At 47.3% G+C, this 68,884-nt stretch overlaps 25 non-coding genes and 5 pseudogenes across 25 annotated transcripts; 29 read left to right on the top strand and 1 right to left on the bottom strand.

Moving 5' to 3' along the window:
- Positions 1-39,781: 39,781 nt before the first annotated feature.
- On the bottom strand, positions 39,782-39,945 carry LOC135052799 (U1 spliceosomal RNA). The gene has a single exon (XR_010242271.1). It is a non-coding gene; the product is annotated as a U1 spliceosomal RNA (small nuclear RNA).
- A 2,888-nt stretch (positions 39,946-42,833) lies between these two features.
- On the top strand, positions 42,834-42,997 carry LOC135052812 (U1 spliceosomal RNA). Its single transcript, XR_010242282.1, has one exon. It is a non-coding gene; the product is annotated as a U1 spliceosomal RNA (small nuclear RNA).
- A 152-nt stretch (positions 42,998-43,149) lies between these two features.
- LOC135052831 (U1 spliceosomal RNA) lies at positions 43,150-43,291 on the top strand (annotated as a pseudogene).
- A 695-nt stretch (positions 43,292-43,986) lies between these two features.
- Positions 43,987-44,150, top strand: LOC135052815 (U1 spliceosomal RNA). The gene has a single exon (XR_010242284.1). It is a non-coding gene; the product is annotated as a U1 spliceosomal RNA (small nuclear RNA).
- A 152-nt stretch (positions 44,151-44,302) lies between these two features.
- On the top strand, positions 44,303-44,465 carry LOC135052830 (U1 spliceosomal RNA). Its single transcript, XR_010242295.1, has one exon. It is a non-coding gene; the product is annotated as a U1 spliceosomal RNA (small nuclear RNA).
- A 671-nt stretch (positions 44,466-45,136) lies between these two features.
- Positions 45,137-45,300, top strand: LOC135052806 (U1 spliceosomal RNA). Its single transcript, XR_010242277.1, has one exon. It is a non-coding gene; the product is annotated as a U1 spliceosomal RNA (small nuclear RNA).
- Positions 45,301-45,452: 152 nt separating this feature from the next.
- Positions 45,453-45,594, top strand: LOC135052833 (U1 spliceosomal RNA; annotated as a pseudogene).
- Positions 45,595-46,289: 695 nt separating this feature from the next.
- On the top strand, positions 46,290-46,453 carry LOC135052810 (U1 spliceosomal RNA). Its single transcript, XR_010242281.1, has one exon. It is a non-coding gene; the product is annotated as a U1 spliceosomal RNA (small nuclear RNA).
- Positions 46,454-46,605: 152 nt separating this feature from the next.
- Positions 46,606-46,768, top strand: LOC135052823 (U1 spliceosomal RNA). The gene has a single exon (XR_010242291.1). It is a non-coding gene; the product is annotated as a U1 spliceosomal RNA (small nuclear RNA).
- A 674-nt stretch (positions 46,769-47,442) lies between these two features.
- LOC135052809 (U1 spliceosomal RNA) lies at positions 47,443-47,606 on the top strand. Its single transcript, XR_010242280.1, has one exon. It is a non-coding gene; the product is annotated as a U1 spliceosomal RNA (small nuclear RNA).
- Positions 47,607-47,758: 152 nt separating this feature from the next.
- Positions 47,759-47,921, top strand: LOC135052826 (U1 spliceosomal RNA). Its single transcript, XR_010242293.1, has one exon. It is a non-coding gene; the product is annotated as a U1 spliceosomal RNA (small nuclear RNA).
- Positions 47,922-48,592: 671 nt separating this feature from the next.
- On the top strand, positions 48,593-48,756 carry LOC135052814 (U1 spliceosomal RNA). Its single transcript, XR_010242283.1, has one exon. It is a non-coding gene; the product is annotated as a U1 spliceosomal RNA (small nuclear RNA).
- A 152-nt stretch (positions 48,757-48,908) lies between these two features.
- Positions 48,909-49,071, top strand: LOC135052829 (U1 spliceosomal RNA). The gene has a single exon (XR_010242294.1). It is a non-coding gene; the product is annotated as a U1 spliceosomal RNA (small nuclear RNA).
- A 671-nt stretch (positions 49,072-49,742) lies between these two features.
- On the top strand, positions 49,743-49,906 carry LOC135052805 (U1 spliceosomal RNA). Its single transcript, XR_010242276.1, has one exon. It is a non-coding gene; the product is annotated as a U1 spliceosomal RNA (small nuclear RNA).
- Positions 49,907-50,058: 152 nt separating this feature from the next.
- Positions 50,059-50,200, top strand: LOC135052832 (U1 spliceosomal RNA; annotated as a pseudogene).
- A 695-nt stretch (positions 50,201-50,895) lies between these two features.
- Positions 50,896-51,059, top strand: LOC135052816 (U1 spliceosomal RNA). The gene has a single exon (XR_010242285.1). It is a non-coding gene; the product is annotated as a U1 spliceosomal RNA (small nuclear RNA).
- Positions 51,060-51,211: 152 nt separating this feature from the next.
- LOC135052822 (U1 spliceosomal RNA) lies at positions 51,212-51,374 on the top strand. Its single transcript, XR_010242290.1, has one exon. It is a non-coding gene; the product is annotated as a U1 spliceosomal RNA (small nuclear RNA).
- Positions 51,375-52,048: 674 nt separating this feature from the next.
- On the top strand, positions 52,049-52,212 carry LOC135052808 (U1 spliceosomal RNA). The gene has a single exon (XR_010242279.1). It is a non-coding gene; the product is annotated as a U1 spliceosomal RNA (small nuclear RNA).
- A 152-nt stretch (positions 52,213-52,364) lies between these two features.
- Positions 52,365-52,527, top strand: LOC135052825 (U1 spliceosomal RNA). Its single transcript, XR_010242292.1, has one exon. It is a non-coding gene; the product is annotated as a U1 spliceosomal RNA (small nuclear RNA).
- A 671-nt stretch (positions 52,528-53,198) lies between these two features.
- LOC135052807 (U1 spliceosomal RNA) lies at positions 53,199-53,362 on the top strand. The gene has a single exon (XR_010242278.1). It is a non-coding gene; the product is annotated as a U1 spliceosomal RNA (small nuclear RNA).
- A 152-nt stretch (positions 53,363-53,514) lies between these two features.
- On the top strand, positions 53,515-53,656 carry LOC135052828 (U1 spliceosomal RNA; annotated as a pseudogene).
- Positions 53,657-54,265: 609 nt separating this feature from the next.
- LOC135052817 (U1 spliceosomal RNA) lies at positions 54,266-54,429 on the top strand. Its single transcript, XR_010242286.1, has one exon. It is a non-coding gene; the product is annotated as a U1 spliceosomal RNA (small nuclear RNA).
- Positions 54,430-54,581: 152 nt separating this feature from the next.
- On the top strand, positions 54,582-54,744 carry LOC135052821 (U1 spliceosomal RNA). The gene has a single exon (XR_010242289.1). It is a non-coding gene; the product is annotated as a U1 spliceosomal RNA (small nuclear RNA).
- Positions 54,745-55,410: 666 nt separating this feature from the next.
- LOC135052818 (U1 spliceosomal RNA) lies at positions 55,411-55,574 on the top strand. The gene has a single exon (XR_010242287.1). It is a non-coding gene; the product is annotated as a U1 spliceosomal RNA (small nuclear RNA).
- A 152-nt stretch (positions 55,575-55,726) lies between these two features.
- LOC135052820 (U1 spliceosomal RNA) lies at positions 55,727-55,889 on the top strand. The gene has a single exon (XR_010242288.1). It is a non-coding gene; the product is annotated as a U1 spliceosomal RNA (small nuclear RNA).
- Positions 55,890-56,559: 670 nt separating this feature from the next.
- On the top strand, positions 56,560-56,723 carry LOC135052803 (U1 spliceosomal RNA). The gene has a single exon (XR_010242274.1). It is a non-coding gene; the product is annotated as a U1 spliceosomal RNA (small nuclear RNA).
- A 152-nt stretch (positions 56,724-56,875) lies between these two features.
- Positions 56,876-57,017, top strand: LOC135052834 (U1 spliceosomal RNA; annotated as a pseudogene).
- A 692-nt stretch (positions 57,018-57,709) lies between these two features.
- On the top strand, positions 57,710-57,873 carry LOC135052804 (U1 spliceosomal RNA). Its single transcript, XR_010242275.1, has one exon. It is a non-coding gene; the product is annotated as a U1 spliceosomal RNA (small nuclear RNA).
- Positions 57,874-60,206: 2,333 nt separating this feature from the next.
- On the top strand, positions 60,207-60,280 carry TRNAS-ACU (transfer RNA serine (anticodon ACU)). The gene has a single exon. It is a non-coding gene; the product is annotated as a tRNA-Ser (tRNA).
- A 1,092-nt stretch (positions 60,281-61,372) lies between these two features.
- On the top strand, positions 61,373-61,446 carry TRNAS-ACU (transfer RNA serine (anticodon ACU)). Its single transcript has one exon. It is a non-coding gene; the product is annotated as a tRNA-Ser (tRNA).
- Positions 61,447-68,884: the final 7,438 nt, after the last annotated feature.

Here is a 68,884-nt window from a genome sequence, read left to right as displayed (position 1 = left end):
CCCTCTAGGAGGTGAGAACTGTGCAGCCGCCAATGGAGTGATATTCTGGTCTTGGAAAACAGGATTATCCTCCGGTGCGTGTGTAGGTGGGATCCGGACCACTTGTCCAACAGGTCCCACTGGAACACTCTAGCATGGAACCTGCCAAACTGAATGGCCTCGTAGGCCGCAACCATCTTCCCCAGCAACCGAATGCATTGATGGATTAACACTCTTGCTGGTTTCAGAATTTGTTTGACCAGACTCTGGATCTCCATAGCCTTTCCACTGGAACAAAACCTCTTCTGTGTCCAGTATCACTACCAAAAACAACAACCGCGTCATTGGGACCAACTGCGATTTTGGGAAGTTTAGGAGCCAACCATGTTGTTGAAGAACTGTCAGGGAGAGTGCAATGTTTTGCAACAACTGGTCCCTGGATCTCGCCTTTATCAAGAGATCATCCAAGTACGGGATAATTGTGACTCCTTGCTTGCGAAGGAGAACCATCATTTCCGCCATCACCCTGGTGAAAATCCTCGGAGCCGTGGACAGACCAAACGGCAACGTCTGAAATTGGTAATGACAATCCTGAATTGCAAACCTCAGGTAGCTTGATGCAGTGGCTAAACAGGAACATGTAAGTAGGCATCCTTATGTCTACCAAAACCATGAAATCTCCTTCCTCCGGACTGGAGATCCCTACCCTGAGAGATTCCATCTTGAAATTGAATTTCTTTAGGTAGAAATTGAGGGATTTCAGATTTAAGATTGGTCTGACTGAGCCGTCCGGCTTCGGGACCACGAAGAGGCTTGAATAAAAGCCTTCTCCCTGCTGACTAAGGCCGATTTGAACAATCGGTGAGGGGGAACGTCTTGAAACCCCAGTTTGTACCCTTGGGACACTATTTGTAAAACCCACAAGTCCAGGTCCAAATTAATCCAGAACTGACTGAAGTGTTTTAGACGTGCCCCCACTGGTGTGGGCTCCTGCAAGAGAGCCCCAGCGTCATGCAGTGGATTTGGCAGAAGCAGAGGACGATCTCTGCTCCTGCGATCTTGAAGAGGCTACAGACCTCTTCCCTCTTCTCCTTCCTCTACCTGCAAAGAAAGGGGAATCTTAACTTCTTGCATATCTATTGGGCCAAAATGACTGCGTTAGATAATGATGCGTCTTCATCCGTTGAGAGGGAACATAGGGCATGAAGGTTGACTTAACTGCGGTAGCTGCCGAGATCAAATTAACTAGGCCGTCGCCAAACAAGGCTTCACCTTCATAAGGAAGAGACTCCCTTTCTTCTTGGAGTCAGCATCAGCATTCCCTTGGTGAATCCACAATGCCCTCCTATCCGAGACTGCCATGAAATTGGCCCGTGAACTCAAGAGTCCTATATCCCTTGCAGTCGTAAGTATGCTGCAGTGTCCTTGATATGATCCAACGTAAGGAGTATCCCATGTCTCCAGGATATATATATCGGATGACAAGGTATTTGACCAATTCTTGAATACTACTACTCACCCATGCGCATGTAATGGCAGGTCTAAGTAATGTACCCGTGGTTACATAACTAGAAATAATGTAGCTTCCTGCGTACGATCCGCTGGATTTGTGACAGGGCCCCGTGCAGAACAGGGGGTGACTCCCACTTTATTCTGTCCGCGGCAGGAAATGAATAAACAACCGGAAACCTTTTGGGGATTTGAAACCATCTTGTCGAGCTGGCCCAGACTTTCTCAAACAGAGATGGAGGAACGTTACATCAGCTTTCATTATATATCTATATATACATACATATAGACCCCTTTGTCAGGAACAGCAGGGTCCTCAGTGATGTTAATATGTCCTTAATATCCACAATCATGTACTGAATGCTCCTTGCCAATATTGGATCTAATCAGGAAATATTATGGTCGACATAGGAATCAGTATCCGAGTCAGTATCAGTGTGTAGTAACTGGGCAAAATAAAATTTTTGCGGGGCCTGAGGGAAAAGAAGCATAGCCATGAACCTCACATCTTTTCTCTACGTCTGTGTCTGGGACACAGATTTATCCAACCTCACTCTGATATTACTGAAACTTTCACCCAGTCAGTTATTGGTGGTGCCAACAGGGCCACCATCATATGTCTGCATTCCTAATATAGTTTCCTCTTGGGAAAAACATTCAGCCACCGACATGTTGACACACATGTACCAAGTACCCACAGACACATCGGCTTATGGGGGATAGACCTACAGTAAATCTGTCAGAGGGACAGATGGGATTTTTCAGCTCACAACCCAGCGTCAAAAGTACACAGTCTGGAAATAATAAACTCTATAGTGATAGACTTGTAACGCTCTATAGGTGTGCTGGTGAGGAAGAAGCCCCGCCGCTGTAATGGCACGCTTCTGTCCCGTTCAGAAACAAATAATTAATTACGCTGGCGGGGTAAGGACAGTGCCCAGGCACTAATGTCCACTTTTGCCAGCCTTTTGTGAGGAATTTATGCTGCCCAGGGTGCCCCCCCCCACGCCCTGCACCCTGCAGTGCCTGTGTTTGTGTGGGAGCATGGCGCACAGCATTCCGCTCGCTGCGTGGTACCTCAGAATGCCATCTGTTCTTCTGCTACTCGCCTGTCTTCTGACTTCTGGCTCTGTAAGGGGGTGATGGCAGGCTACGGGAGTGGGCATCTAGGCGTACCCAGCGATCAGCACCCTCAGGAGCTAATGGTGTCCTGTCTGCCAGAAGTAGAGCCATTGAACTCACTAGAAGTTGGTCATACTTCTCTCCCCTAAGTCCCACGAAGCAGGGAGACTGTTGCCAGCAGCCTCCCTGAAAATAAGAAAAACTAACATAAGTCTTTTCAGAGAAACTCAGTAGAGCTCCCCTGTAGTGCATCCAGTCTCACTGGGCACAATTCTAAAACTGGAGTCTGGAGGAGGGGCATAGAGGGAGGAGACAGTTCACACCCTTTGAAAGTCTTAAAGTGCCCATGTCTCCTGCGGATCCCGTCTATAACCCATGGTTCTTAATGTGATACCAGCATCCTCTAGGACGTATGAGAAAACAAATAACGCACACACGAGGAGGAGAGAACAAAGGAAGCTATAAGGAGGGGGGGGAAGGTAAGGCAGTAAAGGCATATTGGATAAACTACAACCTTATACATATTCATTAATGTACCAGAAGTTAGAAGTAGAAAAGCTCTAACAGAAACCACCAGCTCATCTACAGCCACAGCACACTGGATTTGCCCAATCTCTCCTGATCATGGAAGCTGAGCAGTATTGGTCCTGGTTTTAGTACTTGGATGGGAGACCACCAGGAAATACCAGGAGCTGTGTGTATTTTTATAATACCAACACCATTCTCTTGATGCATTCCATTTTGAAACATTGGGGCAGATCTATTAAGCCTGGTGAACTGATAAAGTGCAAGGTGATAAAGTACCAGCCAGTCAGCTCCTAGCTGTCATTTTTCAAACCCAGCGTGTGACATGGCAATTAGGAGCTGATTGGCTGGTACTTTATCACCATGCAAATTATCATTCCACCAGGTTTAATAAACCGGCCGCTTATTCATTTATGTACTAGTAGTTAGAAGTAGAGATGAGCGGGTTCGGTTTCTCTGAATCCGAACCCGCCAGAACTTCATGTTTTTTTTCACGGGTCCGAGCGACTCGGATCTTCCCGCCATGCTCGGTTAACCCGAGCGCGCCCGAACGTCATCATGACGCTGTCGGATTCTCGCGAGGCTCGGATTCTATCGCGAGACTCGGATTCTATATAAGGAGCCGCGCGTCGCCGCCATTTTCACACGTGCATTGAGATTGATAGGGAGAGGACGTGGCTGGCGTCCTCTCCATTTAGATTATAAGAGACTGAGAGAGATTTACTGGAGCTGACTAGGAGGAGTACTGTTACTGTAGAAGTGTAGAGACTGAGTGGAGAGAGTTTACTAGTGAGGACAGTGCAGTTTACTTTATAATCCGTTCTCTGCCTGAAAAAAGCGATACACAGCACACAGTGACTCAGTCACATACCATATCTGTGTGCACTGCTCAGGCTCAGGCCAGTGTGCTGCATCATCTATTATCTATATATAATATTATATATATCTGTCTGACTGCTCAGCTCACACAGCTTATAATTGTGGGGGAGACTGGGGAGCACTACTGCAGTGCCAGTTATAGGTTATAGCAGGAGCCAGGAGTACATAATATATTATATAGTGAGTGACCACCAGACACACAGTGCAGTTTATTTAATATATCCGTTCTCTGCCTGAAAAAAGCGATACACACAGTGACTCAGTCAGTCACATACCATATCTGTGTGCACTGCTCAGGCTCAGGCCAGTGTGCTGCATCATCTATTATCTATATATAATATTATATATATCTGTCTGACTGCTCAGCTCACACAGCTTATAATTGTGGGGGAGACTGGGGAGCACTACTGCAGTGCCAGTTATAGGTTATAGCAGGAGCCAGGAGTACATAATATATTATATAGTGAGTGACCACCAGACACACAGTGCAGTTTATTTAATATATCCGTTCTCTGCCTGAAAAAAGCGATACACACAGTGACTCAGTCAGTCACATACCATATCTGTGTGCACTGCTCAGGCTCAGGCCAGTGTGCTGCATCATCTATTATCTATATATAATATTATATATATCTGTCTGACTGCTCAGCTCACACAGCTTATAATTGTGGGGGAGACTGGGGAGCACTACTGCAGTGCCAGTTATAGGTTATAGCAGGAGCCAGGAGTACATAATATATTATATAGTGAGTGACCACCAGACACACAGTGCAGTTTATTTAATATATCCGTTCTCTGCCAGAAAAAAGCGATACACACAGTGACTCAGTCAGTCACATACCATATCTGTGTGCACTGCTCAGGCTCAGGCCAGTGTGCTGCATCATCTATATATATTATATATCTGTCTGACTGCTCAGCTCACACAGCTTATAATTGTGGGGGAGACTGGGGAGCACTACTGCAGTGCCAGTTATAGGTTATAGCAGGAGCCAGGAGTACATATTATATTAAAATTAAACAGTGCACACTTTTGCTGCAGGAGTGCCACTGCCAGTGTGACTGACCAGTGACCTGACCACACTGACCACCAGTATAGTTAGTAGTATACTTATATTGTGATTGCCTGAAAAAGTTAAACACTCGTCGTGTGACTTCACTTGTGTGTTTTTTTTTTTTTTATTCTATAAAAATAAAACTCATTCTGCTGACAGACAGTGTCCAGCAGGTCCGTCATTATATAATATATAATATATACCTGTCCGGCTGCAGTAGTGATATATATATATTTTTTATATCATTTATCATCCAGTCGCAGCAGACACAGTACGGTAGTTCACGGCTGTGGCTACCTCTGTGTCTCTGCACTCGGCAGGCAGTCCGTCCATAATTGTAATACCACCTAACCGTGGATTTTTTTCATTCTTCTTTATACATACATAGTTACATAGACATCTTCTCTTTATCAACCAGTCTATATTAGCTGCAGACACAGTACAGTACGGTAGTTCACGGCTGTGGCTACCTCTGTGTCTGCACTCGGCAGGCAGTCCGTCCATAATTGTATACCACCTAACCGTGGTTTTTTTTCATTCTTCTTTATACATACATAGTTACATAGACATCTTCTCTTTATCAACCAGTCTATATTAGCTGCAGACACAGTACAGTATGGTAGTTCACGGCTGTGGCTACCTCTGTGTCTGCACTCGGCAGGCAGTCCGTCCATAATTGTATACCACCTAACCGTGGTTTTTTTTCATTCTTCTTTATACATACATAGTTACATAGACATCTTCTCTTTATCAACCAGTCTATATTAGCTGCAGACACAGTACAGTACGGTAGTTCACGGCTGTGGATACCTCTGTGTCTGCACTCGGCAGGCAGTCCGTCCATAATTGTATACCACCTAACCGTGGATTTTTTTCAGTCTTCTTTATACATACATAGTTACATAGACATCTTCTCTTTATCAACCAGTCTATATTAGCTGCAGACACAGTACAGTACGGTAGTTCACGGCTGTGGCTACCTCTGTGTCTGCACTCGGCAGGCAGTCCGTCCATAATTGTATACCACCTAACCGTGGATTTTTTTCAGTCTTCTTTATACATACATAGTTACATAGACATCTTCTCTTTATCAACCAGTCTATATTAGCTGCAGACACAGTACAGTACGGTAGTTCACGGCTGTGGCTACCTCTGTGTCTGCACTCGGCAGGCAGTCCGTCCATAATTGTATACCACCTAACCGTGGATTTTTTTCAGTCTTCTTTATACATACATAGTTACATAGACATCTTCTCTTTATCAACCAGTCTATATTAGCTGCAGACACAGTACAGTACGGTAGTTCACGGCTGTGGCTACCTCTGTGTCTGCACTCGGCAGGCAGTCCGTCCATAATTGTATACAACCTAACCGTGGATTTTTTTCAGTCTTCTTTATACATACATAGTTACATAGACATCTTCTCTTTATCAACCAGTCTATATTAGCTGCAGACACAGTACAGTACGGTAGTTCACGGCTGTGGCTACCTCTGTGTCTGCAGTCGGCAGGCAGTCCATAATTGTATACTAGTATCCATCTCCATTGTTTACCTGAGGTGCCTTTTAGTTGTGCCTATTAAAATATGGAGAACAAAAATGTTGAGGTTCCAAAATTAGGGAAAGATCAAGATCCACTTCCACCTCGTGCTGAAGCTGCTGCCACTAGTCATGGCCGAGACGATGAAATGCCAGCAACGTCGTCTGCCAAGGCCGATGCCCAATGTCATAGTACAGAGCATGTCAAATCCAAAACACCAAATATCAGAAAAAAAAGGACTCCAAAACCTAAAATAAAATTGTCGGAGGAGAAGCGTAAACTTGCCAATATGCCATTTACCACACGGAGTGGCAAGGAACGGCTGAGGCCCTGGCCTATGTTCATGGCTAGTGGTTCAGCTTCACATGAGGATGGAAGCACTCAGCCTCTCACTAGAAAAATGAAAAGACTCAAGCTGGCAAAAGCAGCACAGCAAAGAACTGTGCATTCTTCGAAATCCCAAATCCACAAGGAGAGTCCAATTGTGTCGGTTGCGATGCCTGACCTTCCCAACACTGGACGTGAAGAGCATGCGCCTTCCACCATTTGCACGCCCCCTGCAAGTGCTGGAAGGAGCACCCGCAGTCCAGTTCCTGATAGTCAGATTGAAGATGTCAGTGTTGAAGTACACCAGGATGAGGAGGATATGGGTGTTGCTGGCGCTGGGGAGGAAATTGACCAGGAGGATTCTGATGGTGAGGTGGTTTGTTTAAGTCAGGCACCCGGGGAGACACCTGTTGTCCGTGGGAGGAATATGGCCGTTGACATGCCAGGTGAAAATACCAAAAAAATCAGCTCTTCGGTGTGGAGGTATTTCACCAGAAATGCGGACAACAGGTGTCAAGCCGTGTGTTCCCTTTGTCAAGCTGTAATAAGTAGGGGTAAGGACGTTAACCACCTCGGAACATCCTCCCTTATACGTCACCTGCAGCGCATTCATAATAAGTCAGTGACAAGTTCAAAAACTTTGGGTGACAGCGGAAGCAGTCCACTGACCAGTAAATCCCTTCCTCTTGTAACCAAGCTCACGCAAACCACCCCACCAACTCCCTCAGTGTCAATTTCCTCCTTCCCCAGGAATGCCAATAGTCCTGCAGGCCATGTCACTGGCAATTCTGACGAGTCCTCTCCTGCCTGGGATTCCTCCGATGCATCCTTGCGTGTAACGCCTACTGCTGCTGGCGCTGCTGTTGTTGCCGCTGGGAGTCGATGGTCATCCCAGAGGGGAAGTCGTAAGCCCACTTGTACTACTTCCAGTAAGCAATTGACTGTTCAACAGTCCTTTGCGAGGAAGATGAAATATCACAGCAGTCATCCTACTGCAAAGCGGATAACTGAGGCCTTGACAACTATGTTGGTGTTAGACGTGCGTCCGGTATCCGCCGTTAGTTCACAGGGAACTAGACAATTTATTGAGGCAGTGTGCCCCCGTTACCAAATACCATCTAGGTTCCACTTCTCTAGGCAGGCGATACCGAGAATGTACACGGACGTCAGAAAAAGACTCACCAGTGTCCTAAAAAATGCAGTTGTACCCAATGTCCACTTAACCACGGACATGTGGACAAGTGGAGCAGGGCAGGGTCAGGACTATATGACTGTGACAGCCCACTGGGTAGATGTATGGACTCCCGCCGCAAGAACAGCAGCGGCGGCACCAGTAGCAGCATCTCGCAAACGCCAACTCTTTCCTAGGCAGGCTACGCTTTGTATCACCGCTTTCCAGAATACGCACACAGCTGAAAACCTCTTACGGCAACTGAGGAAGATCATCGCGGAATGGCTTACCCCAATTGGACTCTCCTGTGGATTTGTGGCATCGGACAACGCCAGCAATATTGTGTGTGCATTAAATATGGGCAAATTCCAGCACGTCCCATGTTTTGCACATACCTTGAATTTGGTGGTGCAGAATTTTTTAAAAAACGACAGGGGCGTGCAAGAGATGCTGTCGGTGGCCAGAAGAATTGCGGGACACTTTCGGCGTACAGGCACCATGTACAGAAGACTGGAGCACCACCAAAAACTACTGAACCTGCCCTGCCATCATCTGAAGCAAGAAGTGGTAACGAGGTGGAATTCAACCCTCTATATGCTTCAGAGGTTGGAGGAGCAGCAAAAGGCCATTCAAGCCTATACAATTGAGCACGATATAGGAGGTGGAATGCACCTGTCTCAAGTGCAGTGGAGAATGATTTCAACGTTGTGCAAGGTTCTGATGCCCTTTGAACTTGCCACACGTGAAGTCAGTTCAGACACTGCCAGCCTGAGTCAGGTCATTCCCCTCATCAGGCTTTTGCAGAAGAAGCTGGAGGCATTGAAGAAGGAGCTAAAAGGGAGCGATTCTGCTAGGCATGTGGGACTTGTGGATGCAGCCCTTAATTCGCTTAACAAGGATTCACGGGTGGTCAATCTGTTGAAATCAGAGCACTACATTTTGGCCACCGTGCTCGATCCTAGATTTAAAGCCTACCTTGGATCTCTCTTTCCGGCAGACACAAGTCTGCTGGGGTTGAAAGACCTGCTGGTGACAAAATTGTCAAGTCAAGCGGAACGCGATCTGTCAACATCTCCTCCTTCACATTCTCCCGCAACTGGGGGTGCGAGGAAAAGGCTCAGAATTCCGAGCCCACCCGCTGGCGGTGATGCAGGGCAGTCTGGAGCGACTGCTGATGCTGACATCTGGTCCGGACTGAAGGACCTGACAACGATTACGGACATGTCGTCTACTGTCACTGCATATGATTCTCTCAACATTGATAGAATGGTGGAGGATTATATGAGTGACCGCATCCAAGTAGGCACGTCACACAGTCCGTACTTATACTGGCAGGAAAAAGAGGCAATTTGGAGGCCCTTGCACAAACTGGCTTTATTCTACCTAAGTTACCCTCCCACAAGTGTGTACTCCGAAAGAGTGTTTAGTGCCGCCGCTCACCTTGTCAGCAATCGGCGTACGAGGTTACATCCAGAAAATGTGGAGAAGATGATGTTCATTAAAATGAATTATAATCAATTCCTCCGCGGAGACATTGACCAGCAGCAATTGCCTCCACAAAGTACACAGGGAGCTGAGATGGTGGATTCCAGTGGGGACGAATTGATAATCTGTGAGGAGGGGGATGTACACGGTGATATATCGGAGGGTGAAGATGAGGTGGACATCTTGCCTCTGTAGAGCCAGTTTGTGCAAGGAGAGATTAATTGCTTCTTTTTTGGGGGGGGGTCCAAACCAACCCGTCATATCAGTCACAGTCGTGTGGCAGACCCTGTCACTGAAATGATGGGTTGGTTAAAGTGTGCATGTCCTGTTTTGTTTATACAACATAAGGGTGGGTGGGAGGGCCCAAGGACAATTCCATCTTGCACCTCTTTTTTCTTTTCTTTTTCTTTGCATCATGTGCTGATTGGGGAGGGTTTTTTGGAAGGGACATCCTGCGTGACACTGCAGTGCCACTCCTAGATGGGCCCGGTGTTTGTGTCGGCCACTAGGGTCGCTAATCTTACTCACACAGTCAGCTACCTCATTGCGCCTCTTTTTTTCTTTGCGTCATGTGCTGTTTGGGGAGGGTTTTTTGGAAGGGACATCCTGCGTGACACTGCAGTGCCACTCCTAGATGGGCCCGGTGTTTGTGTCGGCCACTAGGGTCGCTAATCTTACTCACACAGCTACCTCATTGCGCCTCTTTTTTTCTTTGCGTCATGTGCTGTTTGGGGAGGGTTTTTTGGAAGGGCCATCCTGCGTGACACTGCAGTGCCACTCCTAGATGGGCCCGGTGTTTGTGTCGGCCACTAGGGTCGCTAATCTTACTCACACAGCTACCTCATTGCGCCTCTTTTTTTCTTTGCGTCATGTGCTGTTTGGGGAGGGTTTTTTGGAAGGGACATCCTGCGTGACACTGCAGTGCCACTCCTAGATGGGCCCGGTGTTTGTGTCGGCCACTAGGGTCGCTTATCTTACTCACACAGCGACCTCGGTGCAAATTTTAGGACTAAAAATAATATTGTGAGGTGTGAGGTATTCAGAATAGACTGAAAATGAGTGTAAATTATGTTTTTTGAGGTTAATAATACTTTGGGATCAAAATGACCCCCAAATTCTATGATTTAAGCTGTTTTTTAGTGTTTTTTGAAAAAAACACCCGAATCCAAAACACACCCGAATCCGACAAAAAAAATTCGGTGAGGTTTTGCCAAAACGCGTTCGAACCCAAAACACGGCCGCGGAACCGAACCCAAAACCAAAACACAAAACCCGAAAAATTTCAGGCGCTCATCTCTAGTTAGAAGTAGAAGAACTCTAACAGAAACCACTAAGCTCATCTACAGCCACACCACACTGTATATGCCCAATATTACCTGATCTTAGGCCTGGTTTGTTCTTGGATGTGAGACCACCTTGGAATACCAGGTGCTATAGGTAGTTTTATACTACCAACACCGTTCTCTTGATGCATTCTATTTTGAAACTTATTCATTGATGTAGAAGTTAGAAACAGCAAAAATCATCTACAGCCGCATCACACTGGATATGTCCAATCTCATCTGATGTTGGAAGCTAAGCAGTGTTGTGCCTGGTTAGTTTTTGGATTTCAGGTCCTGCCTTCTGGTTTGGCCACGGCACCTCGGAAATTCACCAAGGTCATGGCCGTGATGACGACCCTTCACCATCGGTAGACCAGAGAGGAATCTCTCCTCCCGATAAACATTCTGGAATTGCGGGCAGTGTTCAATTCATTGATACTGGCCCTGCCTCTAGTACAGAACAGGCCTGTTCAAGTACAATCGGACAACGCCACCATGGTAGTGTACACAAATCATCAAGGCGGCACTCGAAACTGCATGGCAAAGCTGGAAGTATAAAAAAATCCTCAGTTGGGTAGAACGTCATCTGCCAGCAATATCGGCAGTGTTCATTCCCGGAGTCCTCAACTGGGAAGCGGATTTCCTCAGTCGTCAGGAAGTTCACGCTGGAGAGTGGAGAGGCTGCAGCAGAAATATCTGCACTGGTGTCAGTAGGTGACTGAGGCAGGGATGACTGGGAGATAGTGAGTGACTGAAGCATGTATGAGTGGGAGATAGTGGGTGACTGAAGCCGGGGTGACTGGGAGATAGTGGGTGACTGATGAAGGGGTGACAATGATAGTGGGTGACTGAGGTAGGGGTGACAGGGAGATAGTGGGTTACTGAGGGAGGGGTGATAGGAAGGGGTTGGGTAAGTGTGGGAAGAAAGTGGGTGACAGGGATAATAAATGAATAAGGCAGGGATGATAGGGAGATAGTGGATGACTGTGGCAGGGGTGACAGGGACAGTAAGAGACTGAGGAAGGGTTGACAGGGATAGTGGGTGACTGAAGCAGGGGTGATAGGGTGACAGTGGGTGACTGAGGCAGGGGTGACAGGGATAGTGGGTGACTGCGGCAGGGGTCGCAGGTATAGTGGTTGACTGAGGCAGCGGTGACTGGGAGATAGTGGGTAACTGAGGCAGGGGTGAAAGGGAAAGTGTGTGACTCAGGCAGGGGTGATAGGGAGATAGTGGGCAGCATATCTCTGCCTCACTGCAGCAGCACATTCCTGCTTCACTGACAGCAGCACATCCCTGCAACGTTGACAGCAGCACATCCCTGCAACATTGACGGCAGCACATCCCTGCCTCATTGACGGCAGCACATCCCTGCCTTACTTATAGCAGCACATCCCTGCCTCGCTGACAGCAGCACATCACTGCCTCGCTGACAGCAGCACATCACTGCTTCACTGACAGCAGCACATCACTGCTTCACTGACAGCAGCACATCCCTGCCTCACTGGCAGCAGCACATCCCTGCTTTACTGACAGCTGTATATAGGGCCTAATTAAGACCTGATCCCTGCTGTGCATATTCACACAACAGGAGATCAGGTCTGAAGTGCGTGTGTGCTGGTGCCACAGTGCACCGGCACATGCCAGAGATGCGATCAGCATCTCTGCCCAGTGAGCGCCTCTGCCTGATTGACAGGCAGAGGCGGTCACTGGGCAGGAGGAGTCGGGCCAGCGGCGTTGTGCCGCCATTTTGGGGGCACAGTCAGGACAACGCAGACATGACCGGACCGTATGGGGGCGGACCGTGACGGCTGTGTGACCCGGACAGCAACAGGCCTTATTTACTAAAATCTCAGATAAATTTTATGGCATTTATGTGCAGTCTAGTTTGCACAGTTGATAGAGTGTTGATCTTGCACTATCAATGTAAGCCTCACATAGGTTTGATACACATGTAAGTTTGTTTTTATTTTACTACATTGTGGTTTGTGGCTCTATACCACGTAATGCATGTCTTTTAACAGTAGTCAAGTCTTCCAATGTGCTTGTTAGTGAAACCCAATACATAGCTTTATTTTATTTTGTTTCTTCAAATATTGAATGCATATGTCTTATAACTTTTTATTTCAATATATAAACATTTTTATTATAAGATTTTCAATGACACAAGTACATCCAAGTTGCAGATTATGGATTGTGAAGTACAAATCAACCATATAAACAATTTAAGCAATTTAAATTGCATGCAGGTAGTAGAATGTCAAACTCCTTGGATGAGAGTTGGTCGTAATAAACTAGGATAGAAAAGAATAAAGTAGAAAATAAGATTTTAAACCTACCGGTAAATCTTTTTCTCGTAGTCCGTAGAGGATGCTGGGGACTCCGTAAGGACCATGGGGATAAACGGGCTCCGCAGGAGACATGGGCACTTTAAGAAAGACTTTAGTTCTGGGTGTGCAGTGGCTCCTCCCTCTATGCCCCTCTATGCCACAGTTAGAGAAACTGTGCCCAGAGGAGACAGACAGTACGAGAAAAGGATTTTGTTAATCCAGGGCAAGATTCATACCAGCCACACCAATCACACCGTATAACTTGTGATAAACTACACAGAAATGAGTACGAAAAAACAACATACTGTAGCATCAGTACAGGACCGATGCAACTATAACATAACCCTTATTGAAGCAATAACTATATACAAGTATTGCAGAAGTAGTCCGCACTTGGGACGGGCGCCCAGCATCCTCTACGGACTACGAGAAAAAGATTTACCGGTAGGTTTAAAATCTTATTTTCTCTAACGTCCTAGAGGATGCTGGGGACTCCGTAAGGACCATGGGGATTATACCAAAGCTCCAAAACGGGCGGGAGAGTGCGGATGACTCTGCAGCACCGATTGAGCAAACATGAGTTCCTCCTCAGCCAGGGTATCAAACTTATAGTATTTTGAAAAGGTGTTTGAACCTGACCAAGTAGCAGCTCGACACAGCTGTAGTGCCGAGACCCCTCGGGCAGCCGCCCAAGAAGAGCCCACTTTCCTCGTGGAATGGGCCTTGACCGATTTCGGTAACTGCAATCCAGCCATAGAATGCGCTTGCTGAATCGTGTTACAAATCCAGCGAGCAATAGCCTGCTTTGAAGCAGGGGCACCAATCTTGTTGGTTGCATACAGGACAAACAGCGCTTCAGTTTTCCTGACTCTAGCCGTCCTGGCCACGTAAATTTTCAAAGCCCTGACCACATCAAGTAACTCGGAATCCTCCAAGTCACGCGTAGCCAAAGGCACCACAATAGGTTGGTTCATATGAAAAGATGAGACCACTTTTGGTAGGAATTGAGGACGGGTCCGCAATTCCGCTCTATCCACATGGAACACCAAATATGGGCTTTTATGTGACAAAGCTGCTAATTCCGACACTCGCCTAGCCGAAGCCAAGGCTAATAACATGACCACCTTCCACGTGAGATATTTTAACTCCACCGTTTTAAGTGGTTCAAACCAGTGTGATTTTAGAAAACTTAACACCACGTTAAGGTCCCAAGGTGCCACCGGAGGCACAAAAGGAGGCTGAATATGCAGCACTCCTTTTACAAAAGTCTGAACTTCTGGAAGAGAAACCAATTCTTTTTAAATGAAAATGGATAAGGCCGAAATCTGGACCTTAATAGAGCCTAATTTTAGGCCCAAATTCACTCCAGTTTGTAGGAAGTGAAGGAAACGGCCCAGATGGAATTCTTCCATAGGAGCATTCCTGGCCTCACACCAAGAAACATAATTTCGCCATATACGGTGTAATGTTTTGACGTTACATCCTTCCTAGCCTTTATCAGCGTAGGGATGACCTCAACCGGAATGCCTTTCACTGCTAGGATCCGGCATTCAACCACCATGCCGTGAAACGCAGCCGCGGTAAGTCTTGGAACAGACAGGGCCCCTGATGCAACAGGTCCTGTCTTAGAGGAAGAGGCCACGGATCTTCTGTGAGCATTTCCTGCAGATCCGGATACCAGGTCCTCCGTGGCCAATCTGGAACAATGAGGATTGTTCTCACTCCTCTTTGTCTTATTATCCTCAACACCTTGGGTATGAGAGGAAGAGGAGGAAATACATAGATCGGCCGGAACACCCACGGTGTCACTAGGGCGTCTACAGCTACTGCCTGAGGGTCTCTTGACCTTGCGCAATACCTATGTAGCTTTTTGTTGAGCCGGGACGCCATCATGTCTATCTGTGGCAGTTCCCACCAACTTGTAATCTGTGCAAAGACTTCCTGATGAAGTCCCCACTCTCCCGGATGTAGGTTGTGTCTGCTGAGGAAGTCTGCTTCCCAGTTGTCCACTCCCGGAATGAACACTGCTGACAGTGCGCTTGCGTGATTCTCCACCCAGCGAAGAATTCTGGTGGCTTGTGCCATCGCCACTCTGCTCCTTGTGCCGCCTTGGCGGTTTACATGAGCCACTGCGGTGATGTTGTCTGACTGGATCAGAACCGGTTGGTCGCAAAGTAAGGTCTCCGCTTGACGTAGGGCATTGTATATGGCCCCTAGTTTCAGGATGTTGATGTGAAGACAATTCTCTTGACTTGACCAAAGACCTTGGAAATTTCTTCCCTGTGTGACTGCTCCCCAACCTTGGAGGCTTGCATCTGTGGTCACCAGGATCCAGTCCTGAATGCCGAATCTGCGTCACTCGAGACGGTGAGCACTCTGCAGCCACCACAGGAGTGATACCCTGACCCTGGGGGACAGGGTGATCAACCAATGCATCTGTAAATGTGACCCGGACCACTTGTCCAGTAGGTCCCATTGGAAAGTCCTCGCATGGAACTGACACAAGTTTTGGTTTCAATAGGTTCCTGACAAGAGTCATGAGTTCCTGGGCCTTTTCTATCGGGAGATAAACCCTCTTCTGGTCTGTGTCCAGAATCATGCCCAAGAAAGACAGACGAGTCGTAGGAACCAACTGCGACTTTGGGATATTGAAAATCCAGCCGAAAATCCAGTGAAAGTGATACGCTGTTCAGCAACTGCTCTCTTGATCTCGCTTTTATGAGATCGCTCAAGTACGGGATAATTGTGACACCTTGCTTGCGCAGGAGAACCATCATTTCCGCCATTACCTTGGTGAAAATTCTCTGGGCCGTGGAGAGACCAAACAGCAACGTCTGAAATTGGCAATGACAGTCCTGTACCGCAAATCTGAGGTACGCCTGATGAGATGGATAAATGGGAACATGAAGGTATGCATCCTGTACACAAATGCGGACAACAGGTGTCAAGCCATGTGTTGCCTTTGTCAAGCTGTAATAAGTAGGGGTAAGGACGTTAACCACCTCAGAACATCCTCCCTTATACGTCACCTGCAGCGCATTAATCATAAGTCAGTGACAAGTTCAAAAACTTTGGATGACAGCGGAAGCAGTCCACTGACCTCTAAATCCCTTCCTCTTGTAACCAAGCTCCTGCAAACCACACCACCAACTCCCTCAGTGTCAATTTCCTCCTTATACAGGAAAGCCAATAGTCCTGCAGGCCATGTCACTGGCACGTCTGACGAGTCCTCTCCTGCCTGGGATTCCTCCGATGCATCCTTGAGTGTAACGCCTACTGCTGCTGGCGCTGCTGTTGTTGCTGCTGGGAGTCGATCGTCATCCCAGAGGGGAAGTCGGAAGACCACTTGTACTACTTCCAGTAGGCAATTGACTGTCCAACAGTCCTTTGCGAGGAAGATGAAATATCACAGCAGTCATCCTGCTGCAAAGCGGATAACTCAGGTCTTGTCAGCCTGGGTGGTGAGAAACGTGGTTCCGGTACCCATCGTTAATTCAGAGGCAACTAGAGACTTGATTGAGGTACTGTGTCCCCGGTACCAAATGCCATCTAGGTCCCATTTCTCTAGGCAGGCGATACCGAAAATGTATACAGACCTCAAAAAAGAGTCACCAGTGTCCTAAAAAATGCAGTTGTACCCAATGTCCACTAGTCCACATGTCCGTGGTTAAGTGGAGCAGAGCAGACTCAGGGCTATATGACTGTGACAGCCCACTGGGTAGATGTATTGCCTCCCGCAGCAAGAACAGCAGCGGCGGCACCAGTAGCAGCATCTCACAAATGCCAACTCGTTCCTAGGCAGGCTACGCTTTGTATCACCGCTTTCCATATAAGAGGCACACAGCTGACAACCTCTTACGGAAACTGAGGAACATCATCGCAGAATGGCTTACCCCAATTGGACTCTCCTGGGGATTTGTGACATCGGACAACGCCACCAATATTGTGCGTACATTACATCTGGGCAAATTCCAGCACGTCCCATGTTTTGCACATACATTGAATTTGGTGGTGCAGAATTATTTAAAAAACGACAGGGGCGTGCAAGAGATGCTGTCGGTGGCCCGAAGAATTGCGGGCCACTTTCTGCATTCAGCCACCGCGTGCCGAAGACTGGAGCACCACCAAACATTCCTGAACCTGCCCTGCCATCTTCTGAAGCAAGAGGTGGTAACGAGGTGGAATTCAACCCTCTATATGCTTCAGAGGATGGAGGAGCAGCAAAAGGCCATTCAAGCCTATACATCTACTCACGATATAGGCAAAGTAGGGGGAATGCACCTGACTCAAGCGCAGTGGAGAATGATTTCAACGTTGTGCAAGGTTCTGCAACCCTTTGAACTTGCCACACGTGAAGTCAGTTCAGACACTGCCAGCCTGAGTCAGGTCATTCCCCTCATCAGGCTTTTGCAGAAGAAGCTGGAGACATTGAAGGAGGAGCTAAAACAGAGCGATTCCGCTAGGCATGTGGGACTTGTGGATGGAGCCCTTAATTCGCTTAACCAGGATTCAATCTGTTGAAATCAGAGCAATACATTTTGGCCACCGTACTCGATCCTAGATTTAAAACCTACATTGTATCTCTCTTTCCGGCAGACACAAGTCTGCAGAGGTTCAAAGACCTGCTGGTGAGAAAATTGTCAAGTCAAGCGGAACGTGACCCGTCAACAGCTCCTCCTTCACATTCTCCCGCAACTGGGGGTGCGAGGAAAAGGCTAAGAATTCCGAGCCCACCCGCTGGCGGTGATGCAGGGCAGTCTGGAGTGAGTGCTGACATCTGGTCCGGACTGAAGGACCTGGCAACGATTACTGACATGTCGTCTACTGTCACTGCATATGATTCTGTCACCTTTGAAAGAATGGTGGAGGATTATATGAGTGACCGCATCCAGGTAGGCACGTCAGACAGTCCGTATGTATACTGGCCGGAAAAAGAGGCAATTTGGAGGCCCTTGGACAAACTGGCTTTATTCTACCTAAGTTGCCCTCCCTCCAGTGTGTACTCCAAAAGAGTGTTTAGTGCAGCCGCTCACCTTGTCAGCAATCGGTGTACGAGGTTACTTCCAGAAAATGTGGAGAAGATGATGATCATCAAAATGAATTATAATCAATTCCTCCGTGGAGACATTCACCAGCAATTGCCTCCAGAAAGTACACAGGGATCTGAGATGGTGGATTCCAGTGGGGACGAATTAATAATCTGTGAGGAGGGCGATGTACACAGTGAAAGGGGTGAGGAATCGGAGGATGATGAGGTGGACATCTTGCCTCTGTAGAGCCAGTTTGTGCAAGGAGAGATTGATTGCTTCTTTTTTGGTGGGGGCCCAAACCACCCAGTCATTTCAGTCAGCCGTGTGGCAGACCCTGTTGCTGAAATGATGGGTTCGTCAATGTTTTTCTTTTCAATCTAAGCCCCTGCAGTTTTCTGTAAGAATCTGCTTCGCTATGATGATCAACAAATCACAAGGGCAAACACTCAGGGCTGGAGGCGTAGATCTTAGGACCAGCTGCTACAAGCATGGCAAAGGTGTCACTATCATTGGTGACACCCAGAGAGGCAGCGAGGGAGATTGTAATGCAGTGCGCGCAAATAAGCAGCGCAATGGTAAAAAGGAGGCATGGTCTCATAGGTAGGGGTGTGGCCTGTTGGCCTGAATCTCCATTTTGTTGCTCCGGGTATCCCGGGGGTTGGGGGCTGCACCCGGGGACTAGTGTGTGAGTGGTGCTGGCTCCTGCACAGTGACAGAAACTGGGTGTTGCACGTAATGTCACAGTGAAACACCCATATTCTGTCACTGAAGAGGAGCCGGCACTTTGGTGTCACCCCCCTTGGCGGGTGACACTCGGGTGTGGGCCGCAACCCCATTGTGATGCCACTGACCCATGGAAAGCTTTACGTGGCTTACCCATGTGTTAGTAGCCCCAAGCATCTTTTGTGTTAGTCCCTGAAGAAAAACTTCAAATATTTACAAATAAATTTTGTAATCAATGGGCCTAATTCAGTAAGGATTGCAAATTCCGCTAAGTAACAGAATTTGCAATCCTTTGGTTCACATGCTGGGGCCACTCAGCATGCCGCCTCCCTTCTTGACCACGCTGAAATTGCAGTCGCAGTGCAGTTCAGCGTGATCATAAAAAATGGGTTAGCCTCCAGTTGGTACTAGAGATGAGCGGGTTCGGTTTCTCTGAAACCGAACCCGCACGAACTTCATGTTTTTTTCACGGGTCCGAGCAGACTCGGATCCTCCCGCCTTGCTCGGTTAACCCGAGCGCGCCCGAACGTCATCATGACGCTGTCGGATTCTCGCGAGACTCGGATTCTATATAAGGAGCCGCGCGTCGCCGCCATTTTCACACGTGCATTGAGATTGATAGGGAGAGGACGTGGCTGGCATCCTCTCCATTAGAAATTAGATTAGAAGAGAGAGAGAGATTGTGCAGAGTCAGACAGAGTTTACCACAGTGACCAGTGCAGTTGTTGTTAGTTAACTTTTATTTATTTTAATATAATATATCCGTTCTCTGCTATATCCGTTCTCTGCCTGAAAAAAAACGATACACAGCAGCAGCCAGTCACACAGTGTGACTCAGTCTGTGTGCACTCAGCTCAGCCCAGTGTGCTGCACATCAATGTATAAAAGGCAAAGCTTATAATAATTGTGGGGGAGACTGGGGAGCACTGCAGGTTGTTATAGCAGGAGCCCCCAGGAGTACATAATATTATATTAATTTAAAATTAAACAGTGCACACTTTTGCTGCAGGAGTGCCACTGCCAGTGTGACTAGTGGTGACCAGTGCCTGACCACCAGTATAGTAGTATATTGTTGTATGTATTGTATACTATCTCTTTATCAACCAGTCTATATTAGCAGCAGACACAGTACAGTGCGGTAGTTCACGGCTGTGGCTACCTCTGTGTCGGCAGTCGGAACTCGGCAGGCAGTCCGTCCATCCATAATTGTATTACAATATATACCACCTAACCGTGGTATTTTTTTTTCTTTCTTTATACCGTCATAGTGTCATACTAGTTGTTACGAGTATACTACTATCTCTTTATCAACCAGTGTACAGTGCGGTAGTTCACGGCTGTGGCTACCTCTGTGTCGGCAGTCGGCAGGCAGTCCGTCCATCCATAATTGTATTATTATTATAATATATACCACCTAACCGTGGTTTTTTTTTCATTCTTTATACCGTCATAGTGTCATACTAGTTGTTACGAGTATACTACTATCTCTTTATCAACCAGTGTACAGTGCGGTAGTTCACGGCTGTGGCTACCTCTGTGTCGGCAGTCGGCAGGCAGTCCGTCCATCCATAATTGTATTATTATTATAATATATACCACCTAACCGTGGTTTTTTTTTCATTCTTTATACCGTCGTCATAGTGTCATACTAGTTGTTACGAGTATACTACTATCTCTTTATCAACCAGTGTACAGTGCGGTAGTTCACGGCTGTGGCTACCTCTGTGTCGGCAGTCGGCAGGCAGTCCGTCCATCCATAATTGTATTATTATTATAATATATACCACCTAACCGTGGTTTTTTTTTCATTCTTTATACCGTCGTCATAGTGTCATACTAGTTGTTACGAGTATACTACTATCTCTTTATCAACCAGTGTACAATGCGGTAGTTCACGGCTGTGGTTACCTCTGTGTCGGCAGTCGGCAGGCAGTCCGTCCATCCATAATTGTATTATTATTATAATATATACCACCTAACCGTGGTTTTTTTTTCATTCTTTATACCGTCGTCATAGTGTCATACTAGTTGTTACGAGTATACTACTATCTCTTTATCAACCAGTGTACAGTGCGGTAGTTCACGGCTGTGGCTACCTCTGTGTCGGCAGTCGGCAGGCAGTCCGTCCATCCATAATTGTATTATTATTATAATATATACCACCTAACCGTGGTTTTTTTTTCATTCTTTATACCGTCGTCATAGTGTCATACTAGTTGTTACGAGTATACTACTATCTCTTTATCAACCAGTGTACAGTGCGGTAGTTCACGGCTGTGGCTACCTCTGTGTCGGCAGTCGGCAGGCAGTCCGTCCATCCATAATTGTATTATTATTATAATATATACCACCTAACCGTGGTTTTTTTTTCATTCTTTATACCGTCGTCATAGTGTCATACTAGTTGTTACGAGTATACTACTATCTCTTTATCAACCAGTGTACAGTGCGGTAGTTCACGGCTGTGGCTACCTCTGTGTCGGCAGTCGGCAGGCAGTCCGTCCATCCATAATTGTATTATTATTATAATATATACCACCTAACCGTGGTTTTTTTATACCACCTAACCGTGGCAGTCCGTCCATAATTGTATACTAGTATCCAATCCATCCATCTCCATTGTTTACCTGAGGTGCCTTTTAGTTCTGCCTATAAAATATGGAGAACAAAAAAGTTGAGGTTCCAAAATTAGGGAAAGATCAAGATCCACTTCCACCTCGTGCTGAAGCTGCTGCCACTAGTCATGGCCGAGACGATGAAATGCCAGCAACGTCGTCTGCCAAGGCCGATGCCCAATGTCATAGTACAGAGCATGTCAAATCCAAAACACCAAATATCAGAAAAAAAAGGACTCCAAAACCTAAACTAAAATTGTCGGAGGAGAAGCGTAAACTTGCCAATATGCCATTTACCACACGGAGTGGCAAGGAACGGCTGAGGCCCTGGCCTATGTTCATGGCTAGTGGTTCAGCTTCACATGAGGATGGAAGCACTCAGCCTCTCGCTAGAAAACTGAAAAGACTCAAGCTGGCAAAAGCACCGCAAAGAACTGTGCGTTCTTTGAAATCCCAAATCCACAAGGAGAGTCCAATTGTGTCGTTTGCGATGCCTGACCTTCCCAACACTGGACGTGAAGAGCATGCCGCCTTCCACTATTTGCATGCCCCCTGCAAGTGCTGGAAGGAGCACCCGCAGTCCAGTTCCTGATAGTCAGATTGAAGATGTCAGTGTTGAAGTACACCAGGATGAGGAGGATATGGGTGTTGCTGGCGCTGGGGAGGAAATTGACCAGGAGGATTCTGATGGTGAGGTGGTTTGTTTAAGTCAGGCACCCGGGGAGACACCTGTTGTCCGTGGGAGGAATATGGCCGTTGACATGCAGGTGAAAATACCAAAAAAATCAGCTCTTCGGTGTGGAGGTATTTCACCAGAAATGCGGACAACAGGTGTCAAGCCGTGTGTTCCCTTTGTCAAGCTGTAATAAGTAGGGGTAAGGACGTTAACCACCTCGGAACATCCTCCCTTATACGTCACCTGCAGCGCATTCATAATAAGTCAGTGACAAGTTCAAAAACTTTGGGTGACAGCGGAAGCAGTCCACTGACCAGTAAATCCCTTCCTCTTGTAACCAAGCTCACGCAAACCACCCCACCAACTCCCTCAGTGTCAATTTCCTCCTTCCCCAGGAATGCCAATAGTCCTGCAGGCCATGTCACTGGCAAGTCTGACGAGTCCTCTCCTGCCTGGGATTCCTCCAATGCATCCTTGCGTGTAACGCCTACTGCTGCTGGCGCTGCTGTTGTTGCCGCTGGGAGTCGATGGTCATCCCAGAGGGGAAGTCGTAAGCCCACTTGTACTACTTCCAGTAAGCAATTGACTGTTCAACAGTCCTTTGCGAGGAAGATGAAATATCACAGCAGTCATCCTACTGCAAAGCGGATAACTGAGGCCTTGACAACTATGTTGGTGTTAGACGTGCGTCCGGTATCCGCCGTTAGTTCACAGGGAACTAGACAATTTATTGAGGCAGTGTGCCCCCGTTACCAAATACCATCTAGGTTCCACTTCTCTAGGCAGGCGATACCGAGAATGTACACGGACGTCAGAAAAAGACTCACCAGTGTCCTAAAAAATGCAGTTGTACCCAATGTCCACTTAACCACGGACATGTGGACAAGTGGAGCAGGGCAGGGTCAGGACTATATGACTGTGACAGCCCACTGGGTAGATGTATGGACTCCCGCCGCAAGAACAGCAGCGGCGCACCAGTAGCAGCATCTCGCAAACGCCAACTCTTTCCTAGGCAGGCTACGCTTTGTATCACCGCTTTCCAGAATACGCACACAGCTGAAAACCTCTTACGGCAACTGAGGAAGATCATCGCGGAATGGCTTACCCCAATTGGACTCTCCTGTGGATTTGTGGCATCGGACAACGCCAGCAATATTGTGTGTGCATTAAATATGGGCAAATTCCAGCACGTCCCATGTTTTGCACATACCTTGAATTTGGTGGTGCAGAATTTTTTAAAAAACGACAAGGGCGTGCAAGAGATGCTGTCGGTGGCCAGAAAAATTGCGGGACACTTTCGGCGTACAGGCACCACGTACAGAAGACTGGAGCACCACCAAAAACTACTGAACCTGCCCTGCCATCATCTGAAGCAAGAAGTGGTAACGAGGTGGAATTCAACCCTCTATATGCTTCAGAGGTTGGAGGAGCAGCAAAAGGCCATTCAAGCCTATACAATTGAGCACGATATAGGAGATGGAATGCACCTGTCTCAAGTGCAGTGGAGAATGATTTCAACGTTGTGCAAGGTTCTGATGCCCTTTGAACTTGCCACACGTGAAGTCAGTTCAGACACTGCCAGCCTGAGTCAGGTCATTCCCCTCATCAGGCTTTTGCAGAAGAAGCTGGAGGCATTGAAGAAGGAGCTAACACGGAGCGATTCCGCTAGGCATGTGGGACTTGTGGATGCAGCCCTTAATTCGCTTAACAAGGATTCACGGGTGGTCAATCTGTTGAAATCAGAGCACTACATTTTGGCCACCGTGCTCGATCCTAGATTTAAAGCCTACCTTGGATCTCTCTTTCCGGCAGACACAGGTCTGCTGGGGTTGAAAGACCTGCTGGTGACAAAATTGTCAAGTCAAGCGGAACGCGACCTGTCAACATCTCCTCCTTCACATTCTCCCGCAACTGGGGGTGCGAGGAAAAGGCTCAGAATTCCGAGCCCACCCGCTGGCGGTGATGCAGGGCAGTCTGGAGCGACTGCTGATGCTGACATCTGGTCCGGACTGAAGGACCTGACAACGATTACGGACATGTCGTCTACTGTCACTGCATATGATTCTCTCAACATTGATAGAATGGTGGAGGATTATATGAGTGACCGCATCCAAGTAGGCACGTCACACAGTCCGTACTTATACTGGCAGGAAAAAGAGGCAATTTGGAGGCCCTTGCACAAACTGGCTTTATTCTACCTAAGTTGCCCTCCCACAAGTGTGTACTCCGAAAGAGTGTTTAGTGCCGCCGCTCACCTTGTCAGCAATCGGCGTACGAGGTTACATCCAGAAAATGTGGAGAAGATGATGTTCATTAAAATGAATTATAATCAATTCCTCCGCGGAGACATTGACCAGCAGCAATTGCCTCCACAAAGTACACAGGGAGCTGAGATGGTGGATTCCAGTGGGGACGAATTGATAATCTGTGAGGAGGGGGATGTACACGGTGATATATCGGAGGGTGAAGATGAGGTGGACATCTTGCCTCTGTAGAGCCAGTTTGTGCAAGGAGAGATTAATTGCTTCTTTTTTGGGGGGGTCCAAACCAACCCGTCATATCAGTCACAGTCGTGTGGCAGACCCTGTCACTGAAATGATGGGTTGGTTAAAGTGTGCATGTCCTGTTTTGTTTATACAACATAAGGGTGGGTGGGAGGGCCCAAGGATAATTCCATCTTGCACCTCTTTTTTCTTTTCTTTTTCTTTGCATCATGTGCTGATTGGGGAGGGTTTTTTGGAAGGGACATCCTGCGTGACACTGCAGTGCCACTCCTAGATGGGCCCGGTGTTTGTGTCGGCCACTAGGGTCGCTAATCTTACTCACACAGCTACCTCATTGCGCCTCTTTTTTTCTTTGCGTCATGTGCTGTTTGGGAGGGTTTTTTGGAAGGGACATCCTGCGTGACACTGCAGTGCCACTCCTAGATGTGCCCGGTGTTTGTGTCGGCCACTAGGGTCGCTAATCTTACTCACACAGTCAGCTACCTCATTGCGCCTCTTTTTTTCTTTGCGTCATGTGCTGTTTGGGGAGGGTTTTTTGGAAGGGCCATCCTGCGTGACACTGCAGTGCCACTCCTAGATGGGCCCGGTGTTTGTGTCGGCCACTAGGGTCGCTAATCTTACTCACACAGCTACCTCATTGCGCCTCTTTTTTTCTTTGCGTCATGTGCTGTTTGGGGAGGGTTTTTTGGAAGGGACATCCTGCGTGACACTGCAGTGCCACTCCTAGATGGGCCCGGTGTTTGTGTCGGCCACTAGGGTCGCTTATCTTACTCACACAGCGACCTCGGTGCAAATTTTAGGACTAAAAATAATATTGTGAGGTGTGATGTGTTCAGAATAGGCTGAAAATGAGTGTAAATTATGTTTTTTGAGGTTAATAATACTTTGGGATCAAAATTACCCCCAAATTCTATGATTTAAGCTGTTTTTTAGGGTTTTTTGAAAAAAACACCCGAATCCAAAACACACCCGAATCCGACAAAAAAAATTCGGTGAGGTTTTGCCAAAACGCGGTCGTACCCAAAACACGGCCGCGGAACCGAACCCAAAACCAAAACACAAAACCCGAAAAATTTCCGGCGCTCATCTCTAGTTGGTACAGACTGTATGTGTGCGCAGGAAGCCGCCACCATTTTTGTGATCGCAGCTGCTGCATGTGATGTCATGCAGCCGCTCTGACCACGCCTCCTGTTTCTCCGTTGCCGACCCCATTTTGAAGCCCTGCCCACGCACCGCTCCATCTCCGACATAGAAACGGAGTGTTGCTGACCCCCCCCCCCAGCACCGATTGACAGTCAGAGGCGATCGCATTATCTGCGGGGTGCCGCAGAAAATGCAGGCGCATGCGTATGCTCTTAGCAATTTTTGCAGTTAGATTGCTTATTGCGATTGCAATCCAACCTGAATCAGGCTCTATTACCTATCAGGAAAAAAACTGTGTTCCCTAATGCACACCGAGTGAATAATATTGCTATATAATAATGGTCAGATAATACGGAGATCTTAGTTGCGCATATCTGCAGATATAGGGTTAAGCCCCCAGGCCGATCGACAAGGCTTCTCCGTCACTGGGGGTCCCTAATACTAGGTATGGGCCCGGGGCGCAGGACCCCACAATGTCGGCACAGGTCGGCCACCCCAGGTCAGCACACAGGTGAAAATTAATAGGGGTTAATAAGAAGCACAGAAGTGCTATGTAAGTGGTGTGATTAAAATAATATATACAAAGTGATAGGAAAAATAATAAGTGTTAATAAAGTGTCAGGGTGTGCCGACCTGCAGCAGCCCACCCATACCGACACAGGGGCCACTGCACCCCACACCCACCCCATAAATAATTACATATATATATCTGGGTTAAATTCCCAGTGTAAGGCCACATGGTAATGGCACCTACAGCATCTGAGAGCCAGCTTACCTGGGGATACCCCTGGCTTCCCCTATGGCACTACTAGAGTCAGCAATCCCTCCTAATGCTGACCCATTTGTGCCTCTCTATATACAATACACAAGGTGGAAAGCTGCTCAATCAGATTGTAATGTCACTCAGGTGCTAAAAGGGGAGGGGTAATTCTGTGTAGGAAAAAAACTGTGTTCCCTAATGCACACCGAGTGAATAATATTGCTATATAATAATGGTCAGATAATACGGAGATCTTAGTTGCGTATATCTGCAGATATAGGGTTAAGCCCCCAGGCCGATCGACAAGGCTTCTCCGTCACTGGGGGTCCCTAATACTAGGTATGGGCCCGGGGCGCAGGACCCCACAATGTCGGCACAGGTCGGCCACCTCAGGTCAGCACACAGGTGAAAATTAATAGGGGTTAATAAGAAGCACAGAGGTGCTATGTAAGTGGTGTGATTAAAATAATATATACAAAGTGATAGGAAAAATAATAAGTGTTAATAAAGTGTTAGGGTGTGCCGACCTGCAGCAGCCCACCCATACCGACACAGGGGCCACTGCACCCCACACCCACCCCATAAATAATTACATATATATATCTGGGTTAAATTCCCAGTGTAAGGCCACATGGTAATGGCACCTACAGCATCTGAGAGCCAGCTTACCTGGGGATACCCCTGGCTTCCCCTATGGCACTACTAGAGTCAGCAATCCCTCCTAATGCTGACCCATTTGTGCCTCTCTATATACAATACACAAGGTGGAAAGCTGCTCAATCAGATTGTAATGTCACTCAGGTGCTAAAAGGGGAGGGGTAATTCTGTGTAGGAAAAGAACTGTGTTCCCTAATGCACACCGAGTGAATAATATTGCTATATAATAATGGTCAGATAATACGGAGATCTTAGTTGCGTATATCTGCAGATATAGGGTTAAGCCCCCAGGCCGATCGACAAGGCTTCTCCGTCACTGGGGGTCCCTAATACTAGGTATGGGCCCGGGGCGCAGGACCCCACAATGTCGGTACAGGTCGGCCACCCCAGGTCAGCACACAGGTGAAAATTAATAGGGGTTAATAAGAAGCACAGAAGTGCTATGTAAGTGGTGTGATTAAAATAATATATACAAAGTGATAGGAAAAATAATAAGTGTTAATAAAGTGTTAGGGTGTGCCGACCTGCAGCAGCCTACCCATACCGACACAGGGGCCACTGCACCCCACACCCACCCCATAAATAATTACATATATATATCTGGGTTAAATTCCCAGTGTAAGGCCACATGGTAATGGCACCTACAGCATCTGAGAGCCAGCTTACCTGGGGATACCCCTGGCTTCCCCTATGGTACTACTAGAGTCAGCAATCCCTCCTAATGCTGACCCATTTGTGCCTCTCTATATACAATACACAAGGTGGAAAGCTGCTCAATCAGATTGTAATGTCACTCAGGTGCTAAAAGGGGGGGGTAATTCTGTGTAGGAAAAAAACTGTGTTCTCTAATGCACACCGAGTGAATAATATTGCTATATAATAATGGTCAGATAATACGGAGATCTTAGTTGTGTATATCTGCAGATATAGGGTTAAGCCCCCAGGCCGATCGACAAGGCTTCTCCGTCACTGGGGGTCCCTAATACTAGGTATGGGCCCGGGGCGCAGGACCCCACAATGTCGGCACAGGTCGGCCACCCCAGGTCAGCATACAGGTGAAAATTAATAGGGGTTAATAAGAAGCACAGAAGTGCTGTGTAAGTGGTGTGATTAAAATAATATATACAAAGTGATAGGAAAAATAATAAGTGTTAATAAAGTGTTAGGGTGTGCCGACCTGCAGCAGCCCACCCATACCGACACAGGGGCCACTGCACCCCACACCCACCCCATAAATAATTACATATATATATATGGGTTAAATTCCCAGTGTAAGGCCACATGGTAATGGCACCTACAGCATCTGAGAGCCAGCTTACCTGGGGATACCCCTGGCTTCCCCTATGGCACTACTAGAGTCAGCAATCCCTCCTAATGCTGACCCATTTGTGCCTCTCTATATACAATACACAAGGTGGAAAGCTGCTCAATCAGATTGTAATGTCACTCAGGTGCTAAAAGGGGAGGGGTAATTCTGTGTAGGAAAAAAACTGTGTTCCCTAATGCACACCGAGTGAATAATATTGCTATATAATAATGGTCAGATAATACGGAGATCTTAGTTGCGTATATCTGCAGATATAGGGTTAAGCCCCCAGGCCGATCGACAAGGCTTCTCCGTCACTGGGGGTCCCTAATACTAGGTATGGGCCCGGGGCGCAGGACCCCACAATGTCGGTACAGGTCGGCCACCCCAGGTCAGCACACAGGTGAAAATTAATAGGGGTTAATAAGAAGCACAGAAGTGCTATGTAAGTGGTGTGATTAAAATAATATATACAAAGTGATAGGAAAAATAATAAGTGTTAATAAAGTGTTAGGGTGTGCCGACCTGCAGCAGCCTACCCATACCGACACAGGGGCCACTGCACCCCACACCCACCCCATAAATAATTACATATATATATCTGGGTTAAATTCCCAGTGTAAGGCCACATGGTAATGGCACCTACAGCATCTGAGAGCCAGCTTACCTGGGGATACCCCTGGCTTCCCCTATGGTACTACTAGAGTCAGCAATCCCTCCTAATGCTGACCCATTTGTGCCTCTCTATATACAATACACAAGGTGGAAAGCTGCTCAATCAGATTGTAATGTCACTCAGGTGCTAAAAGGGGAGGGGTAATTCTGTGTAGGAAAAAAACTGTGTTCTCTAATGCACACCGAGTGAATAATATTGCTATATAATAATGGTCAGATAATACGGAGATCTTAGTTGTGTATATCTGCAGATATAGGGTTAAGCCCCCAGGCCGATCGACAAGGCTTCTCCGTCACTGGGGGTCCCTAATACTAGGTATGGGCCCGGGGCGCAGGACCCCACAACGTCGGCACAGGTCGGCCACCCCAGGTCAGCATACAGGTGAAAATTAATAGGGGTTAATAAGAAGCACAGAAGTGCTGTGTAAGTGGTGTGATTAAAATAATATATACAAAGTGATAGGAAAAATAATAAGTGTTAATAAAGTGTTAGGGTGTGCCGACCTGCAGCAGCCCACCCATACCAACACAGGGGCCACTGCACCCCACACCCACCCCATAAATAATTACATATATATATCTGGGTTAAATTCCCAGTGTAAGGCCACATGGTAATGGCACCTACAGCATCTGAGAGCCAGCTTACCTGGGGATACCCCTGGCTTCCCCTATGGCACTACTAGAGTCAGCAATCCCTCCTAATGCTGACCCATTTGTGCCTCTCTATATACAATACACAAGGTGGAAAGCTGCTCAATCAGATTGTAATGTCACTCAGGTGCTAAAAGGGGAGGGGTAATTCTGTGTAGGAAAAAAACTGTGTTCCCTAATGCACACCGAGTGAATAATATTGCTATATAATAATGGTCAGATAATACGGAGATCTTAGTTGCGTATATCTGCAGATATAGGGTTAAGCCCCCAGGCCGATCGACAAGGCTTCTCCGTCACTGGGGGTCCCTAATACTAGGTATGGGCCCGGGGCGCAGGACCCCACAATGTCGGCACAGGTCGGCCACCCCAGGTCAGCACACAGGTGAAAATTAATAGGGGTTAATAAGAAGCACAGAGGTGCTATGTAAGTGGTGTGATTAAAATAATATATACAAAGTGATAGGAAAAATAATAAGTGTTAATAAAGTGTTAGGGTGTGCCGACCTGCAGCAGCCTACCCATACCGACACAGGGGCCACTGCACCCCACACCCACCCCATAAATAATTACATATATATATCTGGGTTAAATTCCCAGTGTAAGGCCACATGGTAATGGCACCTACAGCATCTGAGAGCCAGCTTACCTGGGGATACCCCTGCCTTCCCCTATGGCACTACTAGAGTCAGCAATCCCTCCTAATGCTGACCCATTTGTGCCTCTCTATATACAATACACAAGGTGGAAAGCTGCTCAATCAGATTGTAATGTCACTCAGGTGCTAAAAGGGGAGGGGTAATTCTGTGTAGGAAAAAAACTGTGTTCCCTAATGCACACCGAGTGAATAATATTGCTATATAATAATGGTCAGATAATACGGAGATCTTAGTTGCGTATATCTGCAGATATAGGGTTAAGCCCCCAGGCCGATCGACAAGGCTTCTCCGTCACTGGGGGTCCCTAATACTAGGTATGGGCCCGGGGCGCAGGACCCCACAATGTCGGTACAGGTCGGCCACCCCAGGTCAGCACACAGGTGAAAATTAATAGGGGTTAATAAGAAGCACAGAAGTGCTATGTAAGTGGTGTGATTAAAATAATATATACAAAGTGATAGGAAAAATAATAAGTGTTAATAAAGTGTTAGGGTGTGCCGACCTGCAGCAGCCTACCCATACCGACACAGGGGCCACTGCACCCCACACCCACCCCATAAATAATTACATATATATATCTGGGTTAAATTCCCAGTGTAAGGCCACATGGTAATGGCACCTACAGCATCTGAGAGCCAGCTTACCTGGGGATACCCCTGGCTTCCCCTATGGTACTACTAGAGTCAGCAATCCCTCCTAATGCTGACCCATTTGTGCCTCTCTATATACAATACACAAGGTGGAAAGCTGCTCAATCAGATTGTAATGTCACTCAGGTGCTAAAAGGGGAGGGGTAATTCTGTGTAGGAAAAAAACTGTGTTCTCTAATGCACACCGAGTGAATAATATTGCTATATAATAATGGTCAGATAATACGGAGATCTTAGTTGTGTATATCTGCAGATATAGGGTTAAGCCCCCAGGCCGATCGACAAGGCTTCTCCGTCACTGGGGGTCCCTAATACTAGGTATGGGCCCGGGGCGCAGGACCCCACAACGTCGGCACAGGTCGGCCACCCCAGGTCAGCATACAGGTGAAAATTAATAGGGGTTAATAAGAAGCACAGAAGTGCTGTGTAAGTGGTGTGATTAAAATAATATATACAAAGTGATAGGAAAAATAATAAGTGTTAATAAAGTGTTAGGGTGTGCCGACCTGCAGCAGCCCACCCATACCAACACAGGGGCCACTGCACCCCACACCCACCCCATAAATAATTACATATATATATCTGGGTTAAATTCCCAGTGTAAGGCCACATGGTAATGGCACCTACAGCATCTGAGAGCCAGCTTACCTGGGGATACCCCTGGCTTCCCCTATGGCACTACTAGAGTCAGCAATCCCTCCTAATGCTGACCCATTTGTGCCTCTCTATATACAATACACAAGGTGGAAAGCTGCTCAATCAGATTGTAATGTCACTCAGGTGCTAAAAGGGGAGGGGTAATTCTGTGTAGGAAAAAAACTGTGTTCCCTAATGCACACCGAGTGAATAATATTGCTATATAATAATGGTCAGATAATACGGAGATCTTAGTTGCGTATATCTGCAGATATAGGGTTAAGCCCCCAGGCCGATCGACAAGGCTTCTCCGTCACTGGGGGTCCCTAATACTAGGTATGGGCCCGGGGCGCAGGACCCCACAATGTCGGTACAGGTCGGCCACCCCAGGTCAGCACACAGGTGAAAATTAATAGGGGTTAATAAGAAGCACAGAAGTGCTATGTAAGTGGTGTGATTAAAATAATATATACAAAGTGATAGGAAAAATAATAAGTGTTAATAAAGTGTTAGGGTGTGCCGACCTGCAGCAGCCTACCCATACCGACACAGGGGCCACTGCACCCCACACCCACCCCATAAATAATTACATATATATATCTGGGTTAAATTCCCAGTGTAAGGCCACATGGTAATGGCACCTACAGCATCTGAGAGCCAGCTTACCTGGGGATACCCCTGGCTTCCCCTATGGTACTACTAGAGTCAGCAATCCCTCCTAATGCTGACCCATTTGTGCCTCTCTATATACAATACACAAGGTGGAAAGCTGCTCAATCAGATTGTAATGTCACTCAGGTGCTAAAAGGGGAGGGGTAATTCTGTGTAGGAAAAAAACTGTGTTCTCTAATGCACACCGAGTGAATAATATTGCTATATAATAATGGTCAGATAATACGGAGATCTTAGTTGTGTATATCTGCAGATATAGGGTTAAGCCCCCAGGCCGATCGACAAGGCTTCTCCGTCACTGGGGGTCCCTAATACTAGGTATGGGCCCGGGGCGCAGGACCCCACAACGTCGGCACAGGTCGGCCACCCCAGGTCAGCATACAGGTGAAAATTAATAGGGGTTAATAAGAAGCACAGAAGTGCTGTGTAAGTGGTGTGATTAAAATAATATATACAAAGTGATAGGAAAAATAATAAGTGTTAATAAAGTGTTAGGGTGTGCCGACCTGCAGCAGCCCACCCATACCAACACAGGGGCCACTGCACCCCACACCCACCCCATAAATAATTACATATATATATCTGGGTTAAATTCCCAGTGTAAGGCCACATGGTAATGGCACCTACAGCATCTGAGAGCCAGCTTACCTGGGGATACCCCTGGCTTCCCCTATGGCACTACTAGAGTCAGCAATCCCTCCTAATGCTGACCCATTTGTGCCTCTCTATATACAATACACAAGGTGGAAAGCTGCTCAATCAGATTGTAATGTCACTCAGGTGCTAAAAGGGGAGGGGTAATTCTGTGTAGGAAAAAAACTGTGTTCCCTAATGCACACCGAGTGAATAATATTGCTATATAATAATGGTCAGATAATACGGAGATCTTAGTTGCGTATATCTGCAGATATAGGGTTAAGCCCCCAGGCCGATCGACAAGGCTTCTCCGTCACTGGGGGTCCCTAATACTAGGTATGGGCCCGGGGCGCAGGACCCCACAATGTCGGCACAGGTCGGCCACCCCAGGTCAGCACACAGGTGAAAATTAATAGGGGTTAATAAGAAGCACAGAGGTGCTATGTAAGTGGTGTGATTAAAATAATATATACAAAGTGATAGGAAAAATAATAAGTGTTAATAAAGTGTTAGGGTGTGCCGACCTGCAGCAGCCTACCCATACCGACACAGGGGCCACTGCACCCCACACCCACCCCATAAATAATTACATATATATATCTGGGTTAAATTCCCAGTGTAAGGCCACATGGTAATGGCACCTACAGCATCTGAGAGCCAGCTTACCTGGGGATACCCCTGCCTTCCCCTATGGCACTACTAGAGTCAGCAATCCCTCCTAATGCTGACCCATTTGTGCCTCTCTATATACAATACACAAGGTGGAAAGCTGCTCAATCAGATTGTAATGTCACTCAGGTGCTAAAAGGGGAGGGGTAATTCTGTGTAGGAAAAAAACTGTGTTCCCTAATGCACACCGAGTGAATAATATTGCTATATAATAATGGTCAGATAATACGGAGATCTTAGTTGCGTATATCTGCAGATATAGGGTTAAGCCCCCAGGCCGATCGACAAGGCTTCTCCGTCACTGGGGGTCCCTAATACTAGGTATGGGCCCGGGGCGCAGGACCCCACAATGTCGGTACAGGTCGGCCACCCCAGGTCAGCACACAGGTGAAAATTAATAGGGGTTAATAAGAAGCACAGAAGTGCTATGTAAGTGGTGTGATTAAAATAATATATACAAAGTGATAGGAAAAATAATAAGTGTTAATAAAGTGTTAGGGTGTGCCGACCTGCAGCAGCCCACCCATACCGACACAGGGGCCACTGCACACCCACCCCATAAATAATTACATATATATATCTGGGATAAATTCCCAGTGTAAGGCCACATGGTAATGGCACCTACAGCATCTGAGAGCCAGCTTACCTGGGGATACCCCTGGCTTCCCCTATGGTACTACTAGAGTCAGCAATCCCTCCTAATGCTGACCCATTTGTGCCTCTCTATATACAATACACAAGGTGGAAAGCTGCTCAATCAGATTGTAATGTCACTCAGGTGCTAAAAGGGGAGGGGTAATTCTGTGTAGGAAAAAAACTGTGTTCTCTAATGCACACCGAGTGAATAATATTGCTATATAATAATGGTCAGATAATACGGAGATCTTAGTTGTGTATATCTGCAGATATAGGGTTAAGCCCCCAGGCCGATCGACAAGGCTTCTCCGTCACTGGGGGTCCCTAATACTAGGTATGGGCCCGGGGCGCAGGACCCCACAATGTCGGCACAGGTCGGCCACCCCAGGTCAGCACACAGGTGAAAATTAATAGGGGTTAATAAGAAGCACAGAAGTGCTGTGTAAGTGGTGTGATTAAAATAATATATACAAAGTGATAGGAAAAATAATAAGTGTTAATAAAGTGTTAGGGTGTGCCGACCTGCAGCAGCCCACCCATACCGACACAGGGGCCACTGCACCCCACACCCACCCCATAAATAATTACATATATATATCTGGGTTAAATTCCCAGTGTAAGGCCACATGGTAATGGCACCTACAGCATCTGAGAGCCAGCTTACCTGGGGATACCCCTGGCTTCCCCTATGGCACTACTAGAGTCAGCAATCCCTCCTAATGCTGACCCATTTGTGCCTCTCTATATACAATACACAAGGTGGAAAGCTGCTCAATCAGATTGTAATGTCACTCAGGTGCTAAAAGGGGAGGGGTAATTCTGTGTAGGAAAAAAACTGTGTTCCCTAATGCACACCGAGTGAATAATATTGCTATATAATAATGGTCAGATAATACGGAGATCTTAGTTGCGTATATCTGCAGATATAGGGTTAAGCCCCCAGGCCGATCGACAAGGCTTCTCCGTCACTGGGGGTCCCTAATACTAGGTATGGGCCCGGGGCACAGGACCCCACAATGTCGGCACAGGTCGGCCACCCCAGGTCAGCACACAGGTAAAAATTAATAGGGGTTAATAAGAAGCACTGAAGTGCTATGTAAGTGGTGTGATTAAAATAACATATACAAAGTGATAGGAAAAATAATAAGTGTTAATAAAGTGTTAGGGTGTGCCGACCTGCAGCAGCCCACCCATACCGACACAGGGGCCACTGCACCCCACACCCACCCCATAAATAATTACATATATATATCTGGGTTAAATTCCCAGTGTAAGGCCACATGGTAATGGCACCTACAGCATCTGAGAGCCAGCTTACCTGGGGATACCCCTGGCTTCCCCTATGGTACTACTAGAGTCAGCAATCCCTCCTAATGCTGACCCATTTGTGCCTCTCTATATACAATACACAAGGTGGAAAGCTGCTCAATCAGATTGTAATGTCACTCAGGTGCTAAAAGGGGAGGGGTAATTCTGTGTAGGAAAAAAACTGTGTTCTCTAATGCACACCGAGTGAATAATATTGCTATATAATAATGGTCAGATAATACGGAGATCTTAGTTGTGTATATCAGCAGATATAGGGTTAAGCCCCCTGGCCGATCGACAAGGCTTCTCCATCACTGGGGGTCCCTAATACTAGGTATGGGCCCGGGCGCAGGACCCCACAATGTCGGCACAGGTCGGCCACCCCAGGTCAGCACACAGGTGAAAATTAATAGGGGTTAATAAGAAGCACAGAAGTGCTGTGTAAGTGGTGTGATTAAAATAATATATACAAAGTGATAGGAAAAATAATAAGTGTTAATAAAGTGTTAGGGTGTGCCGACCTGCAGCAGCCCACCCATACCGACACAGGGGCTACTGCACCCCACACCCACCCCATAAATAATTACATATATATATCTGGGTTAAATTCCCAGTGTAAGGCCACATGGTAATGGCACCTACAGCATCTGAGAGCCAGCTTACCTGGGGATACCCCTGGCTTCCCCTATGGCACTACTAGAGTCAGCAATCCCTCCTAATGCTGACCCATTTGTGCCTCTCTATATACAATACACAAGGTGGAAAGCTGCTCAATCAGATTGTAATGTCACTCAGGTGCTAAAAGGGGAGGGGTAATTCTGTGTAGGAAAAAAACTGTGTTCCCTAATGCACACCGAGTGAATAATATTGCTATATAATAATGGTCAGATAATACGGAGATCTTAGTTGCGTATATCTGCAGATATAGGGTTAAGCCCCCAGGCCGATCGACAAGGCTTCTCCGTCACTGGGGGTCCCTAATACTAGGTATGGGCCCGGGGCACAGGACCCCACAATGTCGGCACAGGTCGGCCACCCCAGGTCAGCACACAGGTGAAAATTAATAGGGGTTAATAAGAAGCACAGAAGTGCTATGTAAGTGGTGTGATTAAAATAATATATACAAAGTGATAGGAAAAATAATAAGTGTTAATAAAGTGTTAGGGTGTGCCGACCTGCAGCAGCCCACCCATACCGACACAGGGGCCACTGCACCCCACACCCACCCCATAAATAATTACATATATATATCTGGGTTAAATTCCCAGTGTAAGGCCACATGGTAATGGCACCTACAGCATCTGAGAGCCAGCTTACCTGGGGATACCCCTGCCTTCCCCTATGGCACTACTAGAGTCAGCAATCCCTCCTAATGCTGACCCATTTGTGCCTCTCTATATACAATACACAAGGTGGAAAGCTGCTCAATAAGATTGTAATATCACTCAGGTGCTAAAAGGGGAGGGGTAATTCTGTGTAGGAAAAAAACTGTGTTCCCTAATGCACACCGAGTGAATAATATTGCTATATAATAATGGTCAGATAATACGGAGATCTTAGTTGCGTATATCTGCAGATATAGGGTTAAGCCCCCAGGCCGATCGACAAGGCTTCTCCGTCACTGGGGGTCCCTAATACTAGGTATGGGCCCGGGGCGCAGGACCCCACAATGTCGGCACAGGTCGGCCACCCCAGGTCAGCACACAGGTGAAAATTAATAGGGGTTAATAAGAAGCACAGAAGTGCTATGTAAGTGGTGTGATTAAAATAATATATACAAAGTGATAGGAAAAATAATAAGTGTTAATAAAGTGTTAGGGTGTGCCGACCTGCAGCAGCCCACCCATACCGACACAGGGGCCACTGCACCCCACACCCACCCCATAAATAATTACATATATATATCTGGGTTAAATTCCCAGTGTAAGGCCACATGGTAATGGCACCTACAGCATCTGAGAGCCAGCTTACCTGGGGATACCCCTGCCTTCCCCTATGGCACTACTAGAGTCAGCAATCCCTCCTAATGCTGACCCATTTGTGCCTCTCTATATACAATACACAAGGTGGAAAGCTGCTCAATCAGATTGTAATGTCACTCAGGTGCTAAAAGGGGAGGGGTAATTCTGTGTAGGAAAAAAACTGTGTTCCCTAATGCACACCGAGTGAATAATATTGCTATATAATAATGGTCAGATAATACGGAGATCTTAGTTGCGTATATCTGCAGATATAGGGTTAAGCCCCCAGGCCGATCGACAAGGCTTCTCCGTCACTGGGGGTCCCTAATACTAGGTATGGGCCCGGGGCGCAGGACCCCACAATGTCGGCACAGGTCGGCCACCCCAGGTCAGCACACAGGTGAAAATTAATAGGGGTTAATAAGAAGCACAGAAGTGCTATGTAAGTGGTGTGATTAAAATAATATATACAAAGTGATAGGAAAAATAATAAGTGTTAATAAAGTGTTAGGGTGTGCCGACCAGCAGCAGCCCACCCATACCGACACAGGGGCCACTGCACCCCACACCCACCCCATAAATAATTACATATATATATCTGGGTTAAATTCCCAGTGTAAGGCCACATGGTAATGGCACCTACAGCATCTGAGAGCCAGCTTACCTGGGGATACCCCTGGAGGGCAGTGTGTGTGTGACTGACCTTAGGAAGAAACCGGAGCCTCCGCTGCAGTGACCCAGCAACCAGGGCACGGGAGTATACTGCGCCGCTGGGAGTGATGGAGCTGCAGTAAAGATGTCTATTAGACCTAGCCTGCTGCAGCCCTTGTAGATTCTTATAAAAAAAGTTCTTCTTTTCTTGTCAAAATTAATAGCTAAGAATAGGCTGCCTGAGGCAGCCCCCTGTTAAGTGGCCTGCTACTGAAGGCACCAACTACAAACTGAGCTCCCTGTTCATGGAAGCGAGGTTATAGAGGAGGGGTCGCTGAGCATCTTGGGAACAGTCAAAAGCTTTGAGCCTGTTGGTGCCTCAGATCAAGATCCTACTCTACACCCCAATGTGAATCCTTGTGGAGTCCAGTGTACCCCACAGAAGAAATGAATGTGTCACACCCATTGGCAGCAACATTAGAATAGCTGCTGATGGGCACAATTGAGAAAGGAAGGGGGGAAAACATTTGAATCCAGCACATATATGTAATTTGAATATGTAATTTGTACCTTCCTACTTTAAAATGTAATGGATGAACCTCACCCTGTGAGAACTATCTTCATGATCAAGAGATCTCATACGCAAGAAAAGCATGTGTTGAGATAGGGCTGTGGAGGGCGGCTGCTCGGGCACACCCCCGTCAAGTTGAGGAGATTCAACTGAGGAAGCACAAGAAAACTCTTGTCTGGGGACAACAACTGCAGGGAGACCACATATTTTCAGATAAACATGAGAGGGCGGAAGGCTGCCTAATACTGAAGCACCCACAAACATCAATCCATATGCAACAACTAGTGCAAGCATTCCTGGGGAAAGGTCTGCAGCAGACGGATTTGCATACGGTGATGTCATCCAAGCAGTGGGCCAAAGTTGGCTGGAACCCTCATCTGCATATGAAAAGAGAAAAGGGGCGCTTGCATGACCCCTAGTTCGCATTGAACACCCCCACCCTCCTTCGGTGTGGGGCTCATGTTGGCCATGCCCCTGCCCCTGAAGCATTCAAGCTGATTTCTTGCAGCAGCTGGGCACTGTAACAGCTCCAGAGCTGCTCTGTAAGGCAAGTAAAAGGGCGTGGGCCCTGCAGCACTACCTGTAGTTCGCATTGTGCGTTGGAAGGCACAAAGTAAGCAGACGGGAGAAGTCAGGATAGTGCGCAAGGGCATAGAAGGGAGGGGCTCAAGAAAAGAGAAGTGGAAACAGACAGCAAACTAGGCTGGAGAGAGACCTGAGACAAAGAGATCTGAATTATACCAGAGCCAACCAGGGGAAAGCACAAATGCAGTCCCCCCCTACCACAAATTATGCAGTTGAGTTTCCCACATTTGGGGAAATCACAGAGGTCAGCATACCCAGAATGCAATGAATGAACCTCACCCTGGGAAAACAATCTTCATGACCATGGTATCACCTATGCAAAATAAGTATGATTTGAGATAGGGCTGGGGAGGGCCGCTGCTCAGGCACACCTCCGTCAAGTAAAGGAGATTCAACTGAGGCAGCACAAGGGAACTCTCATCTGGGGACAACAACTGCAGGGAGAACACATTTTCAGACGAATGTGGGAGGGCAGAAGGCTGCCTAATACTGAAGCACCCCCCAAACAACAAACCAAATGCAACAGCTAGTGCAAGCATTCCTGGGGGAAGGCCTGCAGCAGATGGATTCGCATATGGTGATGTCATCCAAGCAATGGGCATAGTTGGCTGCAACCCTCGTCTGCATATGAAAAGAGAAAATGGTCACGCAGGGCATGGCGGCCTTTGTGGGGTTGCGCTTGGATGACCCCTAGATCGCTTTATACACCCCCATCAGTGTGGGGCTCATGTTGGCCATGCCCAAGCCCCTGAAGCATTCAAGCTGATTTCTTGCAGCAGCTGGACCCAGTAACAGCTCCAGAGTTGCTCTACAAGACAAGTAAAAGGGTGTGAGCCCTGCAGCACCACCTGTAGTTTGCATACACACATATATAGGACAGCATCTCTTATATGCCCCAGGGGCAATAAAATAGTAGCCTTATCTAGGGTATCCGTCCATGCCGCTACAGCACTACACACCCAGGCCGACGCAATTGCCGGTCTGAGTAAGGTACCTGAATGTGTATAAATGGACTTCAGGGTAATCTCCTGTTTGCGGTCAGCAGACTCTTTGAGGGAAGCCGTATCCTGGGACGGGAGGGCTACCTTCTTGGATAAGCGTGTTAATGCTTTGTCCACCCAAGGGGAGGATTCCCATCGTAACCTATCCGTTGATGGGAAAGGATACGCCATAAGAATCCTTTTGGAAATCTGCAGGGGATTCCCAAGCTTTTTCACATAACTCGTTTAGCTCGTGTGAGGGGGGAAAGGTTACCTCAGGCTTCTTTACCTTGTACATATGTACCCTCTTGTCAGGGATAGGGGGCTCCTCTGTGATGTGCAAAACATTTTTTATTGCAATAATCATATATCAAATGTATTTTGCCAATTTTGGCTGTAACTTTGCATCATCGTAATCGACACTGGAGTCAGAATCCGTGTCGGTATCTGTGTCAACAATCTGGATAGTGGGCGCTTATGAGACCCTGACAGTCCCTGCGACATAGGATCAGGCATGGGTTGAGACCCTGACTGTCGCAAAGCTTCAGCCTTGTCTAATCTTTTGTGCAATGAGTTTACACTAGCATTTAAAACATTCCACATATCCATCCAGTCAGGTGTCGGTGGAGACACCACGTTCATTTGCTCCCGCTCCTCTCTAATATAGCCTTCTTCCTCAGACATGTCGACACACGCGTACCGACACACCACACACACAGGGAATACTTTTACTGAAGACATTTCCCCCACAAGGCCCTTTGGAGAGACAGAGAGAGAGTATGCCAGCACATACCCCAGCGCTATATAACCCAGGAATAGCACAGTAACTTAATGTTTGCACAGTAGCGCTGCTGTATGTAATTTGCGCCGAATTATGTGCCCCCCCCCCTCTCTTTTCAACCCTCTTGTCTACCGTGGTATAAGCAGGGGAGAGTCCGGGGAGCTTCCTCTCAGCGGTGCTGTGGAGAAAAAATGGCGCTGGTGAGTGCTGAGGGAGAAGCCCCGCCCCCTCGGCGGCGGGCTTCTGTCCCGTTTAAACTGTACAATTGGCGGGGGCTCATACATATATACAGTGCCCAGCTGTATATATGTTATATTTTTGCCAAAGAGAGGTTTATATTGCAGCCCAGGGCGCCCCCCCTGCGCCCTGCACCCTTACAGTGACCGGAGTATGTGAGGTGTATGGGAGCAATGTCGCACAGCTGCAGTGCTGTGCGTTACGTCAATGAAGATCATTAAGTCCTCTGCCGCCTCTGAAGTCTTCTTTTCTTCTCATACTCACCCGGCTTCTATCTTCCGGCTCTGCGAGGGGGACGGACGGCGAGGGTGAGATCCTGCGTACCAATCCCTTTGGAGCTAATCCCTTTGGAGCTAATGGTGTCCAGTAGCTTAAGAAGCAGGACCTTGCAACTCGGAGAGTAGGGCTGCTTCTCCCCCCTCAGTCCCTCGATGCAGGGAGTCTGTTGCCAGCAGTGCTCCCTGAAAATTAAAAACCTAGCAAAATACTTTCTGTCAGAAAGCTCAGGAGAGCTCCTGAAAAGCACCCAGTCTCCACTGGGCACAGTATCAAACTGAGGTATGGAGGAGGGGCATAGAGGGAGGAGCCAGTGCACACCCAGAACTAAAGTCTTTCTTAAAGTGCCCATGTCTCCTGCGGAGCCCGTCTATCCCCATGGTCCTTACGGAGTCCCCAGAATCCTCTAGGACGTTAGAGAAAATAGGATTTTAATACCTACCGGTAAATCCTTTTCTCTTAGTCCGTAGAGGATGCTGGGCACCCGTCCCAGTGCGTACTGTGTCTGCAGTTATTAAATGGCCCTTAACTCCAGAACATTTATGTGGAGACAACTTTCCCGACTTGACCATCTTCCTTGGACGTTTTCCCCCTGTGTGACTGCTCCCCAGCCTCGGAGGGCTGCATCCATGGTCCCTAGGATCCAGTCCTGGATCCCGAACCTTCGCCCCTCTAGGAGGTGAGAACTGTGCAGCCACCAATGGAGTGAGATTCTGGTCTTGGAAGACAGGATTATCCTCCGGTGCGTGTGTAGGTGGGATCCGGACCACTTGTCCAACAGGTCCCACTGGAACAGTAAAGCCACGCCCATCCCAACGAAGCCACACACCCTATTTTGCGGCGCGCGCACATTTATCCCTTTAATAGTGCCAATTGTGGGGAGCGCCAAAGAATTTTTTGGCTTGGGGGAGAAAAATTTCTAGTTACGCCACTGATCCCAAATCATACTTATTTTGCATAGGAGATACCATGGTCATGAAGATTGTTCTCCCAGGGTGAGGTTCATTCATTGCATTCTGGGTATGCTGACCCCTGTAATTTCCCCAAATGTGGGAAACTCGACTGCATTATTTGTGGTAGTGGGGGACTGTGTTTGTGCTTTCCTCTGGTCAGCTCTGGTAAAAGTCAGATTTCTTTGTCTCAGATTTTCCTCTAGCCTTGTTCTTCTTTCGAGAGTTCCCTTGTGCTGCCTCAGTAGGATTTCCTTCACTTGACAGGGGGGTGCCCGAGCAGCGACCCTCCCCAGCTCTAGCCCAACTCCTACTTACCTGCCAGGTGAGATACTATGCTCATGAAGTTGCTTCTCCCAGGGCAAGGCTCACCCATTGCACTCTGGGTGTGCTGCCCCTGCGATTTCCGCAAATGTGGGAAACTTGACTGCATAATTTGTGTTTCCCCTGGTCGGCTCTCATATGATTCAGATCTCTTTGTCTCAGGTCTCTCTCCAGCCTAGTTTGCTGTCTGTTTCCACTTCTTTTTACTTGAGCCCCTCCCTTCAATACCCTTGTGCACTATCCTGACTTCTCCTCCCGTCTGCTTACTTTGTGCCTTCCAATGCACAATGCAAACTACAGGTAGTGCTGCAGGGCCCACACCTTTTTACTTGCCTTACAGAGCAGCTCTGGAGCTGTTACAGTGCCCAGCTGCTGCAAGAAATCAGCTTGAATGCTTCAGGGGCTGGGGCATGGCCAACATGAGCCCCACACCGAAGGAGGGTGGAGGTGTTTAATGCGAACTAGGGGTCATCCAAGCGCCGCAAAAGGCCGCCATTCCCTGCATACCCCTTTTCTCTTTTCATATATAGATGAGGGTTCCAGCCAACTTTGGCCCACTGCTTGGATGACATCACCGTATGCAAATCCGTCTTCTGCAGACCTTCCCCCAGGAATGCTTGTACTAGTTGTTGCATTTGGTTTGTTGTTTGGGGGTGCTTCAGTATTAGGCAGCCTTCTGCCCTCCCATGTTCATCTGAAAATATGTGTTCTCCCTGCAGTTGTAGTCCCCAGATGAGAGTTCCCTTGTGCTGCCTCAGTTGAATCTCCTTTATTTGACAGAGATGTGCCTGAGCAGCGGCCCTCCCCAGCCCTATCCCAAATCATACTTATTTTGCATAGGAGATACCATGGTCATGAAGATTGATCTCCCAGGGTGAGGTTCATTCATTGCATTCTGGGTATGCTGACCCCTATGATTTCCCCAAATGTGGGAAACTCGACTGCATTATTTGTGGTAGTGGGGGACTGTGTTTGTTCTTTCCTCTGGTTAGCTCTGGTAAAAGTCAGATTTCTTTGTCTCAGATCTTCCTCTAGCCTTGTTCTTCTTTCGAGAGTTTCCTTGTGCTGCCTCAGTTGTATCTCCTTCACTTGACAGGGGGGTGCCCGAGCAGCGACCCTCCCCAGCTCTAGCCCAACTCCTACTTACCTGCTAGGTGAGATACTATGATCATGAAGGTGCTTCTCCCAGGGCAAGGCTCACCCATTTCACTCTGGGTGTGCTGCTCCTGCGATTTCTCCAAATGTGGGAAACTTGACTGCATAATTTGTGTTTCCCCTGGTCGGCTCTCGTATAATTCAGATCTCTTTGTCTCAGGTCTCTCTCCAGCCTAGTTTGCTGTCTGTTTCCACTTCTCTTTTCTTGAGCCGCTCCCTTCTATGCCCTTGCGCACTATCCTGACTTCTCCCGTCTGCTTAATTTGTGCCTTCCAACGCACAATGCAAACTACAGGTAGTGCTGCAGGGCCCACACCCTTTTATTTGCCTTACAGAGCAGCTCTGGAGCTGTTACAGTGCCCAGCTGCTGCAAGAAATCAGCTTGAATGCTTCAGGGGCTGGGGCATAGCCAACATGAGCCCCACACCGAAGGAGGGTGGAGGTGTTTAATGCGAACTAGGGGTCATCCAAGCGCCGCAAAAGGCCGCCATGCCCTGCATGCCCCTTTTCTCTTTTCATATGCAGACGAGGGTTGAAGCCAACTTTGACTCACTGCTTGGATGACATCACCATATGCAAATCCATCTGCTGCAGGCCTTCCCCCAGGAATGCTTGCACTAGTTGTTGCATTTGGTTTGTTGTTTGGGGGTGCTTCAGTATTAGGCAGCCTTCTGCCCTCCCATGTTCATCTAAAAATATGTGTTCTCCCTGCAGTTGTTGTCCCCAGATGAGAGTTCCCTTGTGCTGCCTCAGTTGAATCTCCTTTACTTGACAGAGATGTGCCTGAGCAGCGGCCCTCCCCAGCCCTATCCCAAATCATACTTATTTTGCATAGGAGATACCATGGTCATGAAGATTGATCTCCCAGGGTGAGGTTCATTCATTGCATTCTGGGTATGCTGACCCCTATGATTTCCCCAAATGTGGGAAACTCAACTGCATTATTTGTGGTAGTGGAGGACTGTGTTTGTGCTTTCCTCTGGTCAGCTCTGGTAAAAGTCAGATTTCTTTGTCTCAGATCTTCCTCTAGCCTTGTTCTTCTTTCAAGAGTTCCCTTGTGCTTCCTCAGTTGGATTTCCTTCACTTGACAGGGGGGTGCCCGAGCAGCGACCCTCCCCAGATCTAGCCCAACTCCTACTTACCTGCCAGGTGAGATACTATGATCATGAAGTTGCTTCTCCCAGGGCAAGGCTCACCCATTGCACTCTTGGTGTGCTGCTCCTGCGATTTCCGCAAATGTGGGAAACTTGACTGCATAATTTGTGTTTCCCCTGGTCGGCTCTCATATAATTCAGATCTCTTTGTCTCAGGTCTCTCTCCAGCCTAGTTTGCTGTCTGTTTCCACTTCTTTTTTCTTGAGCCCCTCCCTTCTATACCCTTGTGCACTATCCTGACTTCTCCTCCCGTCTGCTTACTTTGTGCCTTCCAATGCACTATGCAAACTACAGGCAGTGCTGCAGGGCCCACACCTTTTTACTTGCCTTACAGAGCAGCTCTGGAGCTGTTACAGTGCCCAGCTGCTGCAAGAAATCAGCTTGAATGCTTCAGGGGCTGGGGCATGGCCAACATGAGCCCCACACCGAAGGAGGGTGGGGGTGTTTAATGCGAACTAGGGGTCATCCAAGCGCCGCAAAAGGCCGCCATGCCCTGCATACCCCTTTTCTCTTTTCATATGTAGATGAGGGTTCCAGCCAACTTTGGCCCACTGCTTGGATGACATCACCGTATGCAAATCCGTCTTCTGCAGACCTTCCCCCAGGAATGCTTGTACTAGTTGTTGCATTTGGTTTGTTGTTTGGGGGTGCTTCAGTATTAGGCAGCCTTCTGCCCTCCCATGTTCATCTGAAAATATGTGTTCTCCCTGCAGTTGTTGTCCTCAGATGAGAGTTCCCTTGTGCTGCCTCAGTTGAATCTCCTTTACTTGACAGAGATGTGCCTGAGCAGCGGCCCTCCCCAGCCCTATCCCAAATCATACTTATTTTGCACAGGAGATACCATGGTCATGAAGATTGATCTCCCAGGGTGAGGTTCATTCATTGCATTCTGGGTATGCTGACCCCTATGATTTCCCCAAATGTGGGAAACTCGACTGCATTATTTGTGGTAGTGGAGGACTGTGTTTGTGCTTTCCTCTGGTCAGCTCTGGTAAAAGTCAGATTTCTTTGTCTCAGATCTTGCTCTAGCCTTGTTCTTCTTTCGAGAGTTCCCTTGTGCTGCCTCAGTTGGATCTCCTTCACTTGACAGGGGGGTGCCCGAGCAGCGACCCTCCCCAGCTCTAGCCCATCTCATACTTACCTGCCAGGTGAGATACTATGATCAGGAAGGTGCTTCTCCCAGGGAAAGGCTCACCCATTGCACTCTGGGTGTGCTGCTCCTGTGATTTCTCCAAATGTGGGACACTTGACTGCATAATTTGTGTTTCCTCTGGTCGGCTCTCGTATAATTCAGATCTCTTTGTCTCAGGTCTATCTCCAGCCTAGTTTGCTGTCTGTTTCCACTTCTTTTTTCTTGAGCCCCTCCCTTCTATACCCTTGTGCACTATCCTGACTTCTCCTCCCGTCTGCTTACTTTGTGCCTTACAATGCACAATGCGAACTACAGGTAGTGCTGCAGGGCCCACACCCTTTTACTTGCCTTACAGAGCAGCTCTGGAGCTGTTACAGTGCCCAGCTGCTGCAAGAAATCAGCTTTAATGCTTCAGGGGCTGGGGCATAGCCAACATGAGCCCCACACCGAAGGAGGGTGGGGGTGTTTAATGCGAACTAGGGGTCATCCAAGCGCCTCAAAAGGCCGCCATGCCCTGCATACCCCTTTTCTCTTTTCATATGCAGATGAGGGTTCCAGACAACTTTGGCCCACTGCTTGGATGACATCACCGTATGCAAATCCGTCTTCTGCAGACCTTCCCCCAGGAATGCTTGTACTAGTTGTTGCATTTGGTTTGTTGTTTGGGGGTGCTTCAATATTAGGCAGCCTTCTGCCCTCCCATGTTCATCTGAAAATATGTGTTCTCCCTGCAGTTGTTGTCCCCAGATGAGAGTTCCCTTGTGCTGCCTCAGTTGAATCTCCTTTACTTGACAGAGATGTGCCTGAGCAGCGGCCCTCCCCAGCCCTATCCCAAATCATACTTATTTTGCATAGGAGATGCCATGGTCATGAAGATTGTTCTCCCAGGGTGAGGTTCATTCATTGCATTCTGGGTATGCTGACCCCTGTGATTTCCCCAATTGTGGGAAACTCGACTGCATTATTTGTGGTAGTGGGGGACTGTGTTTGTGCTTTCCTCTGGTCAGCTCTGGTAAAAGTCAGATTTCTTTGTCTCAGATCTTGCTCTAGCCTTGTTCTTCTTTCGAGAGTTCCCTTGTGCTGCCTCAGTTGGATCTCCTTCACTTGACAGGGGGGTGCCCGAGCAGCGACCCTCCCCAGCTCTAGCCCAACTCCTACTTACCTGCCAGGTGAGATACTATGATCAGGAAGGTGCTTCTCCAAAGGCAAGGCTCACCCATTGCACTCTGGGTGTGCTGCTCCTGTGATTTCCCAAAATGTGGGACACTTGACTGCATAATTTGTGTTTCCTCTGGTCGGCTCTCGTATAATTCAGATCTCTTTGCATCAGGTCTCTCTCCAGCCTAGTTTGCTGTCTGTTTCCACTTCTCTTTTCTTGAGCCGTTCCCTTTTATGCCCTTGCGCACTATACTGACTTCTCCCGTCTGCTTACTTTGTGCCTTGCAACGCACAATGCGAACTACAGGTAGTGCTGCAGGTCCCACAACCTTTTATTTGCCTTACAGAGCAGCTCTGGAGCTGTTACAGAGCCCAGCTTCTGCAAGAAATCAGCTTGAATGCTTCAGGGGCTGGGGCATAGCCAACATGAGCCCCACACCGAAGGAGGGTGGAGGTGTTTAATGTGAACTAGGGGTCATCCAAGCGCCGCAAAAGGCCGCCATGCCCTGCATACCCCTTTTCTCTTTTCATATATAGATGAGGGTTCCAGCCAACTTTGGCCCACTGCTTGGATGACATCACCGTATGCAAATCCGTCTTCTGCAGACCTTCCCCCAGGAATGCTTGTACTAGTTGTTGCATTTGGTTTGTTGTTTGGGGGTGCTTCAGTATTAGGCAGCCTTCTGCCCTCCCATGTTCATCTGAAAATATGTGTTCTCCCTGCAGTTGTTGTCCCCAGATGAGAGTTCCCTTGTGCTGCCTCAGTTGAATCTCCTTTACTTGACAGAGATGTGCCTGAGCAGCGGCCCTCCCCAGCCCTATCCCAAATCATACTTATTTTGCATAGGAGATACCATGGTCATGAAGATTGATCTCCCAGGGTGAGGTTCATTCATTGCATTCTGGGTAGGCTGACCCCTATGATTTCCCCAAATGTGGGAAACTCGACTGCATTATTTGTGGTAGTGGGGGACTGTGTTTGTTCTTTCCTCTGGTCAGCTCTGGTAACAGTCAGATTTCTTTGTCTCAGATCTTCCTCTAGCCTTGTTCTTCTTTCGAGAGTTTCCTTGTGCTGCCTCAGTTGTATCTCCTTCACTTGACAGGGGGGTGCCCGAGCAGCGACCCTCCCCAGCTCTAGCCCAACTCCTACTTACCTGCTAGGTGAGATACTATGATCATGAAGGTGCTTCTCCCAGGGCAAGGCTCACCCATTTCACTCTGGGTGTGCTGCTCCTGCGATTTCTCCAAATGTGGGAAACTTGACTGCATAATTTGTGTTTCCCCTGGTCGGCTCTCGTATAATTCAGATCTCTTTGTCTCAGGTCTCTCTCCAGCCTAGTTTGCTCTCTGTTTCCACTTCTCTTTTCTTGAGCCGCTCCCTTCTATGCCCTTGCGCACTATCCTGACTTCTCCCGTCTGCTTAATTTGTGCCTTCCAACGCACAATGCAAACTACAGGTAGTGCTGCAGGGCCCACACCCTTTTATTTGCCTTACAGAGCAGCTCTGGAGCTGTTACAGTGCCCAGCTGCTGCAAGAAATCAGCTTGAATGCTTCAGGGGCTGGGGCATAGCCAACATGAGCCCCACACCGAAGGAGGGTGGAGGTGTTTAATGCGAACTAGGGGTCATCCAAGCGCCGCAAAAGGCCGCCATGCCCTGACTGCCCCTTTTCTCTTTTCATATGCAGACGAGGGTTGAAGCCAACTTTGACTCACTGCTTGGATGACATCACCATATGCAAATCCATCTGCTGCAGGCCTTCCCCCAGGAATGCTTGCACTAGTTGTTGCATTTGGTTTGTTGTTTGGGGGTGCTTCAGTATTAGGCAGCCTTCTGCCCTCCCATGTTCATCTGAAAATATGTGTTCTCCCTGCAGTTGTTGTCCCCAGATGAGAGTTCCCTTGTGCTGCCTCAGTTGAATCTCCTTTACTTGACAGAGATGTGCCTGAGCAGCGGCCCTCCCCAGCCCTATCCCAAATCATACTTATTTTGCATAGGAGATACCATGGTCATGAAGATTGATCTCCCAGGGTGAGGTTCATTCATTGCATTCTGGGTATGCTGACCCCTATGATTTCCCCAAATGTGGGAAACTCAACTGCATTATTTGTGGTAGTGGAGGACTGTGTTTGTGCTTTCCTCTGGTCAGCTCTGGTAAAAGTCAGATTTCTTTGTCTCAGATCTTCCTCTAGCCTTGTTCTTCTTTCAAGAGTTCCCTTGTGCTTCCTCAGTTGGATTTCCTTCACTTGACAGGGGGGTGCCCGAGCAGCGACCCTCCCCAGATCTAGCCCAACTCCTACTTACCTGCCAGGTGAGATACTATGATCATGAAGTTGCTTCTCCCAGGGCAAGGCTCACCCATTGCACTCTTGGTGTGCTGCTCCTGCGATTTCCGCAAATGTGGGAAACTTGACTGCATAATTTGTGTTTCCCCTGGTCGGCTCTCATATAATTCAGATCTCTTTGTCTCAGGTCTCTCTCCAGCCTAGTTTGCTGTCTGTTTCCACTTCTTTTTTCTTGAGCCCCTCCCTTCTATACCCTTGTGCACTATCCTGACTTCTCCTCCCGTCTGCTTACTTTGTGCCTTCCAATGCACAATGCAAACTACAGGTAGTGCTGCAGGGCCCACACCTTTTTACTTGCCTTACAGAGCAGCTCTGGAGCTGTTACAGTGCCCAGCTGCTGCAAGAAATCAGCTTGAATGCTTCAGGGGCTGGGGCATGGCCAACATGAGCCCCACACCGAAGGAGGGTGGGGGTGTTTAATGCGAACTAGGGGTCATCCAAGCGCCGCAAAAGGCCGCCATGCCCTGCATACCCCTTTTCTCTTTTCATATGTAGATGAGGGTTCCAGCCAACTTTGGCCCACTGCTTGGATGACATCACCGTATGCAAATCCGTCTTCTGCAGACCTTCCCCCAGGAATGCTTGTACTAGTTGTTGCATTTGGTTTGTTGTTTGGGGGTGCTTCAGTATTAGGCAGCCTTCTGCCCTCCCATGTTCATCTGAAAATATGTGTTCTCCCTGCAGTTGTTGTCCTCAGATGAGAGTTCCCTTGTGCTGCCTCAGTTGAATCTCCTTTACTTGACAGAGATGTGCCTGAGCAGCGGCCCTCCCCAGCACTATCCCAAATCATACTTATTTTGCATAGGAGATACCATGGTCATGAAGATTGATCTCCCAGGGTGAGGTTCATTCATTGCATTCTGGGTATGCTGACCCCTATGATTTCCCCAAATGTGGGAAACTCGACAGCATTATTTGTGGTAGTGGAGGACTGTGTTTGTGCTTTCCTCTGGTCAGCTCTGGTAAAAGTCAGATTTCTTTGTCTCAGATCTTCCTCTAGCCTTGTTCTTCTTTCGAGAGTTCCCTTGTGCTGCCTCAGTTGGATCTCCTTCACTTGACAGGGGGGTGCCCGAGCAGCGACCCTCCCCAGCTCTAGCCCATCTCATACTTACCTGCCGGGTGAGATACTATGATCAGGAAGGTGCTTCTCCCAGGGCAAGGCTCACCCATTGCACTCTGGGTGTGCTGCTCCTGTGATTTCCCCAAATGTGGGACACTTGACTGCATAATTTGTGTTTCCTCTGGTCGGCTCTCGTATAATTCAGATCTCTTTGTCTCAGGTCTATCTCCAGCCTAGTTTGCTGTCTGTTTCCACTTCTTTTTTCTTGAGCCCCTCCATTCTATACCCTTGTGCACTATCCTGACTTCTCCTCCCGTCTGCTTACTTTGTGCCTTACAATGCACAATGCGAACTACAGGTAGTGCTGCAGGGCCCACACCCTTTTACTTGCCTTACAGAGCAGCTCTGGAGCTGTTACAGTGCCCAGCTGCTGCAAGAAATCAGCTTGAATGCTTCAGGGGCTGGGGCATAGCCAACATGAGCCCCACACCGAAGGAGGGTGGGGGTGTTTAATGCGAACTAGGGGTCATCCAAGCGCCTCAAAAGACCGCCATGCCCTGCATACCCCTTTTCTCTTTTCATATGCAGATGAGGGTTCCAGACAACTTTGGCCCACTGCTTGGATGACATCACCGTATGCAAATCCGTCTTCTGCAGACCTTCCCCCAGGAATGCTTGTACTAGTTGTTGCATTTGGTTTGTTGTTTGGGGGTGCTTCAATATTAGGCAGCCTTCTGCCCTCCCATGTTCATCTGAAAATATGTGTTCTCCCTGCAGTTGTTGTCCCCAGATGAGAGTTCCCTTGTGCTGCCTCAGTTGAATCTCCTTTACTTGACAGAGATGTGCCTGAGCAGCGGCCCTCCCCAGCCCTATCCCAAATCATACTTATTTTGCATAGGAGATGCCATGGTCATGAAGATTGTTCTCCCAGGGTGAGGTTCATTCATTGCATTCTGGGTATGCTGACCCCTGTGATTTCCCCAATTGTGGGAAACTCGACTGCATTATTTGTGGTAGTGGGGGACTGTGTTTGTGCTTTCCTCTGGTCAGCTCTGGTAAAAGTCAGATTTCTTTGTCTCAGATCTTGCTCTAGCCTTGTTCTTCTTTCGAGAGTTCCCTTGTGCTGCCTCAGTAGGATCTCCTTCACTTGACAGGGGGGTGCCCGAGCAGCGACCCTCCCCAGCTCTAGCCCAACTCCTACTTACCTGCCAGGTGAGATACTATGATCAGGAAGGTGCTTCTCCCAAGGCAAGGCTCACCCATTGCACTCTGGGTGTGCTGCTCCTGTGATTTCCCAAAATGTGGGACACTTGACTGCATAATTTGTGTTTCCTCTGGTCGGCTCTCGTATAATTCAGATCTCTTTGCATCAGGTCTCTCTCCAGCCTAGTTTGCTGTCTGTTTCCACTTCTCTTTTCTTGAGCCGTTCCCTTTTATGCCCTTGCGCACTATACTGACTTCTCCCGTCTGCTTACTTTGTGCCTTGCAACGCACAATGCGAACTACAGGTAGTGCTGCAGGTCCCACAACCTTTTATTTGCCTTACAGAGCAGCTCTGGAGCTGTTACAGAGCCCAGCTTCTGCAAGAAATCAGCTTGAATGCTTCAGGGGCTGGGGCATAGCCAACATGAGCCCCACACCGAAGGAGGGTGGATGTGTTTAATGTGAACTAGGGGTCATCCAAGCGCCGCAAAAGGCCGCCATGCCCTGCACGCCCCTTTTCTTTTTTCATATGCAGACGAGGGTTGAAGCCAACTTTGACCCACTGCTTGGATGACATCACCATATGCAAATCCATCTGCTGCAGGCCTTCCCCCAGGAATGCTTGCACTAGTTGTTGCATTTGGTTTGTTGTTTGGGGGTGCTTCAGTATTAGGCAGCCTTCTGCCCTCCCATGTTCATCTGAAAATATGTGTTCTCCCTGCAGTTGTTGTCCCCAGATGAGAGTTCCCTTGTGCTGCCTCAGTTGAATCTCCTTTAGTTGACAGAGATGTGCCTGAGCAGCGGCCCTCCCCAGCCCTATCCCAAATCATACTTATTTTGCATAGGAGATACCATGGTCATGAAGATTGTTCTCCCAGGGTGAGGTTCATTCATTGCATTCTGGGTATGCTGACCCCTATGATTTCCCCAAATGTGGGAAACTCGACTGCATTATTTGTGGTAGTGGGGGACTGTGTTTGTTCTTTCCTCTGGTCAGCTCTGGTAAAAGTCAGATTTATTTGTCTCAGATCTTCCTCTAGCCTTGTTCTTCTTTCGAGAGTTTCCTTGTGCTGCCTCAGTTGTATCTCCTTCACTTGACAGGGGGGTGCCCGAGCAGCGACCCTCCCCAGCTCTAGCCCAACTCCTACTTACCTGCTAGGTGAGATACTATGATCATGAAGGTGCTTCTCCCAGGGCAAGGCTCACCCATTTCACTCTGGGTGTGCTGCTCCTGCGATTTCCCCAAATGTGGGAAACTTGACTGCATAATTTGTGTTTCCCCTGGTCGGCTCTCATATAATTCAGATCTCTTTGTCTCAGGTCTCTCTCCAGCCTAGTTTGCTGTCTGTTTCCACTTCTCTTTTCTTGAGCCGCTCCCTTCTATGCCCTTGCGCACTATCCTGACTTCTCCCGCCTGCTTAATTTGTGCCTTCCAACGCACAATGCAAACTACAGGTAGTGCTGCAGGGCCCACACCCTTTTATTTGCCTTACAGAGCAGCTCTGGAGCTGTTACAGTGCCCAGCTGCTGCAAGAAATCAGCTTGAATGCTTCAGGGGCTGGGGCACCGAAGGAGGGTGGAGGTGTTTAATGCGAACTAGGGGTCATCCAAGCGCCGCAAAAGGCCGCCATGCCCTGCATGCCCCTTTTCTCTTTTCATATGCAGACGAGGGTTGAAGCCAACTTTGACTCACTGCTTGGATGACATCACCATATGCAAATCCATCTGCTGCAGGCCTTCCCCCAGGAATGCTTGCACTAGTTGTTGCATTTGGTTTGTTGTTTGGGGGTGCTTCAGTATTAGGATGAGAGTTCCCTTGTGCTGCCTCAGTTGAATCTCCTTTACTTGACAGAGATGTGCCTGAGCAGCGGCCCTCCCCAGCCCTATCCCAAATCATACTTATTTTGCATAGGAGATGCCATGGTCATGAAGATTGTTCTCCCAGGGTGAGGTTCATTCATTGCATTCTGGGTATGCTGGCCCCAGTGATTTCCCCAATTGTGGGAAACTCGACTGCATTATTTGTGGTAGTGGGGGACTGTGTTTGTGCTTTCCTCTGGTCAGCTCTGGTAAAAGTCAGATTTCTTTGTCTCAGATATTCCTCTAGCCTTGTTCTTCTTTCGAGAGTTCCCTTGTGCTGCCTCAGTTGGATCTCCTTCACTTGACAGGGGGGTGCCCGAGCAGCGACCCTCCCCAGCTTTAGCCCAACTCCTACTTACCTGCCAGGTGAGATACTATGATCAGGAAGGTGCTTCTCCCAGGGCAAGGCTCACCCATTGCACTCTGGGTGTGCTGCCCCTACGATTTCCCCAAATGTGGAAAACTTGACTGCATAATTTGTGTTTCCCCTGGTCGGCTCTCATATAATTCAGGTCTCAGGTCTCTCTCCAGCCTAGTTTGCTGTCTGTTTCCACTTCTTTTTTCTTGAGCCCCTCCCTTCAATACCTTTGTGCACTATAATGACTTCTCCTCCCGTCTGCTTACTTTGTGTCTTACAATGCACAATGCAAACTACAGGTAGTGCTGCAGGGCCCACACCCTTTTACTTGCCTTACAGAGAAGCTCTGGAGCTGTTACAGTGCCCAGCTGCTGCAAGAAATCAGCTTGAATGCTTCAGGGGCTGGGGCATGGCCAACATGAGCCCCACACCGAAGGAGGGTGGGGGTGTTTAATGCGAACTAGGGATCATCCAAGCGCCGCAAAAGGCCGCCATGCCCTGCATACCCCTTTTCTCTTTTCATATGCAGATGAGGGTTCCAGCCAATTTTGGCCCACTGCTTGGATGACATCACTGTGTGCAAATCCGTCTTCTGCAGACCTTCCCCCAGGAATGCTTGTACTAGTTGTTGCTTTTGGTTTGTTGTTTGGGGGTGCTTCAGTATTAGGCAGCCTTCTGCCCTCCCATGTTCATCTGAAAATATGTGTTCTCCCTGCAGTTGTTGTCCCCAGATGAGAGTTCCCTTGTGCTGCCTCAATTGAATCTCCTTTACTTGACTGAGATGTGCCTGAGCAGCGGCCCTCCCCAGCCCTATCCAAAAACATACTTATTTTGCATAGGAGATACCATGGTCATGAAGATTGCTCTCCCAGGGTGAGGTTCATTCATTGCATTCTGGGAATGCTGACCCCTGTGATTTCCCCAAATGTGGGAAACTCGACTGCATTATTTGTGGTAGTGGGGCACTGTGTTTGTTCTTTCCTCTGGTCAGCTCTGGTAAAAGTCAGATTTCTTTGTCTCAGATCTTCCTCTAGCCTTGTTCTTCATTCGAGAGTTCCCTTGTGCTGCCTCAGTTGGATCTCCTTCACTTGACAGGGGGGTGCCCGAGCAGCAACCCTCCCCAGCTCTAGCCCATCTCCTACTTACCTGCCAGGTGAGATACTATGATCAGGAAGGTGCTTCTCCCAGGGCAAGGCTCACCCATTGCACTCTGGGTGTGCTGCTCCTGCGATTTCCCCAAATGTGGGAAACTTGACTGCATAATTTGTGTTTCCCCTGGTCGGCTCTCGTATAATTCAGATCTCTTTGTCTCAGGTCTCTCTCCAGACTAGTTTGCTGTCTGTTTCCACTTCTCTTTTCTTGAGCCGCTCCCTTCTATACCCATGCGCACTATCCTGAATCTCCCGTCTGCTTAATTTGTGCCTTCCAACGCACAATGCGAACTACAGGTAGTGCTGCAGGGCCCACACCCTTTTACTCGCCTTACAGAGCAGCTCTGGAGCTGTTACAGTGCCCAGCTGCTGCAAGAAATCAGCTTGAATGCTTCAGGGGCTGGGGCATAGCCAACATGAGCCCCACACCGAAGGAGGGTGGAGATGTTTAATGCGAACTAGGGGTCATCCAAGCGCCGCAAAAGGCCGCCATGCCCTGCACGCCCCTTTTCTCTTTTCATATGCAGACGAGGGTTGAAGCCAACTTTGACACACTGCTTGGATGACATCACCATATGCAAATCCATCTGCTGCCGGCCTTCCCCCAGGAATGCTTGCACTAGTTGTTGCATTTGGTTTGTTGTTTGGGGGTGCTTCAGTATTAGGCAGCCTTCTGCCCTCCCATGTTCATCTGAAAATATGTGTTCTCCCTGGAGTTGTTGTCCCCAGATGAGAGTTCCCTTGTGTTGCCTCAGTTGAATCTTCTTTACTTGACAGAGATGTGCCTGAGCAGCGGCCCTCCCCAGCCCTATCCCAAATCATACTTATTTTGCATAGGAGATACCATGGTCATGAAGATTGTTCTCCCAGGGTGAGGTTCATTCATTGCATTCTGGGTATGCTGACCCCTGTGATTTCCCCAAATGTGGGAAACTCGACTGCATTATTTGTGGTAGTGGGGGACTGTGTTTGTGCTTTCCTCTGGTCAGCTCTGGTAAAAGTCAGATTTCTTTGTCTCAGATTTTCCTCTAGCCTTGTTCTTCTTTCGAGAGTTCCCTTGTGCTGCCTCAGTTGGATCTCCTTCACTTGACAGGGGGGTGCCCGAGCAGCGACCCTCCCCAGCTCTAGCCCAACTCCTACTTAAATGCCAGGTGAGATACTATGATCATGAAGTTGCATCTCCCAGGGCAAGGCTCACCCATTGCACTCTGGGTGTGCTGCTCCTGCGATTTCCCCAAATGTCTGAAACTTGACTGCATAATTTGTGTTTCCCCTGGTCGGCTCTCGTATAATTGAGATCTCTTTGTCTCAGGTCTCTCTCCAGCCTAGTTTGCTGTCTGTTTCCACTTCTCTTTTCTTGAGCCGCTCCCTTCTATGCCCTTGCGCACTATCCTGACTTCTCCCGTATGCTTAATTTGTGCCTTGCAACGCACAATGCGAACTACAGGTAGTGTTGCAGGGCCCACACCCTTTTACTTGCCTTACAGAGCAGCTCTGGAGCTGTTACAGTGCCCAGCTGCTGCAAGAAATCAGCTTGAATGCTTCAGGGGCTGGGGCATAGCCAACATGAGCCCCACACTGAAGGAGGGTGGGGGTGTTTAATGCGAACTAGGGGTCATCCAAGCGCCGCAAAAGGCCGCCATGCCCTGCATACCCCTTTTCTCTTTTCATATGCAGACGAGGGTTCCAGCCAACTTTGGCCCACTGCTTGGATGACATCACCGTATGCAAATCCGTCTTCTGCAGACCTTCCCCCAGGAATGCTTGCACTAGTTGTTGCATTTGGTTTGTTGTTTGGGGGTGCTTCAGTATTAGGCAGCCTTCTGCCCTCCCATGTTCATCTGAAAATATGTGTTTTCCCTGCAGTTGTTGTCCCCAGATGAGAGTTCCCTTGTGCTGCCTCAGTTGAATCTCCTTTACTTGACAGAGATGTGCCAGAGCAGCGGCCCTCCCCAGCCCTATCCCAAATCATACTTATTTTGCACAGGAGATACCATGGTCATGAAGATTGTTCTCCCAGGGTGAGGTTCATTCATTGCATTCTGGGTATGCTGACCCCTGTGATTTCCCCAAATGTGGGAAACTCGACTGCATTATTTGTGGTAGTGGGGGACTGTGTTTGTGCTTTCCTCTGGTCAGCTCTGGTAAAAGTCAGATTTCATTGTCTCAGATCTTCCTCTAGCCTTGTTCTTCTTTCAAGAGTTCCTTTGTGCTGCCTCAGTTGGATCTCCTTCACTTGACAGGGGGGTGCCCGAGCAGCGACCCTCCCCAGCTCTAGCCCAACTCATACTTACCTGCCAGGTGAGATACTATTAAGTGGATTTTTGAAAGAAAACAATACTGTCAATATACTATTAAAACAAATTAAAATGGTAAAAGTTATTGTACTTTAAGTAAAAATAAAAGAGCTAAAATATCAATCCCAGTTTTGGATTACTTTAATTAACAAAAAAAATGCATATAGCAGAGGATAGTTTCAATCTGCCTACCTCTGGGTTATAGTCCCAGCATGCTTCCATTGCAGTACTCTGCTGCACATGTAAGTGCAAGAGATCCTGAAGCACTCACTCATCATGGGAAAGTACCAATGTGTTTCTTCATTGGTTGATTTAAGAAAATTCTTACAAAAACTCTCCAGATTATTGACTTTTGAAAGTTTTTCTAGGAAACGTTCTAGATCAGCGGTGGCCAACCTGTGGCTCTTGAGCCTCATGCGGCTCTTTCTTTATTCAAATGTGGCTCCCGACACTCGAAGTCACGTGACCACAACAGATCCAGAGACTGCTGCAGTCCAGCCAGACAGGCAGCAGCAGCACTACGGAGACTGAGAACTGAGAGAGCCAGATACTGTATTAGAGCTGAGACACCCACTGGCAAACAGAGGACACATAAGGGGCTGCTGCAATGGCACGAGGTGTATTTTCGGGGGAGGGGGGGGGGCTGTAGTGACACATGAGGGTACTGGCAGGAGTGACACATGAGATAGCTGGCTGAAGTGACACATGAGGGTACTGGCAGGAGTGACACATGAGATAGCTGGCTGAAGTGACACAGTAGGGTATGTGGAAGTGGCTTTTTACATGTATTTTATGTGGATCTAGCTTTTTTAATGTATTTTATACCGGAGGCGTGGCCTATCAGACACAAGGCCACACCCCATTTTTGCATGTGTGCCTGTAGCTTGATGTCGGCTCTTTGAGGTGCCTAACAAGATTTTTTGGCTCTTTGTTTCTGACTGCTTGGCCACCCCTGTTCTAGATGAATGCTTATTAGCCTTTGTCAGTATGTACATTTTGCAAAGTGTCTCCGTGGCGCAATCGGTTAGTGTGTTCGGCTATTAACCAAAAGGTTGGTGGTTCAATCCCAAGCAGGGATGTAATTGACCTTGTTATCAGATTTTGGTGATCTTTAAGTAGACAAGTCAAAATTTCAAACCCCCTCTTATGGTGTAGGGTACCTGGCCTTCTCTGGTGTAATCAGAGTTAGATTTGATTAAGTGATTTTATAAAAAAACAGATAGGAAGTACAATTTAGCAGTGGGTTGCAGAGAAAAAGAAAAATGCTGGCAGAAAAATCCAATTGAGTGATTAAACAGCTCTTCATTTTCTGGCTTTATTTTTATGCTAACAAATTTGTTCTCTGAAAAGGGTCCACAAAGCCAAGTCTCTGATTAACACCTTTGTAGGGATGGTTTTTCACCTATTACCAAATTAAACTTGCTTCATTGGAAAGGCAGCAAGATGCATCCTCATTTCAATGTCTACTGAAATAATACAGGTTGACACCAGGAAACATTAACGCCACTGCATCCTTGCTGCTTTCTCATGTGGAAGTCTGTTTAATGTGAAAACAAGGTGATATCTAATTAGCACACAGGTAAGGAATTAAGAAAATATTTAAGGGTGAAGATGTTTCTCACAAAATCGTTGCCCCAATGCATCATTGAAATTCAAGCTGGAAAGATGATTTTAATATATCACTTGTACATGTTGTATTGCTCTTCTGGTGACAATGTAGTTTGTTTTTGTCAATTACCATTTTAATAATAGGGTAAAGAAAATTAAGTGGATTTTTGAAAGAAAACAATACTGTCAATATACTATTAAAACAAATTAAAATGGTAAAAGTTATTGTACTTTAAGTAAAAATAAAAGAGCTAAAATATCAATCCCAGTTTTGGATTACTTTAATTAACAAAAAAATGCATATAGCACAGGATAGTTGCAATCTGCCTACCTCTGGGTTATGGGCCCAGCATGCTTCCATTGCAGTACTCTGCTGCACATGTAAGTGCAAGAGATCCTGAAGCACTCACTCATCATGGGAAAGTACCAAGGTGTTTCTTCGTTGGTTGATCTAAGAAACATCTTACAAAAACTCTCCAGATTATTGACTTTTTAAAGTTTTTCTAGGAAACGTTCTAGATGAATGCTTATTAGCCTTTGTCAGTATGCACTTTTGCAAAGTGTCTTTGTGGCGCAATCAGTTAGTGTGTTTGGCTACTAACCAAAAGGTTGGTGGTTCAATCCCACCCAGGGACGTAATTGACCTTGTTATCAGGTTTTGGTGATCTTTAAGTAGACAAGTCAAAATTTCAACCTCCCTCTTATGATGTAGGTTACCTGGCCTTCTCTGATGTAATCAGAGTTAGATTTGATTAAGTGATTTTATAAAAAACAGCTAGGGAGCACAATTTAGCAGTGGGTTGCAGAAAAAAAAAATATGCTGGCAGAAAAATCCAATTGAGTGATTAAACAGCTCTTCATTTTCTGGCTTTATTTTTATGCTAACAAATTTGTTCTCTGAAAAGTGTCCACAAAGCCAAGTCTCTGATTAACACCTTTGTAGGGATGGTTTTTCACCTATTACTAAATTAAACTTGCTTCATTGGAAAGGCAGCAAGATGCATCCTCATTTCAATGTCTACTGAAATAATACGGGTTGACACCAGGAAACATTAACGCCACTGCATCCTTGCTGCTTTCTCATGTGGAAGTCTGTTTAATGTGAAAACAAGGTGATATCTAATTAGCACACAGGTAAGGAATTAAGAAAATCTGTATTTAAGGGTGAAGATGTTTCTCACAAAATCGTTGCCCCAATGCATCATTGAAATTCAAGCTGGAAAGATGATTTTAATATATCACTTGTACATGTTGTATTGCTCTTCTGGTGACAATGTAGTTTGTTTTTGTCAATTACCATTTTAATAATAGGGTAAAGAAAATTAAGTGGATTTTTGAAAGAAAACAATACTGTCAATATACTATTAAAACAAATTAAAATGGTAAAAGTTATTGTACTTTAAATAAAAATAAAAGAGCTAAAATATCAATCCCTGTTTTGGATTACTTTAATTAAAAAAAAATGCATATAGCACAGGATAGTTGCAATCTGCCTACCTCTGGGTTATGGGCCCAGCATGCTTCCATTGCAGTACTCTGCTGCACATGTAAGTGCAAGAGATCCTGAAGCACTCACTCATCATGGGAAAGTACCAAGGTGTTTCTTCGTTGGTTGATCTAAGAAACATCTTACAAAAACTCTCCAGATTATTGACTTTTTAAAGTTTTTCTAGGAAACGTTCTAGATGAATGCTTATTAGCCTTTGTCAGTATGCACTTTTGCAAAGTGTCTCTGTGGCGCAATCAGTTAGTGTGTTTGGCTACTAACCAAAAGGTTGGTGGTTCAATCCCACCCAGGGACGTAATTGACCTTGTTATCAGGTTTTGGTGATCTTTAAGTAGACAAGTCAAAATTTCAACTTCCCTCTTATGATGTAGGTTACCTGGCCTTCTCTGATGTAATCAGAGTTAGATTTGATTAAGTGATTTTATAAAAAAAACAGCTAGGAAGCACAATTTAGCAGTGGGTTGCAGAAGAAAAAAAATATGCTTGCAGAAAAATCCAATTGAGTGATTAAACAGCTCTTCATTTTCTGGCTTTATTTTTATGCTAACAAATTTGTTCTCTGAAAAGTGTCCACAAAGCCAAGTCTCTGATTAACACCTTTGTAGGGATGGTTTTTCACCTATTACTAAATTAAACTTGCTTCATTGGAAAGGCAGCAAGATGCATCCTTATTTCAATGTCTACTGAAATAATACGGGTTGACACCAGGAAACATTAACGCCACTGCATCCTTGCTGCTTTCTCATGTGGAAGTCTGTTTAATGTGAAAACAAGGTGATATCTAATTAGCACACAGGTAAGGAATTAAGAAAATCTTTATTTAAGGGTGAAGATGTTTCTCACAAAATCGTTGCCCCAATGCATCATTGAAATTCAAGCTGGAAAGATGATTTTAATATATCACTTGTACATTTTGTATTGCTCTTCTGGTGACAATGTAGTTTGTTTTTGTCAATTACCATTTTAATAATAGGGTAAAGAAAATTAAGTGGATTTTTGAAAGAAAACAATACTGTCAATATACTATTAAAACAAATTAAAATGGTAAAAGTTATTGTACTTTAAGTAAAAATAAAAGAGCTAAAATATCAATCCCAGTTTTTGATTACTTTAATTAACAAAAAAAATGCATATAGCAGAGGATAGTTGCAATCTGCCTACCTCTGGGTTATGGGCCCAGCATGCTTCCATTGCAGTACTCTGCTGCACATGTAAGTGCAAGAGATCCTGAAGCACTCACTCATCATGGGAAAGTACCAATGTGTTTCTTCGTTGGTTGATTTAAGAAAATTCTTACAAAAACTCTCCAGATTATTGACTTTTTAAAGTTTTTCTAGGAAACGTTTTAGATGAATGCTTATTAGCCTTTGTCAGTACGTACTTTTTGCAAAGTGTCTCTGTGGCGCAATCGGTTAGTGTGTTCGGCTATTAACCAAAAGGTTGGTGGTTCAATCCCACCCAGGGACGTAATTGACCTTGTTATCAGATTTTGGTGATCTTTAAGTAGACAAGTCAAAATTTCAAACCCCCTCTTATGGTGTAGGGTACCTGGCCTTCTCTGATGTAATCAGAGTTAGATTTGATTACGTGATTTTATAAAAAAAACAGATAGGAAGTACAATTTAGCAGTGGGTTGCAGAGAAAAAGAAAAATGCTGGCAGAAAAATCCTATTGAGTGATTAAACAGCTCTTCATTTTCTGGCTTTATTTTTATGCTAACAAATTTGTTCTCTGAAAAGTGTCCACAAAGCCAAGTCTCTGATTAACACCTTTGTAGGGATGGTTTTTCACCTATTACTAAATTAAACTTGCTTCATTGGAAAGGCAGCAAGATGCATCCTCATTTCAATGTCTACTGAAATAATACAGGTTGACACCAGGAAACATTAACGCCACTGCATCCTTGCTGCTTTCTCATGTGGAAGTCTGTTTAATGTGAAAACAAGGTGATATCTAATTAGCACACAGGTAAGGAATTAAGAAAATATTTAAGGGTGAAGATGTTTCTCACAAAATCGTTGCCCCAATGCATCATTGAAATTCAAGCTGGAAAGATGATTTTAATATATCACTTGTACATTTTGTATTGCTCTTCTGGTGACAATGTAGTTTGTTTTTGTCAATTACCATTTTAATAATAGGGTAAAGAAAATTACCGTATATACTCGAGTATAAGTCGACCCGAATATAAGCCGAGGCACCTAATTCTACCACAAAAACCTGGGAAAACTTATTGACTCGAGTATAAGCCTAGGGTGGGAAATGCAGCTCTAGCCGTACACAGCCCTCAGTGCCAGATATGCCCTCATAGTGCCAGATATGCCCCCACAGTGCTGCCAGATATGCCCCCACAGTGCTGCCAGATATGCCCCCACAGTGCTGCCAGATATGCCCCCACAGTGCTGCCAGATATGCCCCCACAGTGCTGCCAGATATGCCCCCACAGTGCTGCCAGATATGCCCCCACAGTGCTGCCAGATATGCCCCCACAGTGCTGCCAGTTATGCCCCCACAGTGCTGCCAGTTATGCCCCCACAGTGCTGCCAGATATGCCCCCACAGTGCTGCCAGATATGCCCCCACAGTGCTGCCAGTTATGCCCCCACAGTGCTGCCAGTTATGCCCCCACAGTGCTGCCAGATATGCCCCCACAGTGCTGCCAGTTATGCCCCCACAGTGCTGCCAGTTATGCCCCCACAGTGCTGCCAGATATGCCCCCACAGTGCTGCCAGATATGCCCCCACAGTGCTGCCAGATATGCCCCCACAGTGCTGCCAGATATGCCCCCACAGTGCTGCCAGATATGCCCCCACAGTGCTGCCAGTTATGCCCCCACAGTGCTGCCAGATATGCCCCCACAGTGCTGCCAGATATGCCCCCACAGTGCTGCCAGTTATGCCCCCACAGTGCTGCCAGATATGCCCCCACAGTGCTGCCAGATATGCCCCCACAGTGCTGCCAGATACGTTCCCTCCCCAAGTGCCAGGTATGCCCCACAGTGCTGTTACTTACCCCTCCGTCGATCCCGCGCTGTCTTCTGGAGGGACACGAAGCACACAGCGTGCGCGGCTCTCCTGTGTCCCTCCTGCATCTTCGGCGGCCGCGGCGGGTCTATTATAGGAAGTGCCGGTTCGTGATCAGAGGTCACGAACGGGTATTTCCTGTAATAGAACCGCCGCTGCTGCCGCCGGAGATGCAGGAGGGACACAGGAGCGCCGCGCGCTGTGCGCTCCATGTCCCTCCTTCACACTGCTCTGCCTCTGCCTGCACTGACTCGAGTATAAGCCGAGGTGGCTTTTTCAGCACAAAAAAAAGTGCTGAAAAAGTCGGCTTATACTCGAGTATATACGGTAAGTGGATTTTTGAAAGAAAACAATACTGTCAATATACTATTAAAACAAATTAAAATGGTAAAAGTTATTGTACTTTAAGTAAAAATAAAAGAGCTAAAATATCAATCCCAGTTTTTGATTACTTTAATTAACAAAAAAAATGCATATAGCAGAGGATAGTTGCAATCTGCCTACCTCTGGGTTATGGGCCCAGCATGCTTCCATTGCAGTACTCTGCTGCACATGTAAGTGCAAGAGATCCTGAAGCACTCACTCATCATGGGAAAGTACCAATGTGTTTCTTCGTTGGTTGATTTAAGAAAATTCTTACAAAAACTCTCCAGATTATTGACTTTTTAAAGTTTTTCTAGGAAACATTTTAGATGAATGCTTATTAGCCTTTGTCAGTATAGACTTTTGCAAAGTGTCTCTGTGGCGCAATCAGTTAGTATGTACGGCTATTAACCATAAGGTTGGTGGTTCAATCCCACCCAGGGACCTAATTGACCTTGTTATCAGATTTTGGTGATCTTTAAGTAGACAAGTCAAAATTTCAAACCCCCTGTTATGGTGTAGGGTACCTGGCCTTCTCTGATGTAATCAGAGTTAGATTTGATTCAGTGATTTTATAAAAACAGCTAGGAAGCACAATTTAGCAGTGGGTTGCAGAGAAAAAAAATATGCTGGCAGAAAAATCCAATTGAGTGATTAAACAGCTCTTCATTTTCTGGCTTTATTTTTATGCTAACAAATTTGTTCTCTGAAAAGTGTCCACAAAGCCAAGTCTCTGATTAACACCTTTGTAAGGATGGTTTTTCACCTATTACTAAATTAAACTTGCTTCATTGGAAAGGCAGCAAGATGCATCCTCATTTCAATGGTAAGTCAACCTTCTTGCCCTATGTTCCCTCTCAACGGATGAAGACGCATCATTATCTACCGCAGTCATTTTGGCCCAATAGATATGCAAGAAGTTAAGATTCCCCTTTCTTTGCAGGTAGAGGAAGGAAAAGGAAGAGGTCTGTAGCCTCTTCAAGATCGCAGGACCAGAGATTGTCCTCTGCTTCTGCCAAATCCACTGCATGACACTGGGGCTTTCTTGCAGGAGCCCACACCAGTGGGGGCACGTCTAAAACTCTTCAGTCAGTTCTGGATTCATTCGGACCTGGACTCGTGGGTTTTACAAATAGTGTCCCAAGGGTACAAACTGGGGTTTCAAGACGTTCCCCCTCACGGATTGTTCAAATTGGCCTTAGTCAGCAGGGAGAAGGTTTTTATTCAAGCCTCTTCGTGGTCCCGAAGCCGGACGGCTCAGTCAGACCAATCTTAAATCTGAAATCCCTCAATTTCTTCCTAAAGAAATTCAATTTCAAGATGGAATTTCTCAGGGCAGTGATCTCCAGTCCGGAGGACGGAGATTTCATGGTTTTGGTAGACATAAAGGATGCCTACTTACATGTTCCCATTTAGCCACTGCCTCAAGCTACCTAAGGTTTGCAATTCAGGATTGTCATTACCAATTTCAGACATTGCCGTTTGGTCTGTCCACGGCTCCGAGGATTTTCACCAGGGTGATGGCGGAAATTATGGTTCTCCTTCGCAAGCAAGGAGTCACAATTATCCCGTACTTGGATGATCTCCTGATAAAGGCGAGATCCAGGGACCAGTTGGTGCAAAACATTGCACTCTCCCTGACAGTTCTTCAACAACATGGTTGGCTCCTAAACTTGCCAAAATCGCAGTTGGTCCCAATGACGCGGTTGTTGTTTTTGGGAGTCATACTGTTAGGCGCCGGGGTCCGCTTGATGGTCTGCGCGGCCCGGCGCCTAGCAACTAGAGACGCCGTGCATGTACAGCCACCGGCTCCCTAGCAACGCTAGACGCCGGGCGCGCTGAGCCGCACAGACCCTAGCAACGGGGACGCCACTGGCGGACCGCGTTCCCCGTTGCTAGGCTTTAGGAAATTAAGATATTCACCTGCTCTCTGGCCGTGCAGCAAGGCAGCTGCACGGCATTTATTCTAATCAGCCTTTAGCAGCTGATTGGAGGACTCCTTGTTAAATACACTCCCAGGGCTTCTCACAGACGCCGGTAATAGCTTCCTGCATGCTGCCTTTGTTTGCTGAGAGTCTGTTTCCAGTCCTGCTGTATCCGGTCATTCCAGTCCGCAGAAGTCCGGTATTCGGGAGTTGTCATCTCATCCCAAGAGGTCGTTTGGTTCCCTGGAGTCCTGACTGATCACCGTTTTATATCCAGTGGTGTTCGTGAGTTGCGGCTCTGCCGTGTGTTGCAGCTCAGCCGCTTTACCTTTTATATTTTGTGTTTGGAGCATTTGCGGAGGGTTCCGCTTCCACAAGTCCTCTCTGGTACTTGGCGGTGCCGGGTAGGAGAATTGGACAAGTGGATATTTTGGTTGTCCTTTTTCCTGGCGGTTTCTCCGCACATATTATAGTTTTGAGTTTGCTTAGCCCCTGGCCTGGTTGTTTAGTTAGAGGGCCTCTTGTTATCACCCTGTCTCGGGTTTCCCTTTGTCTCTCATTAAGACCGGGGGGCATCGAAGTTGGGCAGACATAATCCGCCCTTCAAACGCGGCTGCCAAGGGCTCAAGAAACCATAGTCTCGCAGGGGATTTCTGACAACACGGGTGAGACAACAGAGTTAGGGCGCCAGGGGCTATTTTCCTGTCCTGCTCCCTTCCCCAGCATTCCGTTCCAGTGCTCCAGTCCTTGCCATAAGATCTTCTCTGACCAGAGTGCTGGAATCATAACATTATTACCGGCCATACCAAAACTTAAAATTAAACGGGGTTTAATTTTTTCTCATTCAGTTTTGTGAGAGTTTATCGGCCTCATGAATCCAACAGGTTTAGGGCCAAATCCTGGTCAGCTCTTAGTCAGCCAGATTCAAGAACTTACTCAGATGGTTCAGGATCTTTCTCTTCGGGTGAAGTCGCAGGAAGATCTTTTGCGAGCTTCCCCAAGGGTAGTCCCTGAACCAAAGATGCATTTGCCTGACCGTTTTTCTGGTGATAGAAAAGAGTTTTTTAATTTTAAAGAATCCTGTAAACTTTATTTTCGTTTAAGACCGACTTCCTCGGGTACTGAATCTCAGCGGGTCGGGTTTATTATTTCTTTGCTCCAGGGGGATCCTCAGACCTGGGCATTTGGTTTAAGAGCAGAGGATCCGGCATTGTTGTCAGTTGACGCTTTTTTTGAGTCTTTAGGGCTCTTGTATGATGACCCTGATAGAGAGGCGTCCGCTGAAAGTCAGTTGCGCGCTCTCAGACAGGGTAGAAATCCTGCAGAGGTTTATTGTACGGAGTTTCGCCGTTGGTCGAACGACTGTGGCTGGAATGACCCAGCCCTGCGCAGTCAGTTTCGCCTCGGCTTATCAGAGTCTATAAAAGACAGTCTCCTTCAGTACCCCGCTCCTGAGACTCTCGATAAACTCATGGAGCTTTCTATTAAGATTGATCGTCGTCTCAGAGAGCGGAGGGCTGAAAAAGGAGCACCTGTAAGGTCAAGTCCGTGTGTATATTCCATTCCTGAAGACGTAGAGGAGACCATGCAGATGGATCTCTCCCGGCTGTCTCCTGAAGAAAGAGCCAGAAGGCAAAATTCTGGTCTTTGTCTGTACTGTGGGGGTAAGGGACATTTTGCTCGTAATTGTCCGAACAAGTCGGGAAACGCTTTGACCAGGTGAATTGTGAGGGGGTTCACCTAGGTCTGCAGCTTATCTCCTCGAATAACTCCCTTTTAGTCCCAGTTAAAGTTTCCTTTGGCAGCCTCAGTTCTTCGGTGTCGGCTTTTGTTGACAGTGGAGCTGCAGGAAACTTTATGGATTTAACTTGGGCTAAGGCCTTAGGCATTCCTCAGTTACCTTTGGGTAGGTGTGTCACCATGCATGGCTTAGATGGGAGTCCGCTGTCTAATGGGATTATTTCTCTCCGTACACCCCCTGTACTACTTACAGTAGGAGCTCTACATTCCGAGAAAGTCGAGTTCTTTCTTACACATTGCCCAGCAGTTCCAGTTGTTCTGGGTCACCCTTGGCTGGCCTTTCATAATCCCACCATTGATTGGCGGTCGGGGGAGATTTCACATTGGGGTACTTTTTGTGATAAGGAATGTATCACGTTTCCAGTCAGAGTAGCAGCTATCATTCCAGAACTCATTCCGGTGGAATACCAGGAGTTTGCTGATGTTTTCTCCAAAGGCAACGCGGACATTCTGCCTCCCCATCGGCCTTATGATTGTGCTATTGAGTTAATTCCTGGTGCCGCATTGCCAAAGGGAAGATTATATGCATTATCCGGGCCGGAAACTGCGGCTATGAATGATTATGTAAAGGAGAGCCTTGAGAAAGGATTTATTAGACCATCAAAATCTCCTTTAAGTGCAGG

Source organism: Pseudophryne corroboree, chromosome 2 (assembly GCF_028390025.1).
Source record: "Pseudophryne corroboree isolate aPseCor3 chromosome 2, aPseCor3.hap2, whole genome shotgun sequence".
Taxonomy (NCBI): domain Eukaryota; kingdom Metazoa; phylum Chordata; class Amphibia; order Anura; family Myobatrachidae; genus Pseudophryne; species Pseudophryne corroboree.
Note: the sequence above shows the minus strand (reverse complement) of the source record. Positions and strands in the feature narration are given on the sequence as shown.